This window comes from Tenrec ecaudatus, chromosome 3 (assembly GCF_050624435.1).
Source record: "Tenrec ecaudatus isolate mTenEca1 chromosome 3, mTenEca1.hap1, whole genome shotgun sequence".
Taxonomy (NCBI): Eukaryota; Metazoa; Chordata; class Mammalia; order Afrosoricida; family Tenrecidae; genus Tenrec; species Tenrec ecaudatus.
This window is the reverse complement of record NC_134532.1, coordinates 58,220,938-58,293,026: the sequence shown is the minus strand read 5'-3', so window position 1 is coordinate 58,293,026 and position 72,089 is coordinate 58,220,938.

The window sequence follows — 72,089 nt, the reverse complement described above, 5'->3', positions numbered from 1 at the left end:
GTTTAAGCTTTTCCCAGAGATCCTATATAGCCGCCATTGTGGCCATGGGGAAACGGGGCCTGTGACCCTGGCCAAGATGGTGCCCACCAGCCCAAACATGTGGAAGGGCACTGCCTAGGGAGCTGGTTGAATAGACCTGGGAGTTAGCCCTGCCTTGTCCTGGGAGCCAAATATTTCCCTTTTCCCCTCCATTCCCTTTCTCCTGGCTTTTCAAACAAGCTGCTTTAGCCCTATAATGCCCAGCACAACATTTTTATAACATTTAATTGAAACTTATCTAGTACCAAACTTATAAATTATCAATGTGACAATTTGGTTACATTTCAAAAACATTGCACGTTTTATATATTTGAATGCCATATATACATATTGATAACTATGAAAGTAAAGAATAAAAATGTTTAAAATTATTTCCTGAATTTAAAACTTGAGGCGTTATAGTGTTAGTGTTCTACCAGTGTAGGTTTGTTCCTTGTTACAGGCTGGTTTTCCGTGGCCCAGGCTTAGGCCAATGGCATATGGAACCCTTCCTGTGTAACTGTTACCTTTAGGCTTTCAGTGTTGCTGCTTAAGGCACTTTTGGGGAAAGCTCTTACTACACAGTTCCACTGCCACGATGTTCCAGACAGAAATTCCAATTCCCTTAAGGTTCCCTGAGCTTCCAGATGCCCCTTCCCTTCAGAGATTTGAGAGTCTGCTCCCGCCAGCAGGCATCTTGGAGGGCCGTGGGGCCATTCCAAGCAGTGGTTCTCCTAGCTTGTCTAGAATAATGGTTGGACTTAAAGTCGACCTCAGTGAGTTGTCTTTGATCCCTTACTTCTTGCTGGGGCATCTTCCTGAGGCAACAGATTCAGGGCAATAAAGGGCTCGCTCTCAAGTGGGGTTTATTGACCTTGAGGCAGCAAGCTCTACATAGCCTTCTTTTGTGCTTTCTAGATGGGACTTAGCAGCTTCATACTCAGGAATTGCCCCCTTGCATGAATCCTGTCCAATTGGGATAGAGTTGACACAGAGGCTACACAAACAAAAGCTGATACACTATGCAACTTTATTTGAGAAAGGAGAATGGTGGCCAGAGAATGGTACACTTTCCCTTCTAACCCTGATTCACCTGGAACAGTTTTGTAAAGTGATTGGAAAGTGGGCCGAAATGCCAGAAGTTACAGCATTTCTCCTTTTGAGGAGCAGTAGAGACCTTCATCCCCAGTGCACCCAGGAACCCCTAAGGCAGGCATCCTCAAACTGTGGCCCGTGGGGCACATGTGGCCTGACGACATTTATCCCACCCTCAGGGTGCTTTTGCTGCCTCTGCATGTCCTACTTAGTAGCCGATTCGTGCAATGTGCATAGGAATTTGTTCATAGTTTGGTTTTTTTTAACTATAGTCTGGTGCTCCAACGGTCTGAGGGACAGTGAACTGGCCCCCTGTGTAAACAGTTTGAGGACCCCTGCCCTAAGGGATCCTGGACTTAGGGGTTACTAATCTCCCAGCCCTGAAACATCCCTGAACATTCTACCCGTTGTAGGAGGCACCATGGGAATTTGGTCTCTGGGTAATTTACAAGTCTTTTATTCAATTTGAAGCCAAGAAAATTAAAAATGACTCAGACACTTACTTTCTTTTGATCCCTGTTGACTCCCGCTGTAGTATTCCAATATTACAATTTAACGCTATAACGCATGACCTTTTCATTCCATTCAATTAAATGTGTGTGTATAGATAGATAGATAGATAGATAACTATGAAAGTAATTAATGAAAACAAAATTTGTTTGACCAAAGTTAATAATTGAGGGATAATAGGATTAAATAGAAGCATGGTTCTTAGCAGTGGGTCCAAACATTAGGATCATAAATGAAACAGTGATCTCAGTGCACCCAGTAGTTCCCAAACCCTGTACCCTCATAGGGGAAATTGTGGATGCTTTTACTCCCGTGCCTATACTTAGAACGAACAAACACACATGCCTGATAATCCTAAGATTTTTTTTGTTTCCTGTGACACTCACCTAATTTCAAGGGCACTGCCACCTCACAAGCCTAGCCTTGTCTCAGTTAAACTGTTCACCCTCTTGTCCGTTTGTTTGTTTTTCCAGAAGTTCTCAAGTTACCAAGCCCTCTGAACCAAGTGTGCCACCTCTAGGACCACCATCTCCTGGACCACCTCAACCTTATCCATCCTAGACCTGAATGGACAACCCCTCCCAGCAGAGTAGAAAGGGTATGGACCCAAAGCCCCACTTCACCCTTTTGCCAGCAGGAAGGACCTAAAGATGTCGTCGCCTTGTACCCCAAAGATTTGGGTCCATATCTCTTCAGGGTGTAAATTTTAGGTAGCTAGCATAGGGACTAGGTTGTCCATGATACATGCTCAGAGGGCCAAGCTAGCCACCCAGGAAAGAGTGGCACACCGAGCGTGCTCAGAGGTCCAGGTTTCCAGTCAGGAAGGCCAGGTACACCTGGGTGGGTGCTGCACCCACATTGACCCACCTAGGCCAAGTAAATTCAATTCAGCCACTGGGGTCCACCAGGGTTGCCTACCATGCCTCCCTATCTCTCCTAAAACACAATTGGATCACAAACCTGGCTTTGGCGTGAATTCTTTCTCATGCAGAGCCAAGGACCAAGGTATATCTGTCCACAGAGAGAAAAACCTAGGAAAGCTCTTTGGAGGCAGCAGCACTGCACATGAGTGGCTATTGGATACTGTTTAGATGCATGGCTTTCTATTTGGAACTTTTTTTTGTCTCACCTGAATGGAAAGGAAGAGGTAATACTTCTGGATCACACAGTATCCATGTCCACAAATGAGCTGCTCATTCCACAGTCCTGGCAGTGCCTTTTGAAAACCCTCTGCTTTAGAATGTCACTCCTTGAAGATGGCAGTGGGAGTGGCTGGGGCCAAGTATGCTGCCTCTTACTCCCAGTTGCAGGTTTCTGGATGCTGATTGTATCTCTTACAGCATCAATTAGTGGGCTTGTTGTCTGCCTCAGGCTTTGTTCACAGAGATCCTCCAGCTAGGTGGTGGTGTGTGCGCATAAGCAGAGGCTTCCTGCCAATCCCCCATGAGTAGTAGAGCTCCCATGGTGTGGACTCCATGAAAGCCGTGCTCCAGCCAGCAGGATTACAAAGGAGGGTGGGCCCGGCAGGACAGGAGGGCCATTGCCCCTATGGAATGACCTCAGAACCCCGCCTCCCTCCCTGTCCAGCTCCTGGGACTATGGGCCCTAAGCTTCATGCCTGACTCAGGAATAGACACAGGGTGAGGCAACTCCAGGAGGTGATTTTGCTGATCTAATCCAGCCTGAGATCATCCTTGCATGTGCCCTCTGTCCAGACCTTTTTTTAAATTGTTCATGCAACACTAACCACAATGCATATATACATCGGTTGTGTAAAGCACATTTGTACATTCATTGCCCTCATTATTCTCAAAATATCCACTCTCCACCCCACCCAAGCCCCTGGCCTCAGCTCCTCATTTTTCCCCATCCATTCGAGCTACCCTTGATAATTTACTAATTATTTTCTCATATCTTGCACTGTCTGATGTTCCTTCACCCACTTTTCTGTTGAGGTTAAATGTAGATCCCTGTATACGGTTTCCGTTTTCCAACCTACCCTCCCTCCACCCTTCCCGAGTCTGCACTCATAACACTGGTCCTCAAGGGCTCATCCACCCTGGATTCCCCATGTTTCCTGTTCCTATCTGTCCAAGTGTACATTCTCTAGTCTAGCCTGATTTGTAAATTAGAATTGGGATCATGATAGTGGGAGATAGGAAACATGTAGGAACTAGGGGAAAGCTGTGTTTCATCGTTATTATCTGGTACCTGTCTTGGTTTATCTCCTCCCTGACACCCTTCTGTTAGGGATGTCCAGAGGACTGTAAATGGGCTTTGTGTCTGTACCCAGCACTCCCCGCTCATTCGCAATGATAAGATTTTTTTTGTTCTGATGATGCCTGCTACCAAATCTTTTCAAAACCTCATGATCACACAAGCTGGTGTGCTTCTTCCATGTGGGCTTTGTTTCTTCTGAGCTAGATGGGCGCTTGTTTTCCTTAAAGCCTTTAAGACCTCACATGCTATATATTTGATAGCTGGGCACCATTAGCTTTCTTCACCACATTTGCTTATGTACCTGCTTTGTGTTCAGTGATCGTGTAGGGAAGGTGAGCATCATAGAATGCCAATTTAATAGAACAGTATTTTTGCAACGAGGGAGTCCTTGAGCATCTGCTACCTTAATACAAAACCTATAAATATAGGGACATAGATCTATTTCCCCATGCTCATATATTTAAATATGTACATGCCTTTTTTTAAACCTCTATAATTGACCCTTGCTTCCTAGCTTGCTTTTCTATTCCCTTTGATTTGCCTCTTGGGCCCACTGCCATGCTCACTTTTCATTTGTGCTTCAGTAATTCAGTAATTCCTCTTGGTTCCATTGGTTCCATTTCCCTTGATCACTCCCTACCAGGCCTCCTACATCCCCCTCACCACCGATTTGCATCACCTGTTCTTCCCTTTTCTCTGGGTTTCTTAACACCACTACCTTTCCCCACACCTCCCTCTCTCCCATGTCTCCCCAGAAGTGTTGGTCCTGTTTTCTCTCCTCCAGATTGTTCGTCCAGCCTATCTTATTTAGACAGACCTATAGATGTAATAACATACACAAAACAAGACAGAGCAAAACCAAGCACTAAAAGCAATAAAACAACCAAAATCCAATGACAATGAATGAAAACAACTCAACAAGAAAGAAGTGGCTCATCGTTAGTTCAAGGTCGGTTTGTTGGCCTTTAAGAGTGTTTTCCAGTCCAGTCTGTTGGTGTACCAAGTACTGGCCTCAAAGTCATCCTTTGGCATTCCCTGGGGACCTTGATGCTTCGTTTTCTTGCTCTTCTGCTGTACCCCCTTAGTGTTATGCCTCGGTGTGGCAGGATTAGTTCGGGCGCATTTCCCACACTGTGTCTTCAGTGTTGTCCCCTCTAAGGCTATGGGTCTTTGAGGGGTGTCTTGTCTCATCGTGGGGCTGGCCATGTGGTCTTCTATGTGGACTGGATTCTCTGAGTGGGAACATCATCCTCAAGTCCTGGTGTGCCAGGATGTGCTCCACATTCCCCTCCTCCCCCTTCATCTGCTCCATGTGCTCCGATCAGATATGTCCCTCTCTCAGAGCTGCAGATTCACTGCCACCTTCTGAAATAAAATATTTGGCATGGGAAGGTGAGTTGGGTGGGAGGATCTGCTCAGATCATTTGATGGTTCAGGATAGATTGACTGTTCGGCTGGGGACAGGTATGTGGGGCTTAGGGCTCTGGCTCCCAACACTGGTTGTGAATATGTCTTTGTTGTTAACCAGTTGTGTGCCTGTGGGTCAACACCTGTGTCTTTTTGAGTGAGTTTTCTCATCTGCAGAGTAAAGGTAATCCATTATCCAGACTCCCATGTCACCAATTGATTGAGAGGCACTAACCAGAGCCTGATTGAAATAGTGTGTACCTGTCAGGCGTGTTCTAAAAACACCTTAAAAGTCGTAAAAACACTATAAATGCCTTAAAAACCCTAAAACGTCTAAAATATTTCTAAAATGCTAAGACCACCCCTAAAGACCCTCTAAAACATCTTAAGACCATTAAATACATGGTAAAAGGCTTTCTAAAACACCCTAATGCGCCATAAGTCTTAAAAAAAACTCCTTACGTCCCGAAAACATAATAAATGCCCTAATATTATGCAAATGCCTTAAAACGCAAAATAAAGAACACGTGAAGCCCTAAAAACACGCTAAAAGTCTTTTAAAACCCCAAGAACATCCCTACAAAGCAACCCGAAGCACTATAAAACCCTGTAAAAGTCCAACAGCCTAATAGACATGAATTCACCATGAAAGCAAAAAATAATCCAACAAAACCCTAAAGCCCTGAAAACCAAAACCTAATCCCCCCAAACACTCTAATGCCTTAAGAAGCACCCTAAAATTTTAACAAAACACTAAAAGCCATAAAAACACATATAAGCCTAATAAACACCCTTAAACACTAAAATCACCCTAAAAGCCTTAAAATGTCTGAAAAGCCATAATATTCCCTAAAATTCAAATAACACTCTGAAGCCACAAATAACACACTAAATGCCTCCCAAAACATGTGGAACTTCCAAATCATATCCCTAGAAGATTCCCAAACCATGAACTTCCAAAACCACATAAATGCCCTGAAGACAACATGAAAGCCCCAACAAAACATAAAATGCTGGGGAAAAACACATAAAATATTTTAAAATACCCTAAAATCTCTAAGAAACCCTGTAAGATCACTAAAAACACCCCTACCTGCTAAAAAATACCTATACACTCCAAAAAATCACCCCTAAATCCCATAAAAACTCCCTTAAACCTTATAAAACACCCTTAAAGCCCAAACCACCCTAATGCGCAAAAAAATTAAATGACCCCAAATGACCTTAAAGCCCTAAAAATCACATGCCACAAAAAAATCCTAAATGACCCCAAAATTCCAACTCAAAGCCAGCCTACAAGTCTTTTATGAGAACAGTTTTATCTTTCTACCAAGGAGAAGTTTGTAGGTTCAACCCCTGACCTATGCCCTTACCATATGAAGTTAGTAATCAGTGGTTTTGCAATTCTTTGAAGAAAGATGAGGGTAATTTTATCAGGAGTGAATTAAACTTGTCTAGTGCCTTGAGTAGAACTGATAACTGTACTACATTGAGTCGTCTGGTCAAGGAGCATGGGATATTATCCCATTTGCTGAGGTCACTCTTGATTTCTTGTAATTTCTGTAGTTTTCCTCATATAAATCTGTTGTTTTTTTATTCAAGTATAGATATAGATATTTTCATTTACGCTTGGCTATTGTAAATGGTACTACCTGAAAATGTGTATTTCATTAATTATTATTTCTTGATCTATTTCTTCATCCTTCGAAATATTATCAGTTTGTTGTGGTAGATAAACATTGGGACTTTGCATAACTTAGAAATATTACATTTCACAGAAAAATCATATTAATTATGTCGGCAGAGCTATAAAAGGAATGTTGCCCTGAATATCTTCAGATATGACAGCTGTTTCATTGAGAAATTAAGCCAGACAGACACAATGTGATGTACATTTTGTTATTTTCATGTGGGTTCCTTCACTCTTCCAAAAAAATTAGGTTCATGAGCCCCTTGGGGAATGAGTTTGAGTTCAGATCAGATGTCTATTTATATATTTGAGTCCTGAAGCCCATTTGATGGACTGTTCTGTTGCTTCCAAAGTAGTCAGTCACTTCCCCACCAATTAGAGAATTTGTCCGAAGCAAAAGTAAAAGTGTGGCGTACGACATTTGACTGCACACCATCTAAAATCACACTCTCATTTGGTGTTGGCAGTTTTACTTGTATTTCAATTGTAAACTACACTTCAGAATTCAGGCTAGTGAAAACGTTTCAGTGGAAAAAATTTGCACACAACTACGTGCAGTTTGTGATTCTGTTGTTCCCAAGCAAGGCTATGAGGACAAAGATGCACAAGCATGGGGGGCACTGCAGACAATGTGTGAAAGTTTCCAGGAGCTCAGGGGTGGACAGCGGCTGCTAATTCTCCCGTGCTGGCAGTGAGCTATGTGGGAGGGCTTTGTGTGAGGTCCCTGTGGGGTCTCTGAGAAGTCTCCATAAAGGATGCTGAGAACTTCATATGAAGTCTCTGTGCGAGGCCTCTGAGTCTCTCTGGAAGTCTCCAAGGAAGTATGTGTGTGAGGTTTCTCTCTCGGGTATGTGTGAGTGTCCTTGTGAGATGTCTGCTGAATTGTGGGGGGTGGGGGGCAGTTGTTTCGCTGAGGTCTCTGCAGGTCTGAGTGGGCTTCCCTTTGTTTGACCTCACAGCACCATATAAGAGGACCTGGTGGCAGGGGAAAGGGAAGGGGCTTGGTCCATGCACCCCTTGCTGTTCTTTCAGGGTCTTCTCTCCATCTCCGTGCACTTACCTAGCACGAACGGTAGGGTTCAGCAGCGGGTAGTCCGGTGTCCAGCTCTTCACTCTCTCTAGGAACACACCCAAGCTACCTGCTACCCAAGAGGCCCCAGATCCAGGCTCTGCAGATCCAGAATCTGATTTTTTACTGCCACAGTCACTCCAGAGGCTGCCTTGGCACAATCAGGACTCCAGAAACAACATCATGCTGCTGTACCAGCAGTCTCTGGGGCCTATGTCCACTTCCCTCCTCCACCACTGGTGTCAGTCCCCACCCACCCCACACACACACTTGGTGTCCTGACTGAGGCATGGAGGTCAAGGCTCAGTGGATGTCTTCCTCGCCATCCTTTACTGTTTAGTTCAGTAAACAGTAAACCCTGGCCCACCAGGGGTGTTCTTTTAAGCACATGAGAATATACTCTAGCGGATCAACTAATCATATTTTGGGGGGCCCTCCTGCCTTCTTCTATAATCTGGTGCCCAGGAAATAAAACCCTGTGTTAGAAGCACAGAGGAAACACTGACCACTATTGAACTGGTTTCCCTTATCAAGACAGGTGATGTCTAATCTCCGTGCACATCCTGATTTCCCAGGAGTCTCTAGGGGAAGGGAAGGCTGCTCCCAGTTGTGACTTTCTTTGCAGCACTCAGTCCTTAGAAGCCACTCTCTCCGGAGAACATTCCTAGAGCACGTGCACGCGTGTGTGTGTGTGTGTGCGTGTGTGAAGATCACCAGCCTGGGGTCATGTTTCCTGAGAACATTCCTAGAGTGTGCGCGTGAGTGTGTGTGTGAAAACCACCAGCCTGGGATCATGTTTCCTGAGAACATTCCTAGAGCGTGTGTGTGTGTGTGCGTGTGTGTGTGTGTGTGTGTGTGTGTGTGTGTGTGTGAAGACCACCAGCCTGGGGTCATGTTTGCTGAGAACATTCCTAGAGCATGTATGTGTGTGTGTGCGCACGCGTGTGTGTGCATGTGAAGACCACCAGCCTGGGGTCATGTTTCGTGAGAACATTCCTAGAGCGCGGACGCGTGTGTGTATGCATGTGTGAAGCCCAAAAGCCTGGGGTCATGTTTCCTGAGTCCTGGCACCCTGTTATTGACTCATCCCCACTCTACCCCACCCTGGCTATCAACTCATCCTTCCCCCAGTCAGGAGATGGAAATCAAGTAAAATAACAGTTTGTCGCCCCACTAAAGATAGTATTGAGAAAGTAACCTTCCCTGCTTGAAAGCTGTGCCTTTGCTATCCAACCCAGTGCTCTCTGTAGGAGATAAAGTTCTGCTGTGGGGGCAGCTAGCTAAAGCTGGGGTGAAGCACCTGGCCGATTCCCCTTTGTAAGCCTGTGTTAGCTCCGCTTGTGTCTTGCATCATTTCTGGGGATCCTCATGCTCTTTGGCCCCCTTTGCTACGTCCAACGCTTCATATTCTTCTTCACTGTATCCTTCCCTACCCTGTGTCCATGGTGCCTAACCATTAGTGGTTATTACACAGACGCTCATCCTGTACCACTCAGCCTAAGCTGTTGCTCCTTCTCCGGGTTTATATACAGAGGAAGGCATGTGAGCTGTGAACCGGATTTTCCCTTGGTGCAGTGGGTGAGCAGAGTCCCCCGCTGGCAGCCTCCCTAGCAGTTCCCACCCACATGTGTCAGACCTGGGACTTCCATCCTGGAGGTTACCCTAGGCTGGGAGAGAGGCAAAGGTAGCAAAATATGTCATTTCACATTTTGTGACAGGTGTATTGAGGCGGAACCTCCATGCCAAACTTGGCAGCCTTCATCAAATGCACATGTGGGACTTAGACAGGCCGCCACATGTCTCATGCCTGCTTGGTACCATGAGACGCTACTTTGGTCTAAACCTCTTCTGGACCCTCGATGGAATTTCTTGGCTGGATTGCGCCTCCCAAAACCTATCAACTGCAGCCACATAACGTTGAAGACAAAGTAATGGCACCAGGGAACATTCTTCACTGTGTTGGGACCTTCTGAGGTTTTCACAGTAGGGGTGTTACCATAAATCATAAGAGGTGCAAAATGAAGAACTTGGGATGGAAGTGGGTGGGAAACACTGCTGAAAACATCCTCCAGAGCCCTGCCCTTTGAGAAGTCAGAGCTAGCACTCAGAGAAGGAGACGCAGTATCTAACATAGTTAAAGGTATATTATGCCAACCTCGTCAATGAACTCATGTGGGGTTAATTGAAGGGCAGGGAGATCAATGGCTCTGTGAGCCTAGCCTTTCTGGTCTCTTGATCTCTGATAGTGCCACCAGGGTGGATATGCATTTGTTAGGTCCCTAAAGCAGCTGGAAAGACTCATTTCCTGGGACATCCCTGAGGAGAAGCCGCATGGACCTACCCTGTTGCAGCCCTGGTTTCTGCAGCAGCCTCATGGAGAACCTGCCAGCGCACGGACTACAATTTCCTCCTGTAGTCATTGTCTCCCCGTGTGTTTTTGGATTGTGAGGAGGACTTTGTAGATTGGTGTCAGACACATGGGATACTATTGGACTGGTGGTCTTAGATTGAACTGGGTTGGGATGCTTTTCAATGTTCACTTAACCTTTATATAAAACTCATAAAATATGAGTGTGTGAATTTTGTTTCTCTAGTCTACACAGACTAACACACATGACACCCCCTCTAGATCCCGCCATGCAGCACAGAAGTCACACTTTAATGTAGGAGGGGGAAAATCTCTATTATGGAACAATGAATATCATGGCTGAGAGAAGCCATTAGCCTGTGCAGAACAGGCTAAAGTGGCTGGCATGGATACTTTCCTACTAATCAGAGCAGAAGAAGCGTCTTCTAATTTGCCAGATAAGACATATTCTCGAAGACAGTGACGTGGGCAGTGGTAAGGGTAACTGGAGTAAGCCCACCTCCTCCGCCTCTGCTGCTGCAAGCTGACTGGGCACACAAACACCCTGGGGGGCAATGCCTGAGTGTGGCTTCTGATATTGAATCCCCTGAACGGACAGAAATTTGTGAATACATCCCTGATACAGGTGCTCGTGGTGGGAAGGCTCTGGCAGTCAGGTATCGCCTGGTGGAGGCAGGGTCTCACACTTGCCACTCTCCTGTGTTCTACAAAGAAAGGAGCCCTGCAGCTGGAGGAACATCCATTAACTGAGGCCTGCGGTTCTTTTCGTGGACATAACGTTGACGCAAGATACTCCTGATGACAGCCTGGTGTCCCCTCTAGGACTTGGCCAACATCTGTCGTGAGCACCTGAACCTCCGTGACCTTGTTAGGAGACACTGGTTGTCTTTGAAGGGGCCCAAGGCTGTGACCACAGGGTAATACGGGCTTTCCTTTTTGCAAAGGATCACCGTGTCCTGTAGATTTTTTGCTGGAGCAAATCCACTGGACAAAGTGCTTCCTCCATTTTTTGCTGTGGCCCTCAGCAGGAAGCTGTCCCTTCTCTGGTGGGAGCTGTGAGGACTTGATCTCAAGGCACTCAGCCAATGCCTTGTCTTGCACAGGCTGGCTTAACCCACAGACTTGGGAGATGCCTCTTCCCGCTAATCCTTTTCCATGCTCTTCTGGATTGGGCCATTTATTAGTCTCCCTCTTGTCAGTGGGAACAGCATCCTTCCTTCTCCTTGTCGAGGGGTCCTGAAGGTTGGGGCTTTTGAGCTTCTGCTGCCCCATGTAACTTGCTCTAGCCACCACGAAGCCACTTGGCCCTTGACATATTGGCTTATCCCCAGTGAACAAATGCTGGGGGCGGCAATGGACCACCTGAGAAGGCAAAATATTGGTGGCAGTGAGCACATCAGTGGTGCAGTCCTGAAGGAGCCCGTCAACAGGACAGCATGGAGAACCATCCTCTGCCTCTACCTCCACCTGGAGCTTAATCTCACTGCACACTCGTGCTGTAAGGCTTGGCTTTTCAGGAACTGGAGCACACTTTCCAGGTAGCAGGAAACTTTTACTACATCCTAGAGCCTCGAAGTACCCCCGGGTCCACATCATTGGTTTGAGATTTTGCCAGCACACTGGTTTTGAAAGTGTCTCTATCGTCTAGCTCTATTGAAGAGGACTTCTTGACCACCACCAACCCTGTCTCTTTGGCTCTTGAAGATGGACATTCAGAGTTCACTTCCAATCTGGGGCCTCCTGGGGCACAACTAGCACCCTCTTTCCTTGACCCCTTGCTGGTCAGTACTGGATTTGAGGTTTGCTCTAAGCTCTCTCTCTCTGGACACTTTCATTCTGGAAGGTTCTGCCAAGGATACTGGGCATGAAGGCTGGAAACGGCTGCCTGAGGGCCAATGAGCATCCACTGTCATTATCAAGTGGGGGGTAGGCTGGGGTTCCCTGAACAGGCTCCTCTGTAGGGGAGCAATCAGCAAAAGGACTCTCCAGGGTAGGGCTTGATTTCTTTGTGGTCACTCTCTCTCCCCAGTCTGCCTGACAGGGTTCTCCCAGGACCTTGGCAGCCTCAGTTACTAGGTTAGTTCAATACTTAGGGGTGGCTAAGCAGGTGGACTTTGGAAAGGACATTGCGTTGTCTTTTCTTGTCCTACAGAGGTTTGTGGGCTCAAGGACTTTGAGGGGCATGCACCACCTCTGCCTCATTTGGAGCCTTACGATATGCGAGTCCAGCACCTGTTGAGTGCCCGGGCTGAGAAAGGAAAGGCTCTGCGTTGTGTTCAGATCTTCCAGCTCTCCCCAGGAGGCCACATTGACAACATGTGGGTGGGTCAGGGAAATAGACAAAGCGTGCGTGGTCGCAAGACATGAACGGCAAACAATGCCAGGGATCTGATCCTTTCTAATCTGCTCCACCTTCCTGCACATGTGGACATTCAGGGTGTTTTCCAGTAGGATTTTATTTGGACCCCTTAGGGTGTAAGTTCCTGCGTTAATCCCCTTGTGTATCCTCAAATCACTTAACTCCTTTGAGTCGGCTCCCGGAGTTCCTTTTGGGCAGTAGTTTCCTGATCCACAGAGAGATAGATTACATTTGGATATTTTCCTCAAGTAATTCCCTTGTCCATTGACCGAGTTGTTCCTCAGCTGGACACCGGCTCTGCAGCACGCAAGCGACGGTCCAGGGTGTGTGCATCTTCCTGGGGACACCGTCTTCATTACATTCTTCCCCTGCTTGTCTCCAGGTGTTGAGCAGGAGCATTCGGGCTGCTTCATATCCAGACAAGTCCCTGGCCATTTTTCCTGAGGCTGCTTTAGTGTCAGAGACTCAAGAGTCCCATTGCCGAGGGGCCCCTGCAATTGAGGGAAGTTCTCTTGGCGGTGGAGCTCCGATTGCTTCAAGCAGCCAGGAAGCTTGGGGTCTGTCTTTGGGGTCTGGACCTTCTGATTGTCCTGGGGATGAGTGGGTTTGCGAAGACAAAAAGCTTCCTGGGGTGGTGGTATCATAAAGGGTAAAGAACTCTCACTTTCCTGTTGTTTCTTTAAAAAATGGCTTTCCAGCTGTTGAAGTGAATTTGGAATGCGTGATTGGGACTTAGTGTGGACGGTAAGACAGGATTCATCACAGGGACTCTTGTGAGGAGGAGGAAAAGGTACTGCGAGTGGGCCACGGGGCTGTGGACCGGGCGGAGTCAGGACTGTAGCAGGCGGTGGGGCCTGGGCTTGGCATGCAGTTGGAAGTAAAAGTTGGAATCGGCCTTCAGTGTAGGGCAAGGAGTGACGTTGCAACAAGAGTGGGTACTCTTTAGCTTGCATTTGAGCTGGTAAGGCATTAGGAATTTCATTAAATAAGACAGTGGGAAACTCTAGGGTGGATCCAGAGACCCTGAGAGCAGCTGCCAGAGACTCGCTGTGCAGAAAAGGTAGACCCCAGAAAAACTCACTGAATTTTTGTGGAAAATGCTTCTGAGGGCTGGGTATCTGCTCTGCTTTGATGCTGGCATTCCAGAAGGGCTGGGGAGGTGCAGTGATCTGCTCCCCATCGAGTGCCTTCAACATATTTAAGGCCTGCAGATGGTATTCTGATACACCCTTTCCTTTTTCTTCCCAAATATTCCATTTCTCTGCCTTTGTGATTTCTATTTCCAGCAGCTTGTGGACATTGGGGTTGAGCAAGGTGGGCCTCCCTACTTCCCCCTGCCTCTTTGTGGGTCCTTCCCGAAAGGTGTCTTCTTGGGGGTGCCAGGTAGAGTGCTCTTTCAGAGACCCAAAGTATTCCAAGGAGGGAAGCTGTAAGTTCTTGGCAGCTGCCCAACACTGGGGTGGGGAGGCAGTAGGGAGGCCTGTGGGATCCTGACTTGTGATGGCTGCCATGGCAGGTGTGGAGCAGCGGTTGTGTGGAGATGGGCTCTGCCTGGGCCTTGCCAACAAGTCATTCTGAGAACGAGTCCCTGTGGGGTGCGGGGCTGGTGAGTCCCAGAGAGTGCTTGGAGGCTGCAGGTAGGCCTTTGAATCCGGGGGTTTGGCACTGGGTGAGGGAAGAGCCAGTGGTGTGGGTGAAAGACTGTCAGGTTCATGGGAATGTGCGCAGTCTGGTGATTGACTCAAGGCGGGTAAGACATGAGAAGTTGAGATGCACATCTGGGCCCGTGGAAGGGTGGAGTTCTGAGACCTAGGTGTCCGGAATGGATGAGCCGCAGAACCGTGTGGGGCGCGCGTACCGACGTGGACTTCAGCCGTACCTCTATTTCGCCAGCTACCAGAGAGGGCTTGAGCTTTCTGTTGACCAAAGCTGCCAGTGTCAAGTGGGTTTCCCAAGTGGCTGCAGGAGACAGAAGGACCAGATTACAGCCAGGACTGAAGGGGCAAGAGACCTAGCAGGCTAGCAAGGGTCGGTGCAAGCTCAGCCCCTCCCCAAGCCTTGATGGCCTGCTCTTCCTGCCCCACCCCACTGCCCGGGACTCTTGTCATTCTCTGCCCATCCCTGAAAGTGTCCCCCAAACCAGCGCATCCCAGCTGCTCTGCAGCCCGAGGCCACACAGGCACCCTGGTTGGAAGATGCACCCCGCGGTGAAGCAGGAAGGTTACTTACTTCTGCCTAAGACACAAACGCAGGTTCTGAGCGCCATATAGTTCTTGCAGGAAGCTTCGGAAAACTGGAAATCAAGAGAACCGTTATGGTGCAGCCCTCCCAGAGGACCGAAAGGAATGTCACACGGGCTGTGCACTTAGGACGTTGGACTCTCCAGAGCTCAAGGTCAAATGATAGCTTACTCCCACGGGCAGGAGGTGCTTTGGCATTTCAAGGAGCATCGGTTTCCAATATTGTCTGTGGGGTCTCAGTGAGCAATCTGAACCTTGGCAAAGTTACACAGCTTATCGCAGTTACCCCTCAATGTTCCACCTCCAAATCCACCAGAATCTGCTCCTGACACCCCCACTGCCCCCTACTGGGTCCTACCTTGGCCAGCCTTCATCCCATCCTAGGCCCCTCCTGTACATCTGGGAAATATCTGGGTTCTGTTTCCATCCACAGTATCCTTTTGTTCAGGATTATTACCTGAGAGAGACGGGCTGTTGCCACTGGCATCCTGCAGAGGAGGGGACAGGAGAGCTTACAGAGCTTGGTTGAATGGGCAGAACCTTACCTTTCAGAGCGTCACCTTTGTCCCTTGACCTGCTGCTTCTCCTTGTCTCCACCTGAGGCTGGGGCACAAGAGAGGAAGTCAGGCTGGAATCCAATCCTGCATCTGTTCTTTGTGACAAACTGCAGGCATTTACTGGTGATTAGAAGAATGACAATCTCCATGGAATGACTAAAGCCCAGAAACCAGCTTCTGTGTGAGACCTAGAGTGCATTTCTTCCGTCAGCCTTCCTCTGCTCACGGAGAGCACACACTCTCAGCACTCAGTGTTCTGGTGGGCAAGATTTTGATTATGGAGGCTGAAGCTCTGGGCCAGCCCTTGACCACTTCCTCCCCGGGGTCAGCCATGCTTTCTCAATTAGCCCAGACAGAAAAGGAGCCTTGGCCCAGAGACTGGAGCTCAAGGAAAGAGACTGAGGACCCAGTGATGAGAGCTGCCCTTTGAAATGTCTAGTCATCTAGTCCTTAGCCACTGCGTCACTATATTGGGGATTTTTACCTATTGCCCTCTATAACAACTAGAGATGGGAGGTCTGAGATCTTCAAAGAGAAATATTTTTGAATGCTCATCTTACTGGCAAATGATTTACATATCATACGAGTCAATAGTTCAGTCGTTCAATCAGATCAAGGGCAATGGTACAATCAATGATTACCATATCCATTTTAGAACAACACCCCCCCCCCTCCATGGTTAAATTGCCTTCAAAAGGAGTTGTGTAATCACAGTCAGGTCTAAAGCTCTCTGTCCCCTCTGGCCTCCTTCATTTTTTCGTCTTGAAATCAATCCCCCTTCACTCCCTAGCTTCCCGATGGGGAAGTTCTCCACACTGCTGATCTCACAATCCCTCCCTCTGCCATGAGATCTCTCCACCTGCAACTCTGTCAACCCTTGTGTCCATGATCATGATGCATCCACGCCTCCTGTGCTTCACAAACAGGGAAAGCCAACAGAAATAATGAAAATCAACATAAGCCGGCAAGGATAAAATGATACCAATGCAGTGAACAAAGTCCTAACAGTGAGTAAGGACGCACCAGCCCTCATCAACATTCCAAAGCCAGGGCTGATGGTCTCTTCTTTCTTGAGATTTCCCCTATCAGGAAATTAATTACGAAAGGAAAAATTTATAAAACAAGGAAAAATCAATCTCTCCTATGGCTGGGTTGAGAATTTCTTACCTTTATCCTTTTCCTGGGTGGTCGCACAGGTGGAGTATTTGGAAGGAAGGGGAGGACCAGGAAGAAGCAACCCACTCCATACAGGATGCCCAAGGTCAAAACAGTGAACCAGGTGGGGTATTGGTAGGTCAGCCAGGAAGCACTTTTCTGTTCCAGCAGAAAGAGAATCTCCTCCATCTTCTGGATACAGCGGTTGCACTCAGGCAACTGAGCACTCTGAGTCCCCTCTGGCTTCAAACCCACTTGCATCACAAACCTGGGCCCACATCACTAAAGGGTCACAGTGGGGTGGGAGGTGACAGCAGGACAACACATAATCCCTCCCTCTACCCTCCAGCTCATCACATCCCTCCCCTGCTCTGGTCTTCTCTCTCCCACTGCCTGCTCTGGGCCTCCAAAGTCACCAGCTGCACCTGATGGAATGGAATCTTAGTGCAAGTTCTTATTCATTCCACCTCCCACCTAGGTATTACCTGCTTCCTTGGCAAGTTGCCTGAATCATGACCAATTTCATAGGCTTAGAATATCTGAAGTTGTCTCTGTCCTCAATGAAAACCTTCTCAAGTCATGGTTTTACTTTGTCTTATCCAAGATAGAGAACTTAGGTTTATGTAACATTTATTTAGCTTTATGAATGTTGGATGAAAAGCTTGGAATTTGACTTCTATGACCAGGAGAGTTATTCAAGAGCTGAGGTATATCTCTCCCAGGAGAGAGATCTAACAAATTTTCTGCCAGATGGTACATTTGGGGAGACAAGGAACACTTAAGCATTAATCATTCTTAACAGTGTCCCCTGCAAATCTTCGTTGTGTGTGACTACTACCCATTTAGGGCTTGCTCTGGGAACACTTGATGGGGTAATAAGCCTTGCAACAATTCAGGCTCAAAGGGCAAGCATCTGGCTGAGCAAAATAAAGAGATAATATGGATTGAGTTGTGTCCTTACCACTACCACTTGAGATATTCCCCCAAAATTCGTTGGAACCCTAACACTGAAGGCTATAATCTGATTTGGTTATGTGAGGGCTCTCTCTGGGAGAAATGTACCTCTGTCCTTGGCTTCACACAAGAACCAATTGACGCAGAAACCTAGTTTGTGATCCAAGTGACTTTATAAAGGATAGAAGAGGCAAATATGCTCGTGGGGGGTGGGGGCGGACTGGACAGCCCACGCGCGCTGGGTTGCATGACAGCTGGTGGGAGGCCCCCACCCATACCCTGTTGGTAGGCATGGCTGACGGTACTGTTTGACCCCATTGACTGAATTAAGCCCACCTGGTCTAGATGGGGGCCCGCCCAGGTTGACCTGCTTCCTGTCACAAGGACCTAAATGTGTGCATCTTTCCAGCCTGAAGCAGCTTTCAACTGTCTGTGATGGGGAGGAGGTTTGGCATGCACAGCGACCACCCTCAGTTCTGCCTCTACTTACCTAACAGGTACACGGCATTTCTTTTCTGTTTTTTAAAACAACAACAAAAAAATCATTTGTAATCTTTCTATTCCAGCGGTGCTAGGAGCAAGGCAGAGGCAAAACCCAAGAACAGGGTTCTTCTCTGTTGAAGCGCAATAAACTCACGGGGAAGCAAACAAGCATCTTCATCCACGTGAAGTGAATCTGTGAATCAGCAGCTCCCAACTGACCAAAGCACGCACAGAGCAGCCCAGCATCAAGGTCCGTTTCTGTGCACTGCTCCCACTGTGAGGAAGAGCTTCATGTGCATTAAAAGGGAACTTTTGTAATATTTGAATTTTGAATAGTGGTTTTTGTCAGAAACTGGAAAAAAATCTCAAAGCCTGAAGAAACTCCTTTCTAGTACTGAACATTCAAGGGAGCCTGTAGAAGCCTGAAATGATTGCTAGGTGACCACCTGGATCTGCTTGTTGAGTGAAAGTGGCAGAATAGCAGCAATAGAGCAGCGGGTTCATTCTGACCACTGACACTCGTGGACCTGGTTTACAGGCAGTAGAGAAGAAGATGAGAGCAGGTTGACTCGTTTGAAGTCCATGACCTACTCTGAGGGGACTAGAGTTGTGGAGAATTGGTGATGGGGCCAAGGCCTAAAGGCAATGCGACCAATGGACACTGAGGTGAGGCCAAGAGAGGGAGCCCACATTGACTTGACCCGAACCCGACCAGATGAAGAGAAGAATGTTGAGCCTGTGCACTGGTATATACTGCTGCAGACTGTATAGATGAACTGTCCTGCTTTGACTTTCTTGTGGATGTGGACTTCACAAGGTTCCAACTGGCATGAAGACTCTTTATATTGAAGAATATGATTGTCTCCTCAGAGCACTGGGTTGATGGAAGTAGGCAGTAGAGAAACTGGATAGCCAAAATGGGCCAGATAAAGGCGTGAAGTGGCTAGCTTACAAGATTTCATAGATACTGGAATATATTCATAGAATTATAGGATTAATATGTGGGTGTACCTTACCTGCAATTGTTAAGCATAGGATATTTTTGTTTCATCACTTACAGAATATTATGTTTAAAGGAGGGTGGCACGGAGTGAAATGTATGCATTTTCATATTATACTGTTAGATACTGATATGATTCTATTATTGTTTTGAAATTATATACGGCTAAAGAATTTTGTGAAAATGTCAAATGGACAAGGGGTGGTCTGTTGTAGTTATACAATCTGGTGTCAATTTGGGACTTGAGAGGATTAAGAGTGAAGGGGTAGACTCTAGTCTCTCTATTGGGTTATGGCCAATGAGGCCTCTTTGTGGGCCTGGCCTTCCCGTCAGGGTTCTGGGAAATCTGGTATTTCCTCCTTGGAGGCAGGAGACTATCTTTCTGCTCATTCCCTGAGAGATGTCCTACTAACAAGACACATGGCACCACACTGATAGAACCCATGCCCTGGGAACTGGAGGAGCCACATGGAGACCCTGCCAAAGCTGAGATGCTTCTACCACCACTGGATGCAGAAGACTTTGCAACTACTGACCTGTGATCTTCCTGCATTTGGGGTCATTGAAGGTGTTTCATGAGTCTGAAGAGAACATTATAGATTGATATCAGACATGGGCTAATATTGGACTTATGGACTTGATCTTGGTTGGGCTGGAATGCTTTCTCAATATACAACTGTTCTTGTATATAAAGGTCTTTCCTATACACATCTGAGTGTGGATTTGTTTCTCTAGTCTACCTGGACTAACACTCATGGATCCCTTTCAGGACTGTAAGTTCTGTTCCCCTGACTGCTGCAAAGTATGTGACAGAGAAGAAAAGGGAGAAGAGTGAACTGTACCCATTTATTGAGGTAAGAAAAGCGATGAAGGAGCATGGCCGGTTCCCCAAACTTCATGAGTGGAAAAATGGGCTCTTGGCACAAAATGACATTCAATCTTCACCAAGAGATTCAGGGCTAAATTGCTGCCCTATCTCTGACCTCAGCTTTTGTTTTATTTTAATTCTCATATAATTCACATATATCATTCAATACTTCAGTCATATTAAGATTTGTGTAATCCTCACCACAATCAGGTTTACATCATTTCCTTCTTTTATATTCATTTTTGTTAGCCCCCCCCTCACTCCCCCAAATCTTCCCTGCCTGTCCCTAGGTGATTGTTAATTCTGTTAGTGTCTCTCTGGATTTACCTCTCCTGGATTTCATATGTATTAAAAAAAAATACAAAACAAAATCAAGAAACAAGTAGAAAAGAAAAACTAACAATGATAAAAGAGAGAAAAACCTCAATCGAACAGAAAGTGAAAAATACTAAAAACTGGAACCAAATTAAAATTAGTCTGAAGAGATCAAATGATCAGGTGTTACATTTGAACTTAACTGTATCTGTTCATGTCCATGGACTGTGGTCAGAGGGAATTCACCCCGCATGTGCATTTGAGTCCTTTTGCAAACTGGGTGTTCCGAACTTAAGCTCTGATTCTTGTTCATACCTGCAGATTGAGATTCTATTATTTATCACCCTGGCATCACACTGGCTGTGCTGCTTGTTCTGGGCGGCCTTAGTTGATATCTCACTTAGATGGCTGCTTATTTTCAGAAAAAAGGTTTAAGTACAAGGCCCTGTTCTTTGTGATGGATGTGCACCAACTGATTTCAGGGTATTTTTACACCCTATGCTTTCCAGTCAAATATTCACTTGAGGTAATTCAAAACACTCACTTGGCTCGATGACGCCAGAATAGCTCCCCTCCATGCAGTTCCATGGAGCTCAGCATAGTTAGGGCACAGAGATGAAAAGACGATTGAACCATGTACTGAACGTTCAGGTTTTTCCCTGCTTTTGAAAATCAGTTTGCGCTTGTAGAGTAAATGTTTTGTACTTTTTAAGAGTGTAAAAAAAATAGATGGAGGGATTCAGAGAAAATGGCGACCAGATAGGACCCATCTATCTGGAGCTCCTGCTGCCAGACCAGAAAAATAGGAAATTAGGTGAAGGAAACAGGGAGGTGGAGTTCTGAAATTAGAACTAGGGTAACAGGGTTTCTCCTGAACCCCTTCTTTTGTGGGATTTCCACTCACAAAGCAAACCAAGAATGCTTTAAAGCACTATAATTTTGACGAAGTGGCAGGTGCCAGATATGCCCTTGCCTGGAGCAGGGATCCCTGCAGGTGGACGCCCTGAGAGGGGGCAGAATCTCAGACACGAGGGGAACCCCACACTGAGCTCTCCATGCGGTTGGATGCCTTGAGCTCACGGTCAGGGGTTGGTGGTGGGTAGCCATAATTTAGAGTAGATCATGGTGTGGGAGAAAATTTAGGAAGATCATGCTGTGGGAGAAAAAGGCAGAAAGTCGGGAGTCCAGGGAGCAAATTTAGTTCCAATTGGCCGACTAGTAAACAACCCCCCTGATAAGCTGCATCTCCCCCTCTGGGGGTCAGCTTGACAGCAACCAAATCTGAGCACATCACAAGTAGAATTTTTTTTAAGGGTGAAACATAAATGATTGGTTTAAAACTCAAACCCAAGTCTGGTTGCTCAGCTCCAAGCACCACATAGGGGAGTCCCTTAACATAAATCAGCATAAGAAGCAACCTAGCTAAGGAATGCCAGAACTCAGCCACAGGGCCTGGCAGCTTTTACCATAACAAAGACCCGCTGTAGCAGTGTCAGCCTTAAACAGCACTGAGCTGTAGCCCAGAGACTGTGGGAGACAATTTCATTCTAGCTGGCCAGAGGGATAAAAAAGAAAATCCTCTGATCTAGGAAGCATCAGCAGTCTAGATAGGACAACAAGCTTCCCTCTCAGTGATTCTACACATAGCTGGGGAGGCCCTGCCGGTCTTGGAGCCCTAGACGGGGCTGAGGGAGCCCCCCAGTGCCCCCTCCCAGCCCCTGCTGCAGTGCTACATGCAGCACAAGGCAGGTACTCCAGCACCCAAGTGACCCCTGGCCACGGGCGCGAGCTTGCTTTTGAAGTAATCTCACACAGCATCTGTGGAACCCTACATCAGGGATGGGAAAGTCCATTAACGCATGCCCAGGAGAGCCAGCATCGGAAAGCTGGATTTTCCTGCCCGTGGGCTCTGATGGATGTTGCACCTGGAGCAGCCCACCTGGGCCAGATGATTGCAGTTCAGCCAATGGGATTGACCTGGGGTCCTTCACCAGCCTCCCCGGGAACCCTTGAAAAGGCAGGAACCAGAAGGGAGAGGGGTGGTCTGGTCGTCTTCCTGGGAGGAGAGAGATCCTTGCATGACCTGAGGCAGTCTCTGCCAGGCCCCATGGTCAAAGGAATCCTATGGGTGCCTTGTAAAACCTGAAGCTTCTTTTAACTCTCATTAAATTCACTTGGATCATGAGCCCGGCTTTCCGCATGAAATTTTTCTCGCGGGGAGCCAAGGACTGGGGTTGGAATTTAGGCCAGAGAGAGAGACCTTACAAGTCCATGACCCCGTGACCTTGAGGAAGAGTTGGAATTCCTCTGGCCTCAAGGACAGGTGATCAAGTATCATTACCTCCTTACCCACTGCTCTACTTATTCTCACTTTATTCACTAGCCCTTCTAACTTTTCCACCGCACTCAGTTTCAACGTGCTCAGGTTGGTGTTGGGCTTTTATTTACTCGCTTTCTTCTTTATCCCTCTTTTTTCCCCTTTTCCCCTCTTTTTCCTCTTCTCTCCCACTCTCTCCTCTCATATGCCACTAAAGGCTTCCAGGTCACTTCCCTCCGCTTAGGGCAAATCAACCCAAATAGCAGGAGGCACTCCAGCCTGCCCTGTGTGGGAGTGCTGTACACCACACAAGGCACCTGGGACAAACACCTACAGTGCGCTGCACCGTTGAAGAAACCTCCGTCATGCCTCTAAGGTGATCTCGTCAACTAGGGCAATTCTGCCCAGCACCACTGGGTCCCGGCATTAAAAGGGCACACTGACCTGCCATGTTGGAGCAGTGTCTAAACCCCTCTGGCCCCTCATCCAAGCAATCAGGGATCAGCTACTACTTTATACTTTATTTCCTCCTTCTCTCTCTCCTTGCTCTTTACCATCACAGCCAACCTTAGTGAACTCAGTTGGATTTATTTCCTTCATTCTCTTTATTCTCTTTTTCTTTCTTTCCTCTTTCTGTCTTTGCTTTCTTCACCTCTCTCTTAGCTTGTACGATTCTCTCTGCTCCCTCTCATTGCTTGCACATACCACTGCTGGTTTCCAGAGCCCTACACTCTGCCTAGGGCAACCCTGTCCTCCTAGTGGGCAGCCTGACCCCTAAGACAGTACTGCACACAGGACGAGTCAGAGCTACACACAGCATAACACAGGGTCAGTTATTTCTTTAACCATTTAAAAAATACTCTCTCCTCCTCCTTCCTTTTCTCTTCTCTCTTTTTCCTTTTATTGGGCTCTTCTTACAGGTTTTCTGCTTTTCTCCGCTCCATCTAGCTCTTCTCTACTTCCTACCACAGCCTCCACAGATTTGGTTCTCCTTTTTAGTTGTTTTCTTTTCTTTTTTTTTTTTTTACTGTTGTCACCTTTGTTTACTCTGTGCATTTTAGTTGTGTGTGGGTGAGTGGTTGTCAGTCTGGTTGGCATTATTGCCCCAGTCTGTGTCTTCCTCTTTCTCTCTTTTTCCTCTCCTTTCACTCTCTTTCCCATCACAAGACAATAGCTGTCTCCAGACCACTGCCCTCTGCCTAGGGCAAACCTGAAGGCCCAACTGAGGGAGCTCCCACCCCCCACTTATTGGTGTGGCAAGCAGCTGGGGAATTCACGCTGGTCCTCTCCCACACACCAGGCCACAGGTTGTTCTCCCCTATAAAAAGTGGGGGCATCCCCAGCCTAAATCCTGAGGTCCTACAAGTGACTGGGGGAAACGCCTGACCACCACTTGTGAGGCTCCACGCTACTGTGGGAACATCCACCCAATCTCCAAGGCGATCTCTCTGTACATCCCCTTGTCTAGCCAGATTTGTAAAGTAGAATTTGGATCATGATAGTGGGGGGAGGAAGCATTTAGGAACTAGAGGAAACATGTTTCATTGTTGCTACCCTGCACCCTGACTGGCTTATCTCCTCCCCACATCCCTTCAGGAAGGGGTGTCCAGTTACCTACCAATGGGCTTTGAGTCTCCACTCTGCACTCACCCTCATTTACAATGACATGATTTTTGTGTTCTTTGATGCTTGATATCTGATCCCTTCAACAGTTCATGGTCACACAGGCTGGTGTGCTTCCTCCATGTGGGCTTTGTTGCTTCTGAGCTAGATGGCCGCTTCTTTATTTTCAAGCCTGTAAGATCCCAGATGCTATAACTTTTGATAGCCAGGCACCATCAGCTTTCTTCACCACATTTGCTAGTGCACACATTTTTCTTCAACCATCATGTTGGAAAGGTGTTCATCATGGAATGCCAATTTAATATAACGTGTTCTTGCATTGAGTAAGTATTTGGCAATGTCCATCTACTGCCTTAATACTAAGTCTATAAATATATGCACGTTGATCTATTTACGAACCCTCCTGTATAAATATATTTACATATGTACATGCCAGTATGTAGACCTCTAGAAATACCCTTTGTCACCTAGTTCTTTCCTCTATTTACTTTTACTTTCCTCTTGTCCGACTATGATGCTCAGCTTTCACTTGGGTTTGAGTAATTTCTCTTGGTTACATTGCCCTTGCTGAATACCTACCAGGCTTCTCACACCCTCCTTGCGACGGATTTTGGATTACTTGTTGCTCCCCTGTCGCTGGATTGGTCAGCATCACCTCCTTACCCCCTCCTCTCTCTCTCCCATGTCCCCGGGAACCATTGGTCCTGTTGTTTTCTCCTCCAGACTATTCTTCCAGCCTATCTTATCTAGATAGATCTGTTGATATAATAATATGTACCAAAAATCAAACCATAGCAAGATAGGCGATGGGTGAGAACACTGTAATGACAAAAAAACAACAACAGAAAACCAATGATCAATAAAAGAGTAAATTAATTAAAAGACAAAAAAATTTTTTAAGAAAGAAAAACCTGTAAATAGATCAAGGTCTGATTTATTTTTTCTATAGGTGTGTCCTTCAGTCAGGTCTGATGGTGTATCATGCTCTGGCCCCAGAGTCTGTCCTTTGTACTCCCTCAGGGATTACCCGCTCTGCTCCCATGGTTGCTCTGCTGCATGCTTTTAGTGATTTACCTCCGTGTTGGAGGGCCAGTCGGGTCAGTCCCAACACAGAGTCTCCGGTATTGTCCCCATAGGGCTCTGGGCCAGCAAGGGATGGCATGTCTCATAGTGGGATCAGCCATATGGTCCACTCTGTACATTGGCTGTTCAGAGTGCCAAAATCATCCTCCAAGCCTGGTGGACCAGTGTGTGCTCCACTCTCTTCCTCCCCCTTCATTTGCCCCTGTGTGCTCTGATCAGACATGTCCATCTCCCCTAGCTACAGGTTCAGTGCCATCTTCTAAAGTAAATTCTTCTGGGGGGAGGGGCAGTTGTCCACGTAGCTGGTATGGAGGCTGGACCATCCACTTTTCATTTAGGATCAAAAGCATGTAGCTTTTAGCATTAGGTGCTATTGAGTCAGTTCCAACTCAAGGCAGAATGAACCACTGCGCAGTCCTACACCATCTTCAAAACTGTTGTTATACTTGAACCTAACATTTCAGCCTTTTCCAGGGACTGGCATCTCCTGATAACATATCCAAAGCATGTGAAGTCTCCCCGTGCTTGCTTCTAAGGACCTTTCAGACTGTTCTTCTGACACAAATCTGTTCATTCTTCCAGCACTCAATGGTATTTTTAATATTCTTGGCTAGTGTCATCTTGATGGGTTGAAACACTATCTCGCTCTAGTGTTGATGTACATTTTTCTGATGCCTAATTATACTGAGTATCTTTTAAGGTAATCATTTAATTTTTATGGCATTTTGAAAAGATGTCAATGAGGTCTATTTAATTTGTGTTCAGATGGAAACACATATCTCAAACTAAATATGTGACAGTAGAATAAGAATCCATTTTATCCTAAATACTTGAGATATTTATACAGCCTACTCAAGTTTTTATCAACATAGATAAGGTGGCGGTGGTGGTGGTGGTGGTGGTGGTGGTGGTGGTGGTGGTGGTGGTGGTGGTGGTGGTGGTGGTTTTTAAGAGTTAATCTCTAAATAGGGGGCTGTAGTACTGAGCACTGAATCTCCTTTGCTTGATTAATTTTTATGTTAGGGAAGTAATACAAGGATTCCATCAAATGACCCATCAGTTTGAGGAAAAAGCATATCAGAATTGATGGTCAAAGCCTATATGGCTTTATGGTTTAGTCTCTAGGGGTATGTAATGCTCTTGTGAAAATAGTATTCCTCATGATAATAACGAGGAACTGGTGGGCCTCCAGGGCTGGGAGCTGAACTGAGGGGCAGTTCTACCCTGTCTAATAGGGTCACTATGAGTTGGCAAAGACTCGATGGCTGTCAGTTTGGTTTGTTTGACTTGAGTACTGGCATTCAGTGTGTTTATCGAAATCAATAAATTACAAGCATTTAGATGTCTATTTTTTACATACAAAATTTAAATCCCCCAAGCCTCTGAAAACTGCGAAGATTTCACAGCACTAGGTTGGTACTCTCCCATCCAAGAATCAGTGAAACTGGCAGGGTGTGAGGCATTCAGGCTCCCTCAATTCCTCCTACTGCCTTCCCTGACCCTGGTCACTTGCTTCTATTACCTCTCTTGGACCTTACATGCATTTGAATTAGAACACCATAGAGTACAGTGCTCTACATGTGCAGCAGCTCTAACCATGTCACTCTCTGTCTCTATGAAGCCTCTTCCAACAAAATTCAAATGCGATTGTATGTGCACACATAAACACACGCATGCACCAGAGCACCCTTCTTAACAGAGAGTCAGGAGGGTCTCTTATTTGCTGTCCTCACTTTGGACACAAGTCCCTTGATGATGAGTAGGAGAAAAGGAACATCAGGTAGTGGGGGAAACCCTAAGGAGGAACAGAGGAGAGCTTTAACTAAGAATAATGCTACTAGGGGAATGATGGCATGTGAGGAAAATTAGATACTTCCAGACTGTCAGATTTTTCCATACAGCAAAATTAACTTTTCTAGTTTTGTCTAAAACTGGCCCCAGGAAATTTCAAATAGCACATCTCAGATTATCTAACCTACAAAGGAGTAGCCGGCCTTCCACCCACCCCCACCCCACCCCCGCCAAAAAACCAAGCGGTACAAAGCTCCACTGGGTACACATTTCAAAATATACATTCTCCTGTTTGGGCAGGCATCTGGCAACTTGCTCTGAGCTAGTGCACCCACACTTTTTTCCCAAGGTCATTGCTGGTGACAAGACCTTGTGCTCTTCTCACAAGCCAGAATGCAAACATAAATCAAGTCAGTGTAAGACGCCATCATCACCTCACTCAAATACACCTCGTCAAGTGAACTCAAACTTCAAGAAGATGCTCATTTGTTTGGTTTTGTTGATGTGAGGGTGATAGTGCATTTGGAGTTTAGTCATTGCACTAGGTCAGACTGTTAATCAAGCTTCCTATATAGAGGTTCTGAAGATATTGTGTAAGAAGGCCTGAGTTGTCTGGCTAGACCAGAGCTTGCACACTGCTATTGACTAGAAGTTCCGACACACAGATTCCAGGACAGATAAACCCCTCAGGACCAATACTAAGAGTAGCAACACCACGAGGGAAGGTAGGGGGGAGAAGCAGAAGAAAGGGGAAACCAATCTCAATGATGGACATACAGCCCCACTCCACCACCCAGGGGAACAAACAGCAGAAGTTTGGGTGAAGGGATACAGCAGAGGCGTAAAATATAAAACTAAAAAGTATGTATAAAGTATCAGTGGTTCACGTGGGTGGGAGGAGGGGAAGAAAGGAGCTCAAGGAGAAAGAACATGTTTGGAAATGATGATAGCAATGTATGTACAAATGTGCTTCATACAAATTGGTGTATGAATTGTTACAAGAGCTGTAAGATCCCCCAATAAAATGATTTATTTAAAATAAAAAGGACTGATTAGTGGTAGACAGGGGACTGGTTTTGCCACCATGACAGTGCACCTGCTCACACAAAAAAAACAGCATGCCTCTATCGCCCGATCTGATCCCAGCACACCGAGGCAAAATACTAAGGGTGTACAACAGAACAGGAAGGGGAACAGAGCAACGAAGTCCCCAGGGAATACCAAAAATAGACTTTGGGGCCAGGGCTAGCTGACCCATCATACTCTATGAGAAAACACTCCTAAAGGCCAACAAACAGTCCTTGAACTAACTAAAAGCTTTTCTTTCTTGTGTTTTGTTTTGCTTTTTGTCATTGGCTTGTTGGTGGTGGTGTTGTTCTTTTGTTTCATTTTGTTGCTTGGGTTTGCTCTGTCTCGTTTTTGTGCATGCTATGATTTCCACAGGTCTGTCTAAATGAGATAGGCTGGATGAACAATCTGGAGGAGAAAACAATGGGACTGACAGCTGGGGGAGGGAGATGGGAAAGGGGGGTGTAGGGAAAAAGGAAGTGCTGTTAACAAACCCAGGGACAAGGGAACACCAAGTGATCCAAATAGATGGTGAGGAGGGTGTAGGAGGCTTGGTAGAGTGTAACCAAGAGTAATGTAACCTAGAGGAATTACTGAAACACAAATGAAGGCTGAACATGAGAGTGGGACAATCAGAAAGTAAAAGGAAATCAAGGAAAGAGGTAGGAAGCAAAGGGCATTTATAGAGGTCTAAATAAAGGCATGTGCATATGTAAATATATTTATGTATAACGATGGGGAAATAGATCTATATGCATATATTTATAGGTTTAGTATTAAGGTAACAGATGTACATTGGGCCTCCATTCAAGTACTCCCTCAATGCAAAAATACTTTGTTGTATTAAAGTGGCATTCCGTGATGCTCACCTCCCCAACACAATTGCTGGAGGCAAATGGGTGCATAAGCAAATGTGGTGACTGAAGTTGATGGTGGTCGGCTATCAAAAGTTATACATTCTGGGGTCTTAAAAGCTTGAAGTTAAACAAGTGGTCATGTAGCTGAGAAGCAACAAAGCCCACATGAAAGAAGCACACCAGCATGTGTGATCACGAGGTGTCGGAAGAATCAGGTATCAGACATCATCGGAACAAAAAAATCATATCTTTGTGAATACGGGGGAGTGTGGAGTGAAAACCCAAAGCTCATTTGTAGATAATTGGACATCCCCTTACAGAAGGGTAGCAGGGAGGAGAGGAGCCAGTCAGGGTGCACTGTAGCAACAATGAAACATACAACTTTCCTCTAGCTCCTAAATGCTTCTTCCCCCACAACTAAAATGATCCCCATTCTACCTTACAAATCTAGCTAGACCTGAGGATGTACACTGGTACAGATAGGAACTGGAAACACAGGGAATCCAGGGCGGATGATCCCTTCAGGACCAGTGGTGAGAGTGGCGATACGAGGAGGGTAGAGGGAGGGAGGAATGGAAAGGGGAAACCGATTACAAGGATCTACATATAACCATCTCCCTGGGGGACAGACAACAGAAAAGTGGCTGAAGGGAGATATTGTATAGTGTAAGATAAGACAAAATAATAATTTAGAAATTATTCAGGGTTCATGAGGGATGGGGAATAATTATCAGCTGATGCCAGCGGATTAAGTGGAGAGCAAATGTTTTCAGAATGATGAGGGCAATGAATGTACAAATATGATGTATGTATCAATTGTGATAAGAGTTGTATGAGGCCCCAAAAATTGATTATAAAAAAAGAGAAAAGAAATAACAGTATGAAAACATCCCCCCAAAAAGCATGCCTCTCTTGTCCCTCATATCCTAATCACCTGAACTCACTCCATGTGACTTCTTTCTGTTTCCATGAATGAAGGACAGTGGTTTGACAACACAGAAAAGGGGGGGGGGAACAAGGGTGTCACCCAAACTGCTGAGTTTGAAAAATGTTTCCAAGAATGTAATCACAGATTAGACAAATGTGTGAAGTGTAATGGAGAGTACTATGAAGGGGATAAAAAATTTAAATGCATAGTTTTGAAAAAAATTGTAGTTTTTGTCGGGTTCCCCCTAGTAGCTTCCAATTTCATAGCAACTCAAGCCATCACCATACATCAAACTGACAGAGAAGGGGTGGGTTTTGTGTGTAGGTGGTGTTGGTTATTGCACAGGGGCAAGGGACTTCTGGTGGCATAGTACCTTATGCCTTGGGTGTCAACTGTAATGTCAGCAGTGGGGAACCACCAGTCAGTCCTCAGAAGAAAAGGATGAGGCGTTCTACTCCCATAGAGTTAGCCTTTGGGAAACCCACAGAGATAGTTCTGCTCTGATCTCATAGAGTCGCTATGGCTCAGCATCGACTCCATCGAAGTGAGCTGACAAACTAAAGGCAGGAGATCTGAAAGAGGATGCGGAGACGTTGTCTCAGGTACTTTGGACATATTACTATGGTGGAACCAGTCCTGCAAGAAGGGCATCATTTTTGGCAGAGGGTTAGCAAACAAGAGGAAGACCCTTACTTAGGTGGATTGACACCGTGGCTGCGAGAATCGGCTCAAATACAGTAACAAGTGCGAGGATGGCGCAGGACTGGGCTTTGTTTCTCTCTCTAGTGCACAGGCCCCTATGAATCCGAACTGACTCCAGGGCTCTACAATATCAACTACTACAACCCTGAAGTTCAAACCTACCCAGTGGCTTCCCAAAAGGGAGGTGTGGCCATGTGCCTCTGTAAAGATGACAGCTAGGGAGCCCCTGCGGGGCAGTTCTACTCTGTGGCACAGGGGCAGCCAGGAGTCGGAATGTGCTTCACAGCAAAGGGTGTGCTTTGTCTCAGTTTGTGCCTGCTGCTGTTTATGCTATGCACTGAGTTTAACATGTGACACTCAGGAGCGAATGAATGGAAACACACCCATGATGCTTCCATGATGCCAGATGCAAGCTGACACTGTTTCTGAGTTCTGGGCATATTATTTTTTCAGAGATAATTTCCTGTAGCGGTGACACACCGAGTCCTATTTCATGTAAAAGCATCAGCAGCAGAGGAAAGCACTGCACAGAGAGAAGACTATGACACGTAACAGGCTTTCCATAGAGGAACAAAAGGGTGGATGTCTTGGGCTGCACTCTTTTCTTGTATACAGACAGTAAACAAGCTGAACACATCTCACCTAAGCATAACATTACAACTACTTGAAGCCCAGCTCAGGCATCTGGACAAGATGCAGCAAGGAAGGATGGGAGAGAGTTAATGGGCTGGGCGTCCCCAAAGGTGCAGAGTGGGAATCAAGGGAGGATCCAGGACGAGCCAAGGCTTCTGGCAGAAGTCTGAGAGGAGAGCAGCAGAAAGGAGCTGCTCTCTGGGTCCTCACAGATGTAGCCAGTGAGAGAGCAGCAGTGCTGCCCCCTGGCGGTGCGCCGAAGACAGGGCCGCTTCCCCCAGGGCTGGAGAGCTCTGGGGAAAGACAAATCCTGTCACTTTGGATGCTAAGTAAGGGGGCACTGTGTGCCGGTGGTGTACCTATGTTGGCCAAAGCGCTGCCCACTGTGCATTTGCTTCCCACAAGCACAGTTATCCTTCCTCGTGCATCCAGGAAAGACAGTTCTAGAAAAACACAAGCAGTAAAATAAAACACTGCCAGGTCTCGAACCATCCTCACCATTGTTACTATGCCCACTGATGTAGCCACTGGTTCGAGCTGTTTTATTGCCCGTCCTCCACTTTTTGCCAAGCATCATGTCCTTCATGGACTTGATGTCCCTTCAGGGACTGGTCTCTCCTGACAGCACGTCCAAAGATATCAAATGAAGTCCAGCCATCCTTTGTCCCCATGTTCTCTTGGCAGTCCTTGTACTTTTATTGCTCAGTGTCTGATTATTTGGGACCAGGCCTTATTGCTGCCCCTTCCTCACCTTGGCCCCCAATCCCGACCCCAAGCCCTGCACATCCACTGTGTGAAACCTCCTGTTCCTGTAACCATCCCTGTGCTTTTGTGTGGGGGGTCTAGCTGGGTTCCCCTGGCAATTCGCCAGCTGCCCTTGGGAAAGTTCATGGAGTCAGCTAATTAGTAGAAAAGCCAAACGTCCAGCTGAGATTGGTTTACTCCCTAGCACCCTTGGGCAGGAGCACAGCCCCACTCCCGGTCCCAGGTAGCCAACGACCACACCTAGGTTCTCCGGACTTGGCAGCTGTAACATGTGGCCTGGGCTTCCCCTTCATTTCCTGCTCCTTTCTGGCTTGCTGTCTGACTTTTCTTTGCGGAATTAAAGCTGCAAATTGACAGGATCCCATAAACACTCTAAAGCCACAAAAAAACACCAAATGCCCACCCAAACATGTGAAACTTCCAAAAATCATCCTTAGAAGATTCCCAAACCCTAAACATTCCTAAACCCCATATATGCCCTGAAAACACCATGAAAGCCCTAAGAAAACCTAAAATGCTGGGGGAAAAAAACACATATAATATGAAAAATACCCTAAAATCCCTAAGGAACTCTGTAACATCACTAAAAACACCATATTGTGCTGAAAAATACCTATACACTCTAAAAAACCACCCCTAAATCCCTTAAACACTCCCTAAAATCTTTTTTTTTTTTTAATTTTTTATGAAACTGGCGGGAGGGAGTTGATGTTAACAGGGGAGGATGGATTCAGCAAAGGAGAGTGAGAATGGTGGAACAACGTGAAGAACCGCAATCAAGCTCACGGAGCTGCACATGGAGAAACTTACAGTGGAACTGATCCACGTTCTGCTGTCTAGTCTCAAAAAGCAGTAAGTAACAAAACACAAATGAACAAAAAGTCCATTTCTTAAAAGTCAAATTAACTGGCCATAAATCCCCCAAGACCTCTCAATAATGCTCATTGAAGTATCACCCAAGTCCTTTATGCAATGTTCATCCACAGTGAAGGAACAAAAAAGACTGTCTCATTACCATCATACTGCATGTTTTCCAATGTGATTCCTACTCGCCACTCACTCATGCTGCTCTGTCAGCAAATCATTTTACACAAATTTTACTAAACATGACATATTGGAAAAAATAAACCACACAACACAGGATTTTCTTTCTTTTAAAAATTATTTAATATGTACAAGGGGTACAAAAAAACCTACCCGGGATTATTTTTTCAAAACTATGTATCGAAATTTTTCAACCTTCTCACCTTCAAAGTACTCTCCATTATACTGAATACATTTGTCAAATCTGCAATTGCATTCTTGGAAATATTTTTCAAACTCATCCACATGGATGGGTGATGGGTCCTCCCTCGATTTTCTTTCACCTTTCTATGTCATCAAATCGCTGTCCTTTCATGTCCCTCTTCATTCTCAGGAACAAAAAGAAGTTGCAAGGTGCGAGGTCAGGTGAATAAGGTATGTGGTCCAAGAAAGGCATGCTGTTGATTGCCAAAAACTGGCACACTGAGGTGGCTGCGTGAGCAGGTACAGTCATGGTGGCAAAACCATTCACCCGTCTGCCACAAATCAGGCCTTTTTTGTCACACACTGTTATGCAGTTTTTTCAGAAGCTCTAATTAGAAAGCTTGATTACCAGTCTGATTTGGTGGAACAAACTCCAAATGCACTAAGAGTTGATGGATGTCCAGAATGAGGTTTGTCATCATTCAACATTTCACCTTTTTAAAAAAATCATTTTACTGGGGTCTCATATAACTCTTATCACAATCCATCATACATCAATTGTATAAAGCATATTTGTACATTCATTACCCTGATCATTCTCAAAACATTTGCTCTCCACATAAGCCCCTGGCATCAGCTCCCCATTCCCACACCGCCCATGAACCCTTGATAATTTATAATTATTTTGTCATATCTTACACTGTCCGACGTCTCCCTTCACCCACTTTTCTGTTGTCCATCCCCCAAGGAGGAGATTATATGTAGATTCCTGTAATGGGTTCCTCCTTTCTACCCCACCTTCCCTCTACCCTCTTGGTATCGCCACTTTCACCACTGGTGCTGAAGGGATCATCTGTCCTGGATTCCCTGTGTTTCCAGTTCCTATCTGTACCAGTGTACATCCTCTGGTCTAGCCAGATTTGTAAGGCAGAATTGGGATCATGCATGATGGTGGGGGGTAGGGGGGGAGCATTTAGGAAATAGAGGAAAGTTGTATGTTTCATTGTTGCTACACTGCACCCTGACTGGCTCATCTCCTCCCTGTGACCCTTCCATAAGGGGATATCCGGTTCCCTACAGATGGGCTTTGGGTCCCCAATCTGCACTTCCTTTCTTTCTCAGTGATAGCAGCAATGTCTCATAACCATGGGGAAATGTGGTTCAGAAACTTCAGAAGCAAGCATCCACCAGTAGGTGACTGACCAGCAGTATTGACTTGGGCAAAGAGAAGGTGACATGGAAGGGTAAGGAGAAGAATGCGTGCAGAGGGCAGGTTGGCAGCTGAGCCTAAGTCCAGTAGAAACAACAGCAGAATGGCCTGTTCCTGGAAGGGCCACAGGAGATGGTGCGACTTCATGTAGCCCCCACTTACATGTGTAACAGCAGCAATTGCCTGAACACGTGGTCTCCCCAGGGAGGAGCCTTTGTGTGGTGTTAAGATGCTGTTACTGTCTGTTGTACTGTGGTGGCCTGCATTTGGCTGTAATGGTGGAAATTTTGCAGCCAGTAGTTCAAATGCCTGCTGGGTCACTCACTGCAGGTAGACTTCAGCAGTTTCCAGACAGAGAGACGAGGGAGGAGGACCTGGTCTTCCACTTCTGAAAGAACTGGCCAGTGTGAACCTTGTGAATGGCAGAACACTATACCTGAACATGAGTACCGCAGGCTATAAGGCATGATGGATTGACACAGTGGCTGCAGCAATGTGCTCAAATATATGATAGTGCTGGCCTGGAAAATAGTTCATCGTCCATTAAAAAAAAATCATTATATAGGGGCTCATACAACTTTTGTTGTTGTTTTTCCCTAAGGGAGAGCAGTGTATTGGTACACTGAGAGGTATATAGATCAATGGATTCGAACAGAAAAGCTACACATATATTCACCAGTCAACAGGAAACAAGCCTTCGAAAAAGGACACAGAAATATCCAAAGGGACAAATTCTGCTTGCTCAACAAATGGTGTTGGACAAACTGAGATACCGTATGTAGAAAAATGAAGCAAGCCCCAAACCTTCCCCCATGCACAGAAATTAACTGAAGAGGGGTTAAAACCTGAAAGTAAACCTCCGGGCTATCATAATCAATTTTTCGATGACCTCATCGGTCAGAAATCATTGTAGGAACGCCAAAGCGTTCTTGTGTTCAACGTCTACATACATAGCAGGTGCTCCAGTAAAGGGGAATCTTGGTGGAGCTGGCTCATCCATTCCAGAAGAGAGTAGAGCACCACGTTGGCCGATCACAGAGCTCAGGTGTAGAATCTTCCTCACTGTCATCCTTTATCTCAGCAGTGTCAGTGTTGGATTATGAATTTCCCAGAGAACCAGTATCGCTCAATTCTGTGCACAATGCTGACTCACTCTCGCTGTTATTTCACTGGTCTAAAAACCCATTTAGGTTAAAATGACACTTTTTTGATGCCATGATCTAAAATTTTTAGTGAGAAAATGTTCCTAATGACATTACTTGGGTCTTCCTCTAATCCTGATGCCATGTTCTTTTTCACATAGACCAGCTTCTTGTATAAATTGCTCAGCATACAGATGGAATAAGAACAGTGAAAGGATACAACCCTGATGCACACCTTTTCTGATTTTAAACCATGCAGTATCACCTTGTCCTGTTCACAGTCTCACCTGGTTCTATCTCTTGGCCTTTGTATAAGCTCCATATGAGTACAATGAAGTGTTGTGCAATGCCCATTCTTTTCCATGGTATCCCCAAGATCCACCTCCTTCCACTCGTGGTTTCCAGAACGTGGGGTTGGGACAAAGCCTGGATAGTCTCATGGCAAGACCAGATCAGGAATGGAGCTGAGCCGGGAGCAGCTTTATTTGCTTGCTCCAGGGAAAGTCTGCCAATGTGACTAAGCCTCAGGGGCTTTCTACAAATGATAAAGGTGAATCCCTCTCTCGTTACCCACTGATCATCTCTGAGCCTCTTGCTCTCATATCCCTTGCACAGACCTCTACCATTAGATGGACAATTCGGTAACGTTTGAACACTTTTCTGATGCTGAGCCTGGGGAGCAACTAATAGCTGAGTAAATATTGATTGAAAGATGGTGAGTGGAGGAAAATAGCTTTGCCAGGTCCAGGTTGTGATGGAGATGAGAGTGTTACCAAATCCTGCTGTCCCCATGGTGGGTTTGCTGTATTGTGCCCAGTCCTGAAAGTCTGAGCCAGGGGTTTTAACGTGGCCCCTTTCAAAACATATAGGTGGAATTCTTGGACCATGAGCTGTCCATAAAGTGTGGCTTTACCAAGGAGATGTCCGCCCTGGAACGAAACAACCCAAGAACCTAGATCTTTGTGAAGGTGTTGGTAAGGGATGCCGCGGAAATCATAAACTTGACTGAAAGCAAAGGAAACTTTGCCTTCATGTGTCTGCAGCTGGACGAAGTGGTGCTGGAGCACACCCTCCTTTGCGATTCTTCTTGTTCTTTTTATGAGCTGCTCCCTGGCCTGTGCAGTCCCGTAAATCTGGAAACTCTTTGCTGGTGGGGGCAATTGTTATATCCTCCCCCCAGATCCAGATGTCTTGTCCATGGTCAGTGCGCAATCCTTGTTAGCCAGAGGAGTGGGGCATCTAAAGGCAGGCAGGGGTCACATACTTTTTTTCTACACTTTCTAGAAAGACCAGAGCTAAACATCTTGCAGCCCTTTTCATGTCCTCTTTCTTTTCTGTATTTATTTTCCATGAAAGAGGAGAAGAAACGCGACAGCATCTACTGACAGCAAGTCAAATGCCATCGTGTGTGTTCAGAGGGCAGGCTGGTTCTCATTTGCCTAACTCATCAGTCCCATCGTGCCATGTCCATGTTAGATTGTTTAGGGAAACAGATGACATATGTTATGATGCTAAATAAGCTGAAACAGTGCCAGGATGGAGGCAGAAGGGTTTTATTTGTTTGTTTTTAAATGAAGCATGGCTTTCTAGTGACTTATTGTGGTGGGGAAGGGGGGCACCGAGGGCAACAAGACATGGTTGTGACAGTGGTCTGGGAATTGAGACAAATCATTGCTTCTGCAGCAGAGATGAGCTGCCTCTGACCTGTCAGTTACTTGAAGGGAGACTCTGCATTTGGTCAGACAAGTCTTAGTTGGAGATGGTACCAGCTTTCCTCCTGAGCCTCTGTGGTTCCCTTTGGACTACACAGGCCCAAATCGCTTTTAGCTGAGCAACAGCAAATGGCAACACAGACTTGCCATATTGCTCTTTTGCGTACACTCTTTAAAAATCGTACTAAATATACATGCATCAAAACATTCGTCACTTCCACGCTCTACAAGATTATAACTAAGTGGCATTCTGCATGTTGTTCATATTATCATCCTTACCCATTCCAAAATTATGTCATCACCCTTATGGAAGCTCAGTATCGTCTCAGGGATGGCACTTCCCCTCCAGGCCCTACTGGGTTAGGCTGGGTTGACTAGAGAAATAAATCCAAGGACACTCATATAGGTATAAGAAAGACTCCACCTCACTTATTTGTCCAATTGACATGGCATTATGTAACAACCATACTTACCTTCCTACCTATCCCTGGAAACAATTGGGAGATGTTTGTCTCTATTCATTTTCCTAGCCTAGATATTTCTTGTAAGTGGAATTAAGCAAAATGTGTCCTTTTTGAAGCTGATTTATTTCACTCAGCATAATGCTTATGAGGTTCATTCCTCTTGTAGCCTGTGTCAAGAGTTCATTTCTCTTTATGGCTGAGTAGTAGTCCATTGTATATACCGTAGGCAACATGTTTGACTTATCTATTCACCTATTGATGGGTATTTAGACCGTTGACACGTTTGCGAGATTGGGAATAATGTTGCAAGGGCCATCTGTGTATTTGTATCTATTTATGCGCTTGCTTTTAATTGCTTATATCCTTCATTTCCTTTTCTTTCCTTGTTAGACTCAGTATGATCCCCTTCTGCCCCTCCTCTAGCCTCACAACCTCTGTGTCTGATGTGCCAGGATCTCACCAGAAGCCTTAACACCAAGATTCTGAGCCCTGACTGACCATTCTGATCATCCAGGGAATTGAATATTCCGGAGCACACAGAAGATGAAGTTATCAAAACTCCTTAGGCATAACCGAACAACTGGAGGGAGTGCTTTATTGGGCTTGGGGGCTGGGGATTATAGTTGTGAAGGACACCAAGAACAATTGTCATTACCTAGACTGTAAAGACTATGGTCGACATCCACGCTGGTGAGTAGCAGCTGGATCTCAGAAGCTCACAAGTGGCCATCTAGGTGGCAAGTATTGTATCCCTCACTCTGGAGGAAAGAGTGGTGAGTGGACCACATGAACATTAGACTTCATGACTCTGAGCACAGAATAACTAGATGATCTCCAACTATCAATTCCAACTTCTTTGAAAGGGATCACATCAAAAGGTCCTAGATAGTGAAGCAAAATTCACAGTCATAAAAGAGACCAGGCTTATTGGCTGGATAGGGACTAACAGAACCTCTGAAATGATGGTCCTTATTCACTAAGTTTGAAAATGAACTCCTACCTGTGGTTCAATATTCAGCCAAATAATAGATTGGTCTATAATGGGAGCAATTACTCAAGTGAGGCACACAAACCTGAAAACAGCAAACCATTTGATCTCAAAAGGGCAGTATTAATCCAAGGCCCAAGTTCAGAAGGGTAGGAAGAGAGGAGGAAGGGAAACAGAAGACATAAGTAGGGAGTGGAATAAGTCATATTATATTGTGGAGATTGCAATAAGTGGCATAAAACACAATGTGTATGAATTGTTGAATAAAAAACTGATGATCTTGGTAAACCTTCACCCAATTCACAATAAAAACTTATGAGAGAGAAAAACATGCAAGCACCTAGGCTGCATTCCAGGCCAATAAAATCGGACTCAGTGGAGATGGGACAAAGATGTCTTTTGGACAGCTCTCTGGCGATCCCAATGAGCACACAGGCTGATACCCACCATCTGGAAACTATGGGGTAGCTGCTTCTCCGGTAATGCCTCGGGGGAGCGCTTGGGTCCCTCAAAGAATGCGGGATGATGAAGGGGCAAAGGTCATCAAACCTCACCCACAGCTTTACACTGGGGGGCTGCTCTCTGAGGAATGTGGGAAGGGTCCACTTGCATGCTGTCTCTGTGCAGCAGATCCAACAGACTCAACACCTTTCCAAAGCTGGCAAGAAAGTCCGAGAGACTAGCTGTGGGCACCACGCTGTGAGTTTCGCAGAAGGCACCACACAGATTGAGAGCAGTCACGGGAACACAGACTCCTCCAGAAATGCTGCCATGCGCAGAACATGCATCTCTAATTTCATTTCACACTGACTCAAGCATTCAGTCCTTTTTACGAAAACCCAGCTTCTCATTACAGTAACCGGTTTAAAATGAAAATCTTCTGTTGAGCAAGTCTAAGAAATGACCTTCCTTTATTTTACATGGTATAAAAATTCAGTTTCCTAGGCCGATGGGCTCTAGGGACAGGTGTTTTTATGTACTAGACATGGCTTTCAAAGTTCTTCAATTGCCTAAATTAATAACGACTTTTTTCCTTTGGCTTTTCTAAGGGACACATTAATTTCAATCTTTTTCTAAGGAAGTGAATCTCTAGCTATCTCATTTGGATAACTTTCCTCCTTCAGAGTAGAATTTGAAATAATCTGCAAGGTTACCCCTTCCCCACCCTGCCCCAGCAGCCCAGCCTCTTTCTTCCTTCCAGCCTCCAGCCAACGGGGTTTGGTTGGGAAAGGAGATGCAGAAGGGAGTCTCTGGATTTTTCTATCTAAAGGTTGGCCACAACCCCCAGTAGACCCAATGTAATTCATTATGGGGGGTTTTGGTTTTACTACTTTAAGAGTTATCCTTAGGGAAATTACAAACAAACAGAAATAGGAAGACTTTATATTTTATTAAGGGATGTACTGCTCAGTCTCATTATATTTTAAAAGACAAAGTATAAAAAAAAAATCTGGCTCCTTTTAAAATGTCCTGACTAGCAGAACTTAAAATACACAAATCTTAAAATGAAAGTCTAGATGAATAAATAAAATAAACAACGAAACAGCTTTCTCAGGAAAAGCCATAATAAAGAGCACGACTACTTTTTGAGCTGTTTAAGATGCTCGTGTTAAAGGGAAAAGAGTATCATTGTTGACTTTGAAATGTAGAACCATTTGCTTAATTCAGTGATGCTAAAATGGGCAGTTTGGCTGAAGAAAGAAATTGGCTTGTAGCATTTGATGAGGAATTTCTTCTTTTGAATATAGAAATGACCAGGGATGCGGACACGCTTTTTATTCTTTTGAGGACCCTCTAACCAAGAAATCTTTTAAATGATCATTACACAGTGAATGCCTGGAGGCTCTGGAAACTATTTATTTTGACATTATTATAAGCTCAAAATGATTCACCAATGCAAAAGAAGAAGAGAAAAAGCAATTAAATACTAAGCTGTAAACGCTGGAAGCTTTTCTGTGCTGAAAATAATTGAACAGAGTTTTTTCTTTTTTTAAGTAATAGTGTCCAAAGAGATTCAATGATCTTATTGCTTATGGATTTGGAGCTTAACTATATTCCTTATTTTAAATTTGATATTAGAATAGCAAGATTATAGACCATGATACAGTGTGACTTGGAGAAGTATCATTTCATTAAATTATCAAGTTAAGGCTCAAGGAGCCTGGTGGAATGTGTGTGACCATGAGGCCGGCCAGTTGGAATCCGCTAGTGGCTCACAGAGAAAGATGCGGTTCTCAGCTCCTGTAAAGATTTAGAACTTCGGGAACCCACAGGCATAGTTCTACGTTGTCCTTTCAGGGGTCCACAAACTTTTTAAACAGGAGGCCAGTTCATTGTCCCTCAAACCCGCTGGAGGGCCGGATGATAGTTTAAAAATAAAACTATGCACAAATGCCTATGCGCACTGCACATACCTAATTTGAAGTTAAAAAAAACGGGGCAAAAACACCCGGTGCGCTGAATAAATGTCCTCTGAGGGCCATGCGGCCCGCAGACCATAGTTTGAGGACCACCTAGATTGATATAAGTCAGAATTGACTTGATAGTGTTAGGTTTCTGGGGTGGTTGACCTCAGTTCTTGCTTAGCAACGCTGAAAGAATTCATATGGCAGAAGCACTTTTGTAAATCCAAGTGAATGTTATGAAAGAAAGTTTCAGGTATCGCAGTCCCCAAAAGTCCCCAGTATCTCCGGAAAGCACGCCAGGCTGCATGGCAGGGGTGGGGAATGTTTGCAGCTGAATATGTCGGTTTTATGGGAGGAATTCCTGAGCAGGAGTGCAGAACCAGCTGAGGAGCCACGGCAGGAACCCCCAAGGGCCTCACCCTCCACTTGCAGAGCACGTGAACAAGGGAGGGCGACAAGGAGCCCAGGCCTACTTCTATCACCTCCCAACACCACTGGAGGACATTGGTCGATCGTATTGGTTGATTTCGGTGCACTTTTGTGAAGTCCTATTCTGTATGACCAGGTGGACCTTCCACCTGGGTCTACATGACTTGGGTCAGAGCATGCTCAGTTCTGAATTTTGCCATAGGTGTCTAATGAGTGTGCCTGATGTATTTCCAACCCCTTTGTTGTGGCCTGGACAGCTCAATTTCGTTTAATGCTGGCATTTGGGAAGACAAGCCCTAATCTAGCAACCTGTCAATAGCAGTAAGTGAATGGAATTACAACTCAACTCATAGCCATAAATTCAATTCGGACTCATAGCGACCCGAGAGGACAGGGCAGAATTTCCCCCTCAGGATTTCTGGGGCTGGAATTCTTTACAGGAATAAAAGTCTCTTTTTTCTCCCTCCCAATGGCTCCAAAGGACTGACCTTGCAAGGAGATGTCCAGCGGGTGCCAGCAGGCTCCTTCATTGAAAATCTCTGCTAGTTTCTGAAGCGGGAGGGAAATTTTGAGGAGGCCGCCTGCGGCAGAGTTAACTCCCCATTAAAGCCAATGAGCTTTTCCACATCTCTCAAAAAACAAACAAAAAAACCTAAAGTGACTACTTCAGATTAATATGCTGTAGGTAGAACCACCTCCCACTCACCAAACCAAACCAATCAACCAACCAACCAACCAAACAAACAAACAAAAAAAACCCAAATCCTGTTGCCTTCAAGTCAGTTCTGACTCATGCTCACCCCTTGTGGTACAGAGTACAATTGTTGCATGAGGTTGGCTAGGCTGTACCCTTTATGAAAACAGATGACTCCTTCCTTTTGTGGTACAGCTAGGTGGGTTTGAACTGATAACCTTTATATAAGCAGCCCTATCCAGCGATCTATGTCAACTAAAGTGTCAAAGCATGTAAAGACTGATCCACAACCCCCACTTCTCTCTTCCTCTTCTGTGATGACCTGGAATCCACCTTTTGATCTGGTGGCACCATATTTGTGAAGCAGCCCGAATCACTGATGGACGGTGTGCAGGACAAACACCCTGTAGAATTGCCCTTCCAGTGTCAGAATTTGCATGAACAAGAATAAACTTCTAGATTTTAAGCCACTGAGGTTCCAGGGGTAGCTTCTTTCTGCAGAACAGACTAGGCTATCCTGCCTGATCATCTCTTCACAGGGTTTTTGTGGAGAGCTACTGGAGCAGCTCGATCCAGGGGAGCTGCCAAAGCAGATACCTACACTTTATCTGGGATTGTAGGTTGTAGTACCAAAGTTTTTATTTGCCCGGGAGGCACTGAGTAAATTTTTTTTCTTCTGAAAACAGGACAATATGTAAGTAAGTTTGGAGACATATGTAGCTGGAGCTGAAAGTCCTCTTACCTTGCAGTTTTCTTTGGTAGAGATAGACTTGTTCTTAATGAAACCCATGACAGTCAGTGTCACAAATGACTTCTGAGGAGAGGCCAAACAGCTAAGTCAAGGCCAGCCTACCGTTCTCTTAAATGCTGTCTCATGCTCTCATCTGCTCTGACGTGTCTGCTCAGGGGCATGTGGCAGCCACTGGGCGGGCCTTACCATTGGCACTGAAAATCATTGTAGGGGATATTAGAGGATTTACATCAAGAAGACCTGACTTCCTGGCCATTGCTCGGGTGCCACAGTTCCCAAGACAATCAGTGTCAAGGGCAAAACAAAATATAACATGACGAGGCCTCTGGGGCTGGGTTGAGCTGGATATGTAACCAAAGCCCCTTTTTACCAGGATCTTCCCAAGAGGAGATTGCTCTTTTCCATAGCTAAACAATTTTGTTTAACACACGTTCTGCTGGGGAACCTTCTGGGAAGCAGAAGAAAATAAATCTGCCTTCCTTTGAATTAAGCTGGGTTGGGTCCAAGCCCTGTGTAGTGTGTATTCTTATCATAACATCTAAAGGAGTCTCATTTCACCATTCTTAGCTATTAAAAAAAAAGTTCCAGGCACAATAATTCAATTTAAAATTACACACCAGGAGTAGTTCATATTTAATACACTTTATACAGGTATTACAGGTACAAGGGACGTACTTGTTAACTGCCAGGTTGCTGGCTTGAACCAACCAGCTACTCCACAGGAGGTACTGTGTTTCTGTGAAGATTTTCAGCTTGGAAGCCCACTGGGAGAGCTCTCCTCTGGCTTGAGTCTGAAGGTGCTTGACAGCAGTAGCCTTTTGTTTTTATAGAGGTATAAAGCTTTCTTTCTTTCTTTTTTTTTCTCGGTATAAAGCTTTTTAGAACAACAAAAACAATTCCTTTTGGAAGTAAGCCAGAGCTAAAACCACAAGTTACATGCTTTACTTTTTTTCTGTCCTGCTGCTGGCTGCCACCCTTTCATCGATTGTGCACACCAGCATGGTGGTGAAGTGGTGAACTCTGCGCTCTCACTCCTCTGGCTTCACACTCGGTCTCCTCACTCATCGTGTGGCTTCACCCAACGCACGGAGCCTCCTGCAGGCTCCTCACCCTGTGTGTGTAAAAGTGCGAAGGAGACAGACTTCCTCAGAGCTGTGCTTTAGAGAGAATCCTCCTCACATACTCAGCACCGCCTTGAATAGGGCAGCACTGCATACATGACAGCTACTTGATGATTGTTGATGGTGTGGTGGTGTGTTTGTACGGATAAAAAAAGAGCCCTGAATGGTTATGTAACAAGTAAGGGAATAAATAGATCTTCCTTCATCCACCTTCATCTTTCATTGTTCTATCACTCTCTGATTGCAATATTAGAGGCTAAAATGGGCAGAATCCCCACCTCGGAACAAAGTTTGTGCACATGGGTGTGCATGCTTGTGTGTCCATGTGAGTGTGCCTGTACAATGTGTGTGCACGTGTGTGTGCACATGTGCACTGGAGCCTGGCAGCAGCAGGGGAGGTGCCTGTCTCTGTTCAGCAGTATCTGATGGCTGCTGCAGGTGTAATGAGAAGTGATCGATGATCTGTTCAGGGAGCTCCTGGGGTGGACTCAGGGAAGGAGCAGCAAAGAAGACATACTCATCTCCCCCATATGTAGATGAGGTGATGGAATTGGGCGGTAGAGGAGCAGCTCCTTAGTAATGAGATCACAGGGGAAAGGCCTTGGATGAGGTGCCAGACATCCCTGCTTTCCCAGAGAGGGTGGGGACTGGGAACGAGGCTGCATCCTGCCTAATCAGTTACAGTTGCTCTGTCGCTCTGGGGAGGGAGGCAGATGAGGCAGGGAGCTTCCGGAATCTCTCATCTCCAGTCCTTCTAGGTGGATGTGGGAGCGTGTGAGGACGGCCACACTGGAGGGTCAGGGTTGATCGCCTTGCAGTGTGGAGCCCGGCCTGGACCTGCGTTGTGCAGGGTGACCAAGGAGCTCTGGGGTCAGGGTTCTGGGTGGGGGCTTTGTCTACTAAGACCCACAGCCGCACCCTGTGTCGCAATGTTGGCATGCAATGTGCAAAGACTTGAGACAATGTGAAATGGACCATCCACTTCACTTGGAAAGACAGGAGGGCTGAAAATCAGATTGGGAGATCTGATCTCGTTTGCTGCACAGTTGTGAGAGGAGATATTCCTGGCTTCTCTCATGTTGGGAACCGGACATAATCAGCCTGACAAAACCAAGGCCATATTGCCTGCCCAGCAGGGCTAAAGCCACGTCACCTCAACCTTATCTTACCCTGACACACACCAGATGGCCCACCCTTGTCTGCTCCAGCACTGGACATTCTAACTGCAGACTTGCGGCCGCCTGCCCTTTGTGCTCTACACCCCCGCCCTTCCTTTTTTTTATCTCCCCTTTGAACTCCCTTGTTTGCCTCACCCTTTATAGAGAGGCTTGTGTAGCAATAAACTCAGACCTTGACAAGAATCTGCTTGGTCTCGCTCCTCTCTCTCGCCCGTTTCTCTTTCAGGCTGGGTCCTCCTTGGAACCCCTCGAATAACTGAGTCCCGCGGGTTGGGGCACTCACACACATGAAACTATATTCCTCCTCAGGCATCAAGGAGGTGATACGAATGCATTGATAGCCTAGTATCTGTCAGCTGGGAGGCACAACATAGTGAGAGCCCTTATTAATCACTTGGAGATTAGCTGAGGGGTGGGAGAAGCCAGGCATGAGGCTTTCCACGGCTGCTCAGCCTGCACATGAGTCCTTTCCTGGGTTGGATAGAGGTGCTGCCATCTGAAAGCTCAGATAGAGCAGTTGGAAAATTAACTGACCTGGTACAAGATCTATTTACATATATCAAAAGTACTTGGGTAATAACATCTCATGTTTGTGCAGCATGCCACATTTGTCAAAGGGCTTTCTCATTTACTGTCTTACTTGGTCCTCACACTAAGAGGCCTTTGGGCAGCTATTGCTGTTTAATTTTGGACGTGGTAACAGCTTTGGGTATAGTACTGGGCTTGGAATCAGGCTGTGCAACCCACAGCAGGTCATTTAGCTGCTCTGGATTGGCTTTCTTCCTCTATGAAGGTCAGCGCTTGGACTAGACCATTTTCCCAGTGGCAGCTCTGCTGACATTTTGGTCAACATCATTTTTGTGGGGCTGTGTTGCTCCCTGCAACAGGATGCTAAGCGAGCATCCCTGGTCTCAGCCCACTAGATGGCAGTGGGACTCCCTTCTTCAGAATGTCTCCAGGCATGGCCAAATGTCCCCAGCAGAGCATGCTGCTGGGCTGGCGCACGGCAGGATGATGCACTCAATGAGTTGGATTTTAAGTTTTCAGGTACTTTACATGTCTGCACAGGGAGACTACATCAACAATTACCCAGCAGTCAATGGGTCATCACTGACCCTCTCTATAATTCCAACTGAGATCATGAAGCACCGACTGAGTTTCTGAGCTTAGCACCCTGCATGGCACAAGTTGTTTAGCACTCAGCTACAAACTAAAAGGTTGGCAGTTCAAACCTATCCAGAGGCCTCTTAAACAAAATCCTGGTGGTCTGCTTCAGAAGAGTTGGAGCCATGAACACCCCATGGAGTGAAGAGATATAAACATGAATGTGGATGTGACTCTAGGTATAGCTACAACCGGTAACCATGAAATCAACTACAGCATGGAATCAACTTCAACTCCTGGCCTCCTTGTGTGTCCAAGAAGAACTGTGCTCCCCAGGATCTTGAAAGGCTGCTTGGTCTGAAGTAGATTTGCAGGCCCTTCTTTCTACGTGCCGCTGGGTGGCCTCAACCTTCCAAGCATGCTATTAAAAGCCAATCCGTCACCTGTGTGCATCACTGAAGACACACGGACACAGGGAGCAATGCCCTGGCTGGGGCACTGGAACAGCGCTGGCATGCAGTGAGTGCTGCCCAGTTAGCGAACAGGTCTTCCCTTGGTACTTTCTCAGGTCTGTGTGAAGCTTTCTAAGCATCCAGAGTTCTCGGCCTGATTCTGCTGCCAACTTGCAGTGTGACTTCGAGCTAGTCTCTTGCCCTCTCTGGGCTTGATAACAAAAGCAGGGCAGGCCAGCCACAAATATTGTGTGGCTAGCAGGAGAAAGCAGTTGAGGACACAATTGCAGATGGAGTTCATCCTTTGGACTCATCGCCTCTCCTCCCTAACACCCCCCCCCCACTACACACACACACCTTTTCAACTGCACCAGATGGGTTCTAACTTTCAGGCACCAGAAAAGCAGACCTTGAGTTTTTTCCTTTATGGAATGTAGGCCATCCCTGCTTATGTGTCACATTCAGTCCTCGTTCTTCTCCCTACTCTTGTCCCTCCTCCAGTCATCAACAAGTGACTGCAGGGCGGTTTCCCAGCAGGGCTGTGCTCAAAGATTCATAATGCTGGGTTTTCCTTTATTTCTCCACAGTCTTGGGCTTGGAACAATTCAGGCATTACCTTATCAAATGCTCATTTTAGTGGGGAAGGACGGGGGCACTGGAAACACCGTATGGGCTCAATCCTTTTCTGCACGTATGTGAGGGGTTTCCAGGAGTTCGAATTTCAACTTAAGTGATTTATTTTTTGTTGTTTAATCGCGTGCCTGTCATCTGCTGGACATTTCTTCTACAGTGTTTTGTTGCTGTTGTTAACCCCATTTCTAAGATCAGAGATAGAAGGGTCAGGCACAATAGGCAGTTAAATTGACTCAATCTGGGGTGTGAACCTGCTTCTGTCTGGTTCCTCATAGCCCTCAGTCATTTTAATGCAGGTGTTGTGAAGGGTGTGGGTTCAGCAGCCACACACTGCCTCATCTCGCCTCCTCGTTGATAGGCTGTGTACCCTTATGTGAGTTGTTTAATCTCCTACCAAGCTTGTGAGAGCACTACTTTTATTAGCTTCATTTTACCGAGGCTGTGAGAGGTCAGGGGAGCGAAGGCTTACAGATTGCCAGGCATATAATATGCTAATGATAGTCAAGATATATAACTAAGCATTTCTCTGTTCTTGGTTCTGTCAGTACCTGGTGTGGCCACAAAGGAGAAACCTGGTTTCCTGCTATTTTGAGCATCTAATGTGAATGGCAGGAGATAAGTCACATGCTAATGAACCCTTGTGGTGTAGTGGTTAAGCACCCTGGGCCCGGCTATCAAAAGATATAGTGTCCAGGGTCTTAAAGACTGGAAGATAAACAAGGGGCCATCTAGCTAAGAAACAACAAAGCCCACATGGAAGAAGCCACCAGCCTATCTCGACATGATCGCTGAAGACAAAGCGGGTGCATAAGCAAATGCGGGCATGTTTTCCTGATGTGCACTCACCCTTTACATAAAACTCTCTCTTATACATACGCGTTTCTGTGGATTTGTTTCGCTAAGGCACCCAGACTAACATAAGCAGCATGGAACGCATTTAAGAAGCCTAGATAAGGGCAGGGCAGGATATTTGGAGGGACTGGATCCAGAATTAGAGAGGAAGGGGTCCTGGAGGTGAAACGGGCTGCTAGCTCCCTGTCCCAAGGGGGACAATGAGACTGCTGGCTCCCATGAAGATTTACAGTCTTGAAAACTCCATATAGGGTCACTGTGGTTGGAATCCACTGGACGGCAGTGGCCTTTTGGGATTGAAGGTGGAAGCCACGAACGGCTTCCTGCCATTGAGCCAAAGAGCCTGCGGGGAGTGTGTGAACTTCTGGAATACAGCGAACAACCTCTGCACATCTGCTTTTCGTGCTGCCCAAGTCATGCATTGACATTTGTCCAAAAGTGAACCATCACAGCTGCTCTCTCAGGAAGCTGGGGGCTGAGCCCGCTGGTTCCACTCCGTCAGCATTTCTGGTCCGGGTACCTGCCCTCTGCCCCGGCACAGGCAATGGGCTTTTGGAAGCAGTGCTCCCTGGGTAGTGGGTGTGATTTGGCTCCTCTGGCCTAACATGATGAATGCTGAGAGGGGGTGGATACTAGGGGGTTAAGCTCCCTGACCTTTCCCTAGCCCAGGGGAAAACTTACTATTTAAAGTAAGTTTTAGACAGAATCTTTAGAAAGATAAATTGTTTACTTAATGTACACAATTACTCCCCAACACATCTGTTTTGTGTCTGCTCAACTCAACCTCATAGGCTATGGATGACCTTGAGCAAGTTTTTAAAGTCACAATGGGTTTCTACCAGGATTGAGAGTTCAGCTCTCTCAACTCTCCAACTGGTTATTAGCACCATAGTCTCATTTCTATTTATGGATTTACTTTGTTTGAGGGAAAAAAGACTCCCAATTCAACTATATTTTATTAGGAACTCCTTTGCTATGTTTTACACAAGAAAAAGGCACAAACCGCTGTTCTGGATGAAGGAGAGCATCCGCATGAGGCCACAATGGTGTCGGAAGGACCCACAGCCACAGTTACTTAAATAAAATGACACCCATTCTGTCCTGCTGACTCTGACTCATAGTGACTCTGTGTAGGGATCCTGAAGTTGCTACCTTTACAGGAAGCAATAACCTCATCTTTCTCCTGTGGAATGACTAGTGGCTTTGAACCAGCGACCTTGCTGTTAATAGTCCAACACTATCCAGCATCACCACCTGAGCTCCTGAAAGCTTAAATGAGACATGGAAAACAAACACCTTTGTCACAAAACTGTCCCTGAAGACGGATCAATTCATGGAGTTGCGGGAGGGCCTGTGAGAGCATGAGCGGGACCTTCATTGGGATGTGCACACGACCGTATATCTCTGAGTCTGGCCCGGGGAGTGGACACAAGCACACTGCCTGATGGACAAGCTTTCTACTGCCAGTCAGCAGTAGGAAAGAACTCAATGGTGGCTGAATGTGTGGCCCCTCAAAATGGATTTAGGGTCTCCACATAGACTCTCACTGTGAGCCACAGCCTATTGCTCAAAATTTAAGCTTAAATATGACTTAAATGCCTAACATTCTGTTTCCTTAAACTAGAGTACTGCCAGGATCAACTAGAGGCCTGGATGACCTATCAGGTCTGAACAACGATCTCAAATCACTTCACATGATCCATTCCACCAGTCATGTCACCAGTCACACCTCCTCACTTACCCATTCCAGAGACTGTGCCTGTATAACCTATCGACTAACACATTCCCACATGTCGTGATTATGAAACCAACCATCATGCTGGAATAAGGACCAATCACGATGTAAGGGGCAGGGTCAATGGGAAAGCAAGATAGGGGCTGAGGGGAGCCAAGAGGGTCCCGTCACTCAATCCCTAAACCTTATCTAATGTCACTAGACTGGGGACTTCCTCACATCTCAAGGGCACCCGATTCATGATTGAAGTGAGTTGTGCTTATTCAATCTTTATTCTGCTTACCGTCCTGCTATGCTGCCTCCTCTTCTTGCTTTATGTGTGTGGCTCCCTCTGTTGTGGTGACAAATGGCTTGAGAGGGATTTGACATAGGGAGAAAGCCCACCCACATCAACTGTCACCAGAAGCAGACACTAAGTTCATTTCTCTCACCTCACAGAACTATGCACATCAGACACTGGTAGAGCTGCCCGGAAGGGGAACCCTTAGTGCAGTGGTTCTCACCCTGTGGGTTGCGACCCCTTTGGGTGTCATATGACCCTTTCACAGGGCTCGTCCAATTCATAACTGTAGCAAAATTACAGTGATGAAGTAGCAAGAAAATCATTTAATGGTCGGGGGGTCACCACAACAAAAGGACCTGTATTAGGAAGGTTGAGAACCACTGCCTGAGTGTGCTTAGGACTTTGCTGCCCTCAGGGTCACCAGACATTCCTGAAGGCAGAGTCACTCCAGGAAGCCCTTCTGGGAAATGCCCTGAAGCCAGGTCTCAACCAACTCCATCCACCCTCACCCTCCTAGATCCTAATCATAGGCTGCATGGAAATGCTCCCTGCCACTTCAAAGACTGTAAGTCCATGGCAGCAGAAAGCCTTCTCTTTCTCCCTTGGAGTGGTGGCTGGTGAGTTCAAACTGCTTACCTTCTGGGTAACATAACCCACAGACCAGCTCCCCCTGAGCTCAGTTTGGTTTGCCACACAGCACACATTGTTGGGAACCTTCTGAAGTAGCTGTGCCATGTGCAGGTTGGGGGATTTCGCACAAGATGCAGAATTCCACCCTCTCTTGGAAAAAATAATTTTTGCAATAGCCTTGTATTCTCTTCTGGATCTGAGTAGCAGCTACTCTCATGCAGTCCTAGCACATACATGCTAGGTCTTACACCGAGTCTGCTCCATGCTTTCCTGTGTCCTATGTGGCGCTGTAGGCACCCAAGGCATGGACTCTGCAGCCTGGGTTCAAATCTCTCCTTTCCACTTCCTCACTGTGTGGTCATAGGCTCATGACTTTATCATCCCGTGCCACTGATTTTTCATCTGTAAAATGAGGCAAGAATAGAGTCCACACATAGGCTTGTTAAGTGAAATAATTGAATTATTATATACAAAAAGCTTAGAACATTGCTCGGCATCTTGCAAATACTGTTAGGTAGCTTAGCATAGGGACTGGGTCATCCATTACATATGCTCAGGTTCAAACTTCTGGCCAGGAAGGGGTGGTACACCTAGGTGGTTGTTACACCTGGATTGGCCCATCTGGGCCAGGTGAATTCAATCCAGCCAATGGGGTTGACCAGCACCATCAACCATGCCTCCCTATGGAGGAATTGAAAAGGCAGGATCTTGACCTCTCCGATGTCTCCCTTCCCCCACTTTTCTGTTGTCCGTCCCCCAGGGAGGAGGTCACATGTAGATAATTGTAATCGGTTTCCTCTTTCCAATCCACCCTCCCTCTACCCTCCCACTATCACCACTCACAAATTATCAAGGTTTCTTGAGGGATGGGGGAGTGGGGAGGAAGGGGTAAAAATGAGGACTCGATTGATGCCAGGGGCTTAAGTGGAGGCAAATGTTTTGAGAATAATGAGGGCAGTGAGTGTACAATGTGCTTTACACAGTTGATGTATGTATGGATTGTGATAAGAATTGTATGAGCCCCTAATAAAACAATTTAAAAAAAAAAGAAAAGAAAGAAAAGGCAGGATCCTGGAGCCCACGTAGTGACTTTCTCTCCAGCAGCTTCTAGGCAAGCTGTGCAGGGGTGAGGGGCCCTGAGGTGCCTGTGTAAACCTGAAACTTCTTCTCTCAAAAAACTCACTTGGATCACAATCCAGGCTGCGGAGTGAATTCTTTCTCTCGCGAAGCCAAGGACTGAGGTATATTTCTCCCACGAGAGATCTAACAATAGTATCTCTTATTATATCATTAGGAGCCCTGGTGGTGTAGTGGACTATGCATTAACCTGCTAATCGCAAGGTCAGGGGTTTGAACTGACTAGCCCGTCCGTGGGTGAAATATGAGGTTGTCTATTTCTGTAAGGCAATGGTTCTCAACCTTCTGAATGCCGCCACCCTTTAATACAGTTCATGTTGTGGTCACCTGCAACCATAAAATTATTTTCATTGCTACTTTATAACTGTAATTTTGCTATCGTTATGAATTGGATGACCCCTGTTAAAGGGTTATTTGATCCCCAAAGGGGTCGCGACCCACAGGTTGCGACCCCTGCTGTAAGGATTTAAAGTCTCAAAACCCCAAAGGGGCAGATCTTTGTCCTATTGGGAGTCAATAAAATGGTAGTTAGGTTTTTTTCTGCATCAGTATCAGATTCTGGTGGCAATCTCAGTCATCCTGCATTGTGGTCTGGTTTGAACTCCGGAAATGACTGCCCTGGTTTGAGGTGAGGGCCACGGTGCTTCAGTGGCAGACCTCTCATCGTCTTTCACCGGGAAGACCCGGGTTTGATTTGCAGCCAATGTGCCCCAGACTGTCAGTGAAGGTTTGTGTGTTGCTATGACACTGAGCAGGCTTCAGTGGTGTTTCCAGACTGAAACAGAATAATGAAGAAAGACCTGATCATCCCCATCCACACATTGACCTATGGCCCACCACTGTTGGCTTCCTCTCCCAGTCCTAGTGGTAGCACAGATAGGCACAGTTTGCTCCACTGCCCATGAGGTGCCCATGAGAGTATGACGCAACAACCACAGTCAAGATCAACAGCTTAAACTCCATTCTGGGTCTATGGAAACAAGAACAACCTTCTGAATTGAGGTCGCATTGCTATTTGGGACTGGGAGGATGCCTTTGTGATATGGATTGCACTCTGGATCCCGAGGGGGACTTTTAAACACAGCCACATAGCAGCTCCGGAAATTGTCATAGTGAGAAGGCAGGTTAAAAAAAAAAAAAAAAAGCTTTTACTGACTTGCTCAAAGGAGGCTGCGGGTAGATTGGGGGGTGGAAAACTCCTCTGGAAATGGAAAAAATTTTTATCCTTACATATGCATCATTTCTTCTGGTCCTGAAAGAAAACACAAAGCAGACGAGAGGAGGAAACGGAGACTGGCAGTCATCTTGTTGGTATTCCCACAGCACCCCCTCCTTAAGCGCTTGCTGCCATCTCATCCAACTCCACTCAGTGTATTTTCACCCGGCAATGATGCAGAAATGTCTGCGTACTCCAGTATTATTGTAGTCGGGCAGCGTTTATGGCTTTGACGTTCAACTGAGCATGGCAGGACGTCTAGAAGCAATTATAACCAGCACCTGCTCTGTCTGTGCGATGGGCAGGCAGTGACGGATTCCCAGCCCCCGGAACACTAGTGTTCCCTCCCAGCTCAGGATAATGACGGTGACACTCGGCCCCCTTGTTGTCTGGGGAGCTCAAGGAGCTCTCCTCTGAAACCTCAACTTATGGGCATTTCTTTGAGTGAAGACATCAAATTAGTGACTGGAAAGGAAGGCGTAGGAGATGATTATTGGCCACAAGACAAGCCTCAACCGCCTCCAGAGAGCATGTCTCCTAAGTGCAAAGTGTGGAGAGGGAGGAAACAATTGATCACAAATGGAATAGACTCTGAGTCTCACCACACAATGTGTGTGTGTGGTCACTGAGGTGGCAACATTATGACTGGGGGATGGATATGGTTTGTGCAGCCGTGATTGCCATCCAGAATGTGGAATGCTATTGTGAAAAATGATTTTTTATTCTGAGCAAATCTCTGCTTCCACTTGCTTTAATGCTTCGCCGGAGAGCAGGGGACTCTGGGAGGGGTGGGGGGCGCACAGGGCTGGGCTGACCTCAGGAACTCATGTGTAAAGGGCTTTTTCTCACTTGGAAGCAGGCTGTTCTTTCTGGTAAAGCTTGTTTGTGAACCTTGCCACATCTGCGTCCGAAGAGGGAACTGAAGGTGACAAATGCCACGAGGAGCCCCGGGCACATCTTGTTTCATTTGAATCCCAGTTTTACCTTTCCTCCTTTCTGGGTTCTGAAGCATCAGATGGGTGCCAAACGCTTCCACGGACAACTAAAGCTGAACAAGGTGGAGGCAGATGAAGAGCAACGGGAGGTTGGTGTTTGGGAGACTGAATACTTGGGCTTCCTAGGCCAGTAGGTGGTTAGAGCCCTGTTTCAGATTCCACTGTAATCTCCTAGTGTCCAAGGACCAAGTGGCTCCTAAGTCCAGAATTTCTGTTACATGTGTCACCAAGGAGGAGTTGGGCTAAAATGCATTGAAGAATAAAGGAGGAGCTTGGCTTATGAATCCACTCTCTGATTCTGAAATTTCAAAGGCTCCGTGCACAGACATTTCAACACTGAAAGCACAGCAGGGAAAACCAAAGACTTGGGCTTCCTCCTTGTCCCTCTTTTCGGGCTTTTACGGTTTTCCAAGGCGCCTCCCTGAGCCGAGTGTTGTATAGGTCAGGTTTAAAGATGTCCTAGTTCCGAGGGACTTGCTGTTCTGCTTTCTTTTTCAGGGAGACCTGGTTTCTTGTCTTGTGGCCAAACACAGAGCACAGATGTCTGTGGGCCTCCTCCCTTTCCCCTGACCTTTGCTCTCTTCTCTGGATACACTACTGACCTGTTCTCCCTTACAAGATCTGAACTGCTCACAAACTTCGATGAATTCTCATCCTAGCAAGAAGCATCTGAGCATCTTATTAGAGCCTGTATGAGTTCTGTTCTGGATGCCTATTTGTGCAACTTCAGGGTCTGGCATGGAAACATTCCATGTCCACAGACCCGCACAGATAATATAAACTCCAACAGTAGTTTAAGGTTTAAGGTGGTAACAGGGAACGCTGGGGCCTGTGGCTCCTGGTGAACCTCACAGGCTGTCTAAAGGGGCTACTTCCATCTCAATGTAACCATACAGGAATGTAGACCTGTTAGGTAGCAAGACAAGGGGTTGTTCCTCTCCATGCTTAGGGGGCCCCCTACAGGAGGTTGGAAGCCAATGCAGGCTAAAGGGCATGCACCAATTCAAGGCCAAGCCAGGAGAGCTTAATTGACGCCTCACAGCTGAAAGCCCTTAAAAGGCTGGAACATTCCCTTCAGCTGTTTCTCTGCCTTCCGCTCAGCAGGGCTGGGTGTGCAGTGTCATGAGGGTGCCCGTGTTCAGTTAACTGTAACGCCGGAACCTTCTTCTCTCCTGTATATAAACCCACTCGGATCACCAACCAGGCTTTGGTGTGAATTTCTTTCTAGTGTGTAGCCAAGGACCGAGACATTTCCCACCCGAGAAACCTACAGACCCAGACTTACAATAAACCCATATGTGTGTGTGTGTGTGTGATATACACACACACACACACACACACATATATGGCAAGAGGTGAACAGGTCTAGCCAGCAATGGTGAAGAGGGCCCTGGGATTGAGATTGAGAACGATTCTGAAGTAGAATCCATAACCCTTAGAAATGTATTGGCCTGCTATACCAATCCAATTACCCTCAACCTTCTTCAAAGAATTGGAAACACTGACCACCAACTTCATATGGAGAGGGAAGAAACCCAGAATTAGCAGAGAACTCCTCAAGAAGAAGGACACAATTGGAGGACTCGCCCTACCTGATTTCAATGCCTACTACACAGCTACAGTGGTCAAAACAGCATGGTACTGGCACAATGATAGACACTCAGACCAGTGGAAAAGAATAGAAAGCCCAGGAGTAAAATCATCAGCATATAGACAACTGATCTTCGACAAGGGTCCCAAAAATGTCAAGTGGGAAGCAGATGCCCTCTTTAATAAGTGGTGCTGGAAACAATGGATATCCACATGTAGAAAGTTGAAATAAGACGTCTACCTCACCCCATGCACAAGAATACACTCAAGGTGGATCACAGATCTAGAAGTCAAACCCCAAACCATCAGGACCATTAAGGAGGGAATCGGGACTAATCTCAGCGTACTGGCCCAGGGAACACATAGGCTCACTGCAACAGGGAAGGGGACACACACAGGTGAATTGGAAATCGACAAATGGGATCTAATAAGAATAAAATGCATGTGCACCTCGAAAGACTTTGCCAAGAGGGTGACAAGGCAACCCACAGACTGGGAGAAGATTTTTAGTAATGACACATCAGACAAAGGGCTCATTACTAAAATCTACAACACCATCGTGACCTGCAAAAAGAGGAAAACAGTTAACCCCCTAAGGAAGTGGGCAAAAGAAATGAGAAGAACTTTCACTAGAGAGGAGATCAATATGGCCAATAAACATATGAGAAAGTGCTCAAAGTCCCTTGCCATAAGAGAAATGCAAATCAAAACAACCATGAGATACCACCTAACACCCCTGAGGCTAGCCCAGATCAGTAAATCAGAGAGCAACAAGTGTTGGAGGGGCTGTGGTGAAGTAGGAACCCTCCTCCACTGCTGGTGGTCGTGTACATTTGTACAGCCACTGTGGAAAGCAATCTGGCGATACCTAAAGAAAATGGAAATTGATCTACCTCATGACCCAGCCATCCCTCTACTGGGCATATACCCGGTTGAAGCAGCAAATAAAACACGACCAGTCATATGCGCTCCAATGTTTATTGCGGCACAATTCACAATGGCAAAGACTTTGAAACAGCCTAAGTTTCCATCGACAGACGAGTGGATTAGCAAACTTTGGCACATACACACAATGGAGTATTATGCAGCACTGAAAAGCACCGATGAGCACATGAAACACGTTATTTCATGGGAAGAGCTGGAAGGAATTATGTTAAGCGAGGTAAGCCAGACCCAAAGGGACAGGTACAACATGAGTCCCCTGAGGTAAGTACAATCAGCATGACAGAAATAGAAGAATAAACATCCATCCCACAATAAACGGGAGGAAGCATAGATAGTTGGAGGGAGGATAGGCCACACCTAGGGAGGTACATAAGAGCCCAGCATAAAGAAGGGGTAGTGGGGTAGGGAGAGGGAGAACCGGGAGGGGGAGAATCCGAATGGATGGTATGGGGGGGGCAGGGTACTAACCCACCCGGGTGAGAGTATCGGTTATGTCCCCACAGATTTGGAACATGCATACGGACCCCAACACGACACACCAAACAAGGAGGACAACGCAAAGTACAGAGGTCTACACAAAGAGGCTGGACGACAAGCCGGCCCAAACCAGAATTAGGCCGACCCCCACACTCGAAGGGAATACCAAAGAAAACAAAAATAGATTGTCTGGAGTGGGAAAGGAACTGACCCACCACACCACATCCAGAAGGAAGCTGAAACAAAAGAAGGAGAAAGGACATAGTGGAGTACACCTGGGTCCACCAAGCCCAAAGTCGATAGACCAGCTAGAAGAGCCCATCATACAGAGAGGACCATTCAGCTGACCACACTACGAGATATGACATCCTGCACCAACACATGGCCCTACACGGGACAGCACCTGAGACACAATGGGGGATGGGCAACTGAGCTGACCCTGCCACACTGAGGAAAACACTGGGGACATGCAATGGAGCAGCGGAGGAAGCAGAGCAAAGGGAGCCCGAGGGAGTAGAAAGGATGGTCTTCTGGGCCAGGACGTGGCGCCTCACAAGCTACACCTAGAAAACACTCCTAAAGGCCAATGAAAGGACCTTGAACTACTAGCAATTTTTTCTTTTAATATTTGCTATCTTTTTGTTTAGTCTTTTTAAGTTTGTTTTGTTTTTTTACCCAGTAAATTTTGTATGTTAGTGGCTTTTCTGCTTATCAGCGTGTCGATGTTGCTTCTGTCAAAGCCATGTTCTTATGGGCCACTTGGGCGCAGTCAAAGTCATATCCATTTGTATGCACGTATTACTATGTCAGCAGGTCCTCCTAGACAAGATAGGCTGGACAAATAATGAGAGAAGAAAACAACAGGACCAACGGTCCTGGAGGGACATGAGAGCGTGGGAGGTAGGGGAAGGGAGGAGGTGTCGCCCAACACAGGGACAAGGGAACAGCGAATGGTTCAAAACCAGAGGAGGGAGGGGAGGGGAGGACTGGAAGGGAGTGACCAAGAGCAAGGTAACTGAGAGGAACTACTGAATCCAGAATGAAGGCTAAACATGGTAATGGGTCAGGAGGAAAGCGAAAGGAAATAGAGGAAAGGAGTAGGAGGCAAAGTGCATACAGAGAAGCCTAAATACAGACATGTACATATGTAAACATATTTATGATTATGGGGGCAATAGATTTATATGCATATATTTATAGGTTCAGTAGTAGGGTAGCAGATGGACATTGGGCCTCCTCATGCATAATCCCCCAATACAATAGCACCTCGCCCTGCTAAGCAGCCATTGCAGGATACCCATCTTCCCGACATGATCACTGAAGACAGCCGTGTGTGTAAGCAAATGTGGTGAAGAAAGCTGATGGTGCTCGGCTTATCAAAAAAAGATATAGCGTCTGGGGTCTTAAAGGCTTGAAGGCAAATAAGCGGCCATCTAACTCAGAAGCAACAAAGCCCACAGAGAAGAAGCACACGGCCTAAGCGAATACAAGGTGTTGAATGGACCATGTAGCAGATACAAAGGAACAAAAACAATCATTGTGTGATCACCTCTCTCACATAATGGCTGAAGACGAAAGTGTGCATTAGCAAGTGTGGTGAAGAAGGCGGATGGTGCCCGGCTACTGAGAGATATAGTGTCTGGGGACTTAAAGGCTTGAATGCAAACAAGCGGCCATCTAGCCCAGAAGCAACCGAGCCCACACGGAAGCAGCACACCAACATAGGTGATCATGAAGGACAGAGGAGACCAGGTCTCCAACATCAAAGGTGGGGTGGTGGTGAGAATCACATCACCGTGAAAGAGGGGGAGTGCATGATGGGGACCCAACACCCACCTGTAGACAGCTGGACACCCCTTCCAGAGGGGTAGTGAGGAGGAGATGGGCCACTCAGGGTTCAGTGTAGCAACAATGAAACTCAAAACCTTCCTCTAGTTCCTGAACGCTTCCTCCCCTCCCAATCATCATGACCCCAATCCTACCTTGCCTTGCGGACCTGGTTATACCAGAGGATGTACAGCGGTGCAGTGGGGATCTGGAGGCACAGGGAATCTAGGACAGACGAACCCCTCAACACCAGCTGTGGGAGTGGCGACACCAGGAGGGAAGGGCATGTAGAAAGGGAGAACCAATCTCAGAGATCTATGTGTAACCTCCTCTCTGGGAGATTGGCAAGGGGGAGGCGGGTGAGGGGAGACGCTGGGGAGTGTAAGAAAGATATAATAATTATTTATAAATTATCAAGGGACCAGGGGTGGGATCGGGGAGGGAGGGGGATGGGGGGGGGAAAGGAAACCGAGCTGATTCCAGGAACCCAAGTGGAAGGTGAATTATGAGAATGATGAGTGCAACGAATGTATAAGGGTGCTTTGCTCAATTGATGTATGTACAGATTGTGATAAGAGCCTTATGAGCCCCAATAAAACGATTAAAATAAATAAATAAATAATGAAAGAAAAAAAAAAAAAGAAATGTATTGGCCTTAGGGGAGGGGCAAAGAGGGCTGGATTGAGAAAGTCTGTGGCATCCAGTTCTGACTTGACTTTTGGATCCAGAATCTTTCAGGAGTCATGGCCTTGCCCTCCAGCCAGAACTTCCAATAACCGTCTTCTCAGAGCCTTGTTAAATTCTCATAATACGTTACACCTGCCATCCTGTGAGCAGCTACCAAACCCAGGCACTTTTTTCTTTCTTTTTTTTTTTTTTAACAGGAACAATAAAGTTTATTGAACCGTAGCTTAGTACAGGCGCTGGGGTTTCCCCACGGTGCTCTTAATGTACAAAGCACGGATATTCTGCCAATTCTTCTTCAGCAGCGAAACCAAAAAGTTGACAGCCAAGTGGATGTTGTACACGAGTTCATCATCTGTCATCTTCACATGGCCAACTGCCACTGCCAGACACAGCACCTTCTTCATCTGGAACTTGACGGTGGACTTCACCTCGTCGACCTTGGCCACCATGTTCTCATTGTGGGTCAGCAGGGAAGGGAATTTCCCGGCCTTGTTCAGGCCCGGGCCCAGAATTCGAGGAATCTGCTTGATCAGGGTCTCTGAGGCCAAAAAGGCATCATACTTCTTGGCCAGCTTTTTGACCAACTTCTTATTCTTGTTGAGCTTCTTGAGCGCCTCGATGTCCATGTGAGGGATCTCCACGGCCTTCGCTTGTCGCAGTGCTGCTGGTCCCCAAGGACACACACTGAGAACTTGGGGCACGGGGTGGACTTAAGCCTGACGGTGCCAGAGAAGCGTTTGTCCTTCTGAGGGTCGTAGTTCTTCAGGCTGATCTGCAGCTCCACCGTCTCCAAAAACTTCCGGCGCTTGCGCTGGTTCCTGTGCAGGACTTCCCGCACCGCCTCGTAGAGGGTGTCGCGAGAGACTTTGGTACTCATGGTTCCTAGCGCTGCGGCAACCGGAAAAGAGACCTAGGCACCTTTTTCAAAGACAAGCTCGCTCTCTCTACCCTTAAGAGCAGGTAGTTTTTGGATGATGGATATGAGATACCACAGAAGGCAAATCTGTAATCTTCCATGATGCCCAAAACATGCTGTCACAACCAGGACCCATGACAATCCCTCAGTTTCCTAAATTGCTTCACTGTTGCTTTTTAATTAATATATGACATTAACTTGTTATATATTGATAACAGGGAGGACCCTGAACTAGATGAATAAATTAAAGCTCTCCTCATCCTGTGCTTTTATATGAATGTGTTAATTATTTTTGTCATTAGGGAGAATGATGGAGGGATGGAGCAATACCAAACGGAGTTTGACAAAGTGTTGTGTTTGCTGCGGGAAACATGGTGCGTGTCAGATACAATCCGTCACCCAGTGAGTCTGCAATTAACACCAAGGGACCAAGGTAGGATTCCCGGTAATAAATAGCCTTCCTCCCAGATGCTAGTGGAGACCCAGCAGGACCCACTGTTGTGTTGTAGCAGTTGTACACGGGACCTTATGGGAGACAGAGCTGGTGTTTGAAATGAGTTTTGTTTGTCCCCAGTTGGCTCAGATTTGTTTTTTAGATAGCATAATCACTAACATTTAAACACAGGGTGATGTCACGTAACAATCTGCAGCTTCTGAGAAATGGAGAGGCCCGACTTTGCTGGTTGACAATGCACCTCTGGAAGACAAGGGGGACCACAGAGGGACTGGGGGGGGGCAGGCAGATGTGGTGATCGGAGTTTGGAATCCTTGTTTTCCACGTAGAGGTGGCAAGGAGTTCAAGGGTTCAGAAATTGAGGAGGGAAGTTCCAGAAGACAAGTCTGTGTGGTCCATAATAAACCAATATAGGGGTTGAGATTTCAATCCGTTGGCTATTTATTTTGTGCCTGGTAGCCAACCAGCCCAGAATTCCTGACCTCGCCGACCGTGTGAAACAAGGACCATTCCAGAATTACATAGAAGCAAGCATGGAAGCAAGGGCATCCACCACCCTGAATGCGTAGGGGTCAGGAACCAAGTGCTTTCTGTAGAACAGCCCCAGAAGGCAGACCTTTGGCTGGAAAACCTGTTAGGGAGCTAGCATAGGGACTGGCAGGCCCATTACACAAGCTCAGAGGTCTGAGCTACCGGCTCATGAAGTAGAGGCTCACTGCATGCTCAGAAGTTCAGGTTTCCAGCCAGCAGGGGGAGCTACGCCTGGGTGGGCGCTGTACCTACATTGGCTCACCTAGGCCAGGTGAATTCAATTCAACAATACAGCCAATGAGGTCGAACTACGTCATCGACCACGCCTCCCTAACCGCTCATAAAACTCAAGAGGATCCCAAACCAGGCCTCGGCGTGAGCTGTTTCTGGCGTGGAGCCTAGGACCGAGGCACACCTGCCCCAGGTGAGGTCCAACAGAAGCGGTGATGTTCGAACAGAAGCGGTGCTGTGTGACTGGAAGCTATGAGGTAAGCCGGGCCCAGGAGTGGGCCTTCCCATGCTGGTCTCACGGGTTGTGGGCCCCTCTGGGCTCCTTTCACCTCACCACCCTTGGGAGAATTGTTGGGTTGAGTTCACCTGGCCTAGGTGAGCCAATCCAAGTGGCGCCCCACCCAATACGGTGGAGGCCCCTGGGGACGCTTGTAGCGTATTGCCGCAGCCCCAGCCTTTTGTGTCGGTCTTTGCGCCATTTCTTGCTGGTGTCAGTCTTTGCGCCGTTTCCTGCTGGTGTCGGTCTTTGCGCCATTTCCTGCTGGTGTCGGTCTTTGCGCCATTTCCTGCTGGTGTCGGTCTTTGCGCCGTTTCTTGCTGGTGTCGGTCTTTGCGCCGTTTCTTGCTGGTGTCGGACTTTGCGCCGTTTCTTGCTGGTGTCGGTCTTTGCGTCGTTTCTTGCTGGTGTCGGTCTTTGCGCCGTTTCTTGCTGGTGTCGGTCTTTGCGCCGTTTCTTGCTGGTGTCTGTCTCTGCGCCATTTCTTGCTGGTGTCGGTCTTTGCGCCGTTTCTTGCTGGTGTTGGTCTTTGCGCCGTTTCTTGCTGGTGTGCGGGACTTGATGTGCCTCTCTGTGCCTGCCTTCCCGGGCTGCATTTGGGAGGGGGCTGGGACGCTGCTGCCTGGAGGCTGGGAGGATTTTGACTCCCAAAGCCTTCTCGAGGCTCAGTGTAAAAGTTTATTTGGACTCGAAAACAGAATCAAAGACCCAATTAATTAAGTTTTAGAAGCAGGCTTTATTGTGAACTTGTGGCGGGTTCAGCAACTCAGGGTATTGATCTATTGAAGCCACGCCAGGGAAAAAATCCTGGCGGCGTTTTTATGCCCACTGCTGGCAGGCACAGCTGGGGAGAATCATAGCTTGGGGTGGGGGTGGATCTGCGCACACAGGTGCTTCCGAAGGGAGAAGGTCGTTAATCTTACCTATATATGTCAGGGACGCGTGGAGTGACCATATCTTCAGAAAACCTTCTGGCTTTGGGAGGAGCTGGTTCCAGGAATTTGGGGTTGAGCAGAGGAGGGGAGGTCAGTTAGGGGTCAGTCTTGAGAGCTAAAATGGAGTCTGTTGTGCCGAGATAGGACGTTTTAGACTGACCCTATAGGGAAAAGGGACAACATTAGTCCATTTCTGTAACTGCTTCCTGTGGGTAGTGGGCGAAGAGCAAGGGGAGGGGCTTTTCCAGGCAGAGTACTGGGAGTTGCGGCCTGGCACAGGGTGGAGAGGTTGTTGTTGCTGGTGGACTGCTATACGGGTGATTTCGCGGAGTCAACTTTGCAGGAGCTGAATGAGACTAGGAGCAATTAAGAGCAAAATTACTACTAAAATTATGGGTTCTAGTATGGGGGCTAGGAAGGAGTACAGAGAAGAGTTCCACCAGGAAGAGGATCCGTCTGTTCTGAATCTGTTGTTTTGCAGCTCACGGTTTAGCTTGTGGAGGGTCTGGACTCTAGTTTCCACAATTCCCAGCTTATTGATGTAATAACGGCATTCCTCCTGGAGGAATTAGCAGGTTCCTCCTTTTTCAGCAGTGATGAGGTCTAAAGTGCAGCGGCTCTGCAAGGCAACTTGGGCAACAGAGGTTGTTTGTTTCTGAAGGGAGGCAAGAGATTTGGCAGAGGCATCGACTGCCAGCTGGAAGCGTGTGGATAACTTGTCTGCTGTGGTGATAGAGGGTCTAAGGGTCCCGCCGCTGAGTCCTACTGCACCTGCTGCTGAGGCTAAGGAGATTCTCACTGCTATCGGAAGAAAAACTGCTCTTTTAGTTTGGCGATTGTATACCTGGATGTATTTGTCCTGGACCTCAGCCGGAGTGTATGTAGTGAGCTGCGGAACCAGAGTGACGGGCAGGCACAAAAGGGTAAGGTAGAACTGATGTTTAAATGCTTAGTGTATAGTTGCACCAAAAGAAATTTTTTTTTCTGGCGCTGTTAGTGGTTTGGAGGGGATTTGGGTGACATTACATGTCTGTGTCGATGGATTGGAGTAGCAAAAGGGCACTTGAGTGTTTTCTGGTTGGATGTACAGAGGAATATTGGGGATGGTTATGGGTTTTGTGGTCTTTACGTTGGATGAAAATGACAGGGCAGGACCTGGTACTGCTACCAGAGGAGGGCGTTCTAGGGCTGTACACATGCAGCAGGTGGAGAGGTTGGCTAGTCCAGCAAAGTGGCGATGGCCAGTCCCTGCTGTAGCAGGGTAAGCTGGGAGAAGGGAGACTCAGAAGGTTTAGAAATTTGCTTAGTGAGTTGAAGGTCTTGGATCTGAATATTACAGTGGATGGTGGATTGGACCTGGAGTAGCGACCTCCATACATAGAGTTTGGCGTCTGGAAATTTCTCTCGGTGAGTGGCGTACCACGCTCCTGGAACCAGAGGTGTCCAGCGGCTATCCCAGGGGTCTGGGATTGTGAGAGTGTATTTAGATTTATGGTAGTAGAATCATCCCTGGGGACAAAGGGAAAGGTAAAGTATCTGGCAGGAAGACCAAGGACACCCTACATTTTTCTGTATTCACCTTTTTGCACATTGGGTAGTTGCGTTCTGGTCATACAGGTAGCAAATGATGGGATCAGCTTTTCCTTGATGCTGCTTAAAGTCAGTGAAATTTAAGTATATGGGTGTTCTGCACCCTGTGGGTGGGCAGTCAGCGGTGGCCAGCAAATAATCATAACGCTTAGTGCGGGCGTAATTGGTATAGTTTTCAGTCAAGTAAAATCGCCAGCAAAAGGGGAAATTATATTAGGTTTAGCTGGCTGGCTTGGTGAGGCGAGTGAGGCGGAGAGACATAGGACCAGTAGACTGAGCCAGACCACTGGGAGCCATGATCAGAGTTCACTGCTGCCTTGACTCGGGACAAATGTACCCAGGAATCTATTCCAAGACCCTTGACTGCCAAGGGAGTGGTGAGCACTACGGTGTAAGGGCCTTCCCACCGGGGTGCTAAGGGTCTGGGTGCTAGGGATTTAATTAACACAGCATTTCCAGGATGCACTGGTTTTTGGTGATCAGCAGAGGTCGGAGATGGTTCAGGGATGGGGGAGTTTTCGTGTTGTCTAAGAAGGTTGCGGAGCAAGGACAAGTATGGAAGGTACGAAGCTAGCAGAGGGCAATCAGTTGCAGGAAGAGGCGAGAAAAGAAAAGGTTTTCCGTAGAGTATTTCGATCATGGCTGGGGAGGATCTGCGCACATAGGTGCTTCAGAGGGGTCGTTAATCTTATCTATATGTGAGGGAGGGTTGGAGTGACCATATATTCAGAAAACATTCTGGCTTTGGGATGAGCTGATTCCAGGAATTTGGGGTAGAGCAGGGGAGGGGAGGTCGGTTAGGGGTCAGTCTTGAGAGCTAAGATGGAGGTGCAGGCCTCAAAATGGAGTCTGTTGCACCAAGACTGGGACACAGTGGTGTGCTGCGGCTCCGCCAAGCAGGATGGCTGGGAGCGCCCACATCTACCCTGTTGGTTTGGGCAGGTCTCTGGCTGGGTGGTTGGCTCCAGGCTGGTTTTGGCTAGGCCACAATCTGCGGCTTCCATTTTCCCAGCCACATGACTCCACTCCCAGGCAGAATGGCGCCACCTGTGTCTGTTGTAGCTACTGTCTCTTCCCAGAAAGAAAGCCACCCAGACCGCGGGCAAGTTCAACAGAACAAGTTTTATTTTCTGCGCAGAGACTGTCAGCTCTCTTGAGAGGAGACTGAGTGGCCACCAGTCTAATTTTCCAAAGGTTTTTATACTTTTGCAAAGTGCAGTTGTGCAAGCAGGTAGAGTAGAGAAGCAGGGTGTTGCAGTTAGCCATTCTTAGTTGAACATTACATGCTCTGGTCTTTCCTTCTGTACGTTCCCTTGGGCTATGTCTGCACAGCCTACCTCCCCAATATCAGCTAGTTCGTTGACAGTTCATAGCTAGTTTATTTACTGTTCATAATGGCTTCTATCAGCTCAAAATGACTTCTCTTGTCAAGGCTGTTTAAGCTTTGCCCAGAGCTGCTACATTCCCTCCTCTTCTTAGCCGAGTTCAAATCATTGAATCTGCAGTAGCCAGCCCAGTGTATGGTGGGCTCAGCACTAAGAGTTTTATGGTTTGTACTTTCTGTGTGAGGACTGCCACTAGCTTATTGGTTATTATTGGTCCAAACGTGAGGTTTAGCAGGAGGAGGATTAGGGGTCCGGCTAGGGGCATTACTAGGGTGGTTCGCCAGGTTGCCCAATTAAGTAGCTTTTCAAACCAATTGGTTTCTTCATTTCTTTTCTTGACTCTTTCCTCTAATCTTTTCCTAACCAGGGCTAAACTATCTTTAATGATTCCTGAATGGTTTGCATAAAACAAGTTTCTCCTAATGCCATGCACAACACTCCTTGTTTCAAAAGGAGCAAGTCAAGCCCTCGGCAGTTTGGCAACACACTTCTACAAGGGAGTCTAAGGATCTTTCTAAATGGGAAACATGGTATTTTTATCCCTGTAAATCTAAAGCAATTTGCTGACTAAGAGTCTGATAGTTTAAGTTTCCTTGTATTAAAGCAACTGACCCGACTGCAGCTAATCCCATAATCCCAAGCCCCGTTAACAGTGGGACTGACATTGGGGCTCTTTTAGCTCATCCAGAAATTCCAAAGTTATCCCTACCTCCTTCACCAGAACACAGGTACACTTGAGGAATAACATGCACTAGGACACAAATACCCGGGTCTGCTGCTAATACTGGGGAAAGGAGACAGGGTGCTAGTCCTGTGGAACAAGTAAAGCAAGTACCCGTTGGGGCAGATAACAAATAAGGATCACCATTTGGTTCAATAGGAACAGCTTGAAGGCAAAAATCTTGATATTTTGATATATTAAAGGGATAATTAGATGAATAAAAACAGTCTTCGCCCTTGGTAATCTTTTAAAGTGAGCTTGAGTTGAGTCCACTCTAACCTCACCTACAGACTGCTGCTTCGTGTAATCCTTACTAACATTTCTAATTGGATTACGCTCTGCACCAATAGTGCTATTTGTAGCTGTGCCTACCGAGTAAGGGGGAGCAGGGTTCAGACAAAGCCAACAATCAGTTGCGAGGTTAGGATTTGAGTTCATAAATTGGAATACAGCATCCAGAGTATCAAACACAGAACCTTGAGGTGGCTCCTGAATGGGAAGGGCCCTTTGAGTTGGGCTGGCAGTGAACGGGAAAGTTACTGAAGAGTCTGGAGGGTGCGGCAAAGGAATCTTAATGACACCCAGCTGTGGCTCTTCAGGATTTATCACCAGGTTTGGGCCTATTTATGGACAGGAAGTTGCCATATTTTACTTTGCTGCATAGTAAAGGTTGTCCCGGGATCTCTATCATTTGCGTAATACTGAATTCCCCATGTGTTCCCAGTGAACCCAATAACGCTTGAATCCAGTTCTTATTGGGTTACATTTGGAAACCATACACGTGGTGGGATCAAACCCCTCCGACTTGAGTCCCATTCTTGTAAAAACAATAGGGTCGTCTTTAACAAGTTTCCACCCTGAAGATGATAGTTTCACAACCCTAAGCTGCACAATGGCAATGTCCCTCCCCTTGGCAGTTAGGGAGCCCATGAGCCGGGCATCTATAGAAATGGTGTGTTTGGAGCCTTCTTTCTATAGAGGGTATTCCGCACCCATAGGACGGGATTCCGGTTATGGGCCCCATTGTGCCCTTTACCTTTAAAGGATCCGGAATGCCAGCTCTTTCCTAGCAAATCAAACAAATCAAAGCGGAAACGGGGGTCAGACCCAGTGTAAGAAGTTACATATTCACTGTTGGAGGTTCGAGTAGCAGTCCACAGATGTGTTTGTGGTTGGGCGAAATGGCGGGTGCTGTCAGCAATGCTCAGACAAAAACAATTAAGTTCTGTAAAGCCTTAATTTTGAGGGTTTTTCTGTCTTTCTGAGTGTTCATCTTTTCAGGATATGCTCAGGGAGGGCTTTTTTTGACTTGTGACTGATGAATCCATGGCCCCTTCCCCACTACTTTAATAGCAGTTGGTGTTATAAGTATCACCTAGTATGGGCCAGTCCCCCTAGGTTCTAAGGTCTCGGGTCAGTGCTTCTTTACCCACGTTCAGTCTCCAGGTTGCAAGTTGTGGGCTGCCTCTTCACCTTTCCCTTGGTTGGGCCCAAAATGAAGGTGTCGGAGCAGATGATTTGTCTCACCTGCTGCTGGACAGCCTGCAGGCACTTCATGAAGGAACAAGTAGTGACTTCCATTACTTCTACTTCCTTCAGTCTTGGGAGGATTGGGGAAGGTCTGCCAAACTTAAATTCAAACGGGGTCGTGCTTTTCACATAGGGAGTGCATCGGACTCGAAGTAGGGCAAAAGGTAAAGAAAGGATCAATCCAGTTCTCGCCAGTTTCTAAATGCAACTTAACTAACAATTCCTTTAGGGTTCTGTTTATTCTTTCTACTTGCCTTGAACTTTGGCGCCTATAAGCCCAGTAGAGCTTCCAGTTAATATTTAGAAGCATTGCTAATACTTTAGTAATTTGAGCAATGAATACTGGGCCATTGTTGGACCCCAAGGTGGTGGGAAGCCAAATCTAGGGACAATTTTAGTTACTAATAATTTACACCCAGTGGCAGAAGTGTCCTTCTTCGTTGGGAAGGCTCCCACCCATCCAAAATAGGTGTCCACTAGCACCAGCAAATACCCGTAGCCATACTTTCTAAGTTTGATATCCATAAAGTCCACCTCCCAGAATTCTCCAGGAGTACTACCTCGAGCTTGTGGTTGGGGTTGCTCCTTTTCTTTTCTAGGGATGTTTCCCCGAGCGAGCACAGTGCAAGCAACAGTGGTGTCATCTGCCACCCAGTGTCCAAGCCTGGGTATGTAAAAGTACCTGAGGAGCAACTGAGACCATTTAGAGGATCCTGAGTGCATACCTTCATGTAGTCCTTGAATCAGATCTCTCCCAGAGCTTCTGGCATGAATCTTCTTCCATCAGGATGGAGCAGCCACCTGGATGCTCCGAGTTTCTTTGGCAGCCCAGCTCTTGGCTTACCTTTAGATCATTTTCCGAGTATGTAGGTTGTGGCAGTAACACTTGGGATGGCATGGTCATGGCCATTACCTTGGGGATTTGTGGTATAATCCTGGCATTCGAGATCCACCGGTCCAGGGGACTTGTTAGGAGGGGCTCAACCATAGGTCCCCCTACCCCAGCAATATCCTGCCCCAGTGTAAGCTTCCTAGCTTCTATAACTAGGATGGCCGTGGCAGCCTCAGCTCGCATGCAGCTCGGCCATCCTGCAGTTACAGAGTCTAGTGTGATTGAAAGATCGGCCACAGGTCTCTTTCATGGCTGCAAGTTCTGAGTTAGCATTCCTTTTGCTGTGCCCCTGGCCTCATAGACAATTGGAAGGGATTTTCTATGTCTGGAAGGGGAAGAGAGGGTGCCCATATGAACGACGTTTTTAAGGATTCAAAGGCTTGCTGTTCTTCTTCAGTCCATTGAAGTTTTTTCCTTTCCCCAATACTTGCATATAGGAGTTTGACTAATCCCTCAAATCCCAAATTCCACAATGGACAGTACCCCACAAATCCTAGAAACTCTCACACCTGCCTCTTAGTCTCAGGGACTGGGATTTTGAGGATCACCTCAGTGCGGCTGGGGGACAAGGTCTGTTTTCCCTCCTCCAGTTGGTAGCCTAGGTATACAGCTTTATTGACACACAGTTGAGCCTCTCTTGCAGATTCCCTGGACCCCAATTGGCCAAGGACTATTAACAGGTCCTCGGTAGCACTTGGGCATTCCTCCAGGGTTTCGGAGGCCAGGAGGAGGTTATCTTCATACTGGAGCAAGGGGGTTTGGGGGTGTTCCTCCTTGTATTCCTGTAAGTCTTCATTGGGTTGACGTACAGAGGACAAGGGTATGGAGAACAAAGCATCCTTTAAGTCCAAAACAGTATAACAAATTCAGTTTGATGGGATAGTACTCAGGAGGGTCTCGGAGTTTGGTACCGTGGAGTGGACAGTTTCTACCCTTGCATTTACCTCTCCGAGATCCTGCACCATTTGGAAGTCCTCAGTTCCTGGTTTCAGCATGGGCAGCAGGGGAGCGTTCCATGTGGACTTGCAGGGCACCAAAATGCCTGTCCTCTTTAGTCTGCATATGTGAACAGCAATACCCACCTGTGCTTTCCAGGGAGTAGGGTTTTGCTTGACACTCACCAGTGTGGCTGAGCTCAGAAGTTGTACGACCGCAGGCACCTGATGTTCAGCAAGGTCTGGCAGGTTGTTCTCTGCCCAAACAAAAGGAATATCTTTTAGCCATTTATCAAGAAGTTCCTTTGAGGAGGTTTCTTCTGCTCTTTGATAAAACACATATCCCTCTGGCAGTGGAGCGGTGAGCAAAACCTTTGCCTTTTCAAGTTCAAGGGTTAAGGTGGTTGCAGCAGATGAGAAAGTAATCATGGCCACCATTTATCGTAATAAATCCCGACCAATTAGGGGAAAGGGGCCCTGAGGCATTACCAGGAAGGAGTGTGGAACTGTCTCTTGTGCTAAATCTGTTATTCTGGCCGTTGTCCATGGGTATGCTTGGGTCTGCCATGTGGCACCTGTAATTAAAATCTTTCCTTTTGACAATGCACCTGTAGTCTTTTCCAAAACCAAGAAGGTGGCCCCTGTGTCCACCAAGAAATTTACTGGCTGGCCCCCTTTTTGGAGTGTTAGCGTGGGATCCTGGAGGCCAAGTGAAACAGCCCTGACACCTTCATTCAGCTTCTTCAAGCATTATTGTCTCTTGCTTGGGTCTTTCTAGGTGTGAATGAGGCCCGTCCTCTCTAGTGGAGGGTCGTGCACCTCTCCTGGCGTTTTCAAGGGACTGATGTTTCCAATGTCCTTCTTTCCTGCAGTAGGCACATTGATCCTTCTTCGGGGCTTGGTGGTGCCCACAGGTTAGTCTCTCCGTGAGTGGGCCATGCTCTCCTTTTCCTGAGCCTCTGGGGTCTCTCATGGCAATTACTAGTATTTTAGCTAGTTTCTTTGTCTCTGTTGTTATACACTCAATGAGCCACTTCTACCAAATCACTAGGATTTTTCCCTTCAAACCCTTCCCACTTCTTTTTCATGTCTGAGGCAGACTGACTGAATAATACAGGCAATACTTACTTCCCTCCTGTTCTCAGGGGGCTTTCAGGTCAATAGGGGTATAAAGCCCGTAGGCGTCCATCAGCCACTCTAAAAAGGCAGGCGGACATTCTCTTGTAGGAGCCTGAGAATTCTCACTGACCTTAGATAAATTTATAGGCTTCCTAGTGGTTAAGCGGAGGCCCTGCAAGAGCAACTGGTGATATCTGCTTAAGCCCTCTGGGCCTTGCTAGGAGTTTGGATCCCACATTGGTTGTGCAGTGGGGGAAAAAAATTTCTCTCAAGTGGGGAGTGCCCGCTGGCTGACCATTAGGTCCATTGACTGCCTTCTGGGCCTCTCTGGAAGGGGTCCCATTCCTCTGATATGAACAGCACCTGGAGAAGTTGCAGGAAATCACCTCAGGTGGGCTGATGAGTATGGAAAACCATATCTAGCAAAGAAATCAGACCTTATGGTTTGTCAGAAAAAAGGGGTTTTGTTGGTTCCAATTATACAAATCCCTGGAACAAAAGGGAACATATACTGAAAAAGGGATTCGGGAGTCTTCCCAGGTTTGGGGGCTGCTTGCCTTAAGGGGAGAATGGCTGCTGCTGAGTGATCTTTCTCTGGGGGTTGTTAAGACATG